At 37.3% G+C, this 72089-nt stretch overlaps 1 protein-coding gene across 1 annotated transcript; it reads left to right on the plus strand.

Moving 5' to 3' along the window:
• Window positions 1–212: 212 nt before the first annotated feature.
• LOC308629616 (membrane cofactor protein-like) lies at window positions 213–31698 on the plus strand (the record flags this gene model as incomplete). The annotated part of the gene is made up of 10 exons (XM_081257655.1): window positions 213–333; window positions 8322–8507; window positions 9070–9169; window positions 17020–17105; window positions 17959–18156; window positions 24340–24522; window positions 26683–26730; window positions 30435–30488; window positions 30997–31032; window positions 31544–31698. The coding sequence occupies 10 exons, from the start codon at window positions 213–215 to the stop codon at window positions 31696–31698; spliced, it is 1167 nt and encodes a 388-aa protein (XP_081113781.1).
• Window positions 31699–72089: the final 40391 nt, after the last annotated feature.

Consider the following 72089-nt stretch of genomic DNA (forward strand, 5'->3'; position numbering starts at 1 on the left):
CCGTCTCCAGGCCTAAGCTCCGCCCCTGGCGCCGAGGCCCCGCCTTTCAGCCCTCCCATTGGCCCCGCAAGGCCATCTCCTTCGCTCCTGCAGCGTTCTAGGCCACGCCCACCTGCGTGACCACACATGACTCTGTGAATGCGGGGATTATTGCGTCCGGTAACTTAACTCTATTATAAGGTCTCTCGGGTTTCCCGCTGATTTCCCCGAAAATGATGGCATCTTGCGCGCCTCGCCAGGCGCCTCCCGGCCGCCCAGAGAGTCCCCCTTTTCCTTGGTGCTGCGGCGGGATTCTTTTGCTGTTCTTAGTGCTCCCGTTGCCCATATTCTCCGGTAGGAGCCTGGAGAGAGTGTGCGCCCTGGCGGCGAACTGGAGTGGGTCGGGGAGCAGGCAGGCCAGAACCGAGGGCTGGGGGAGCTTTGCTTGTTGGCTCCGGGCGGAGGCACGATGCTGGATCCACCCGGGGTTGTGCGGAGTTAGGGTTGAAGGCGTGGCCGGAATGTTCTGGTTCTTGCTGTGCGGGGACCCACCGGGGTGGAGACCACGTAGTGGCCGAGGAGAAGGCTTGCTTGGTGGTGGGCACTGAGCGGTGAGGGGTGGTGGGCTCGGCCGGGGTTTACCCCGGGCCGAACTGGATCCCTAGCAAAAGTCTGTAGGGTGTTTCCAGGACTGAGCCAAGTCGGAACAGGAGCAGGGACCCGGTGCTGGTGGGGACGGCTTGCTCTTGAGTGCCCCTGTGTCTGGGGATGCTGCGAGGCTGGTGCTGTGCCCTGGGGGAGGGGCTGCCGTATGTTCTCTAGGCCGGTGATGCCTTGTGTGGGGGGTGTTTGTGCCCCGCTGGGGGAGCCTGGGGGAATGTACCCTGGTGTATGCTTTGTGGAAGTCGCCAGCCCAATGGTGCCCAGTGTGGGACAAGGAAGCTGCTTTGTATGGGACTTACCGAAGCAACCTAAAAAACATTGGTAGCCAAACCTAGTGAAAAATGAGTAGCCTGAAAATGAACTATAAATGATGTTCATCTGGTTTTCCCATACAGCTCATAAACTAGAGCTGAGGCCCATTCACTTTTTTTTTTTCTTTTCCATGTTTCATTGAATCGAATAAATACTTTAAATATATACCCAAAAAAAGGCATGCTTATTGTATAAAACATACACAATCAAAGGACAACCATTTTTAATACTTTGGTATATTTCCTTCTGTCTTTATATACACGTGTGGTTCCATGTCCAAGTTATTTTTAGGATCTATTACATATACAGTTTGTATGCTGCATTTTTTTCTTAGCAACATTCATTCAACAAATACTTGCCTTCTATATGCCAGGTCCTGTGCTGGTCTTGGGTCCCCAGTGCCAGGCACATGTTAGGAAATAAAATATTTGCTACAATTTATTGGGAGTGGTAGACAGTAGCCAAAACATAATACTAATGAATATGTTATAACCCAAGAGAAGTACCCAGGAGGAAAGGAGCATGATTCTCTGACAGCATTTAACAAATGACTGGTGGAAGGGAAGACATTTCTGCTCATCAAACAGGCCAAACTCTGCCCCTTGCCTTCTGTACATGCTGTTCCCTTGGCCTTGGAACATTCTCCTTCTACCTCTTGCATAATTGGCTCCTTCTTATTCTTCAAAGTCAGTTGTGATGTTATCCCCTCAGAGGGACCTTCTCTGACACACTGTTTCCCGTGGACACACACACTTCAGCTCAATTCCCCCCAACTGGTAGTCACCTTCCCAAACTATGTTTTTTGTTCTCTCCTCACTAGAATGCAGAGATCTTGGCTGTCTTGTCACACTTGTGGTTTCAAATGCCCATTTTTTTTGCCTCAGTGTCAACATTATTGTATAACTATCAAGTACCAGAAAATTAAAGGTAACATTCGGCTGGGGCTTAGAGCCCAGGAAAAACTTCTCTTGCTTCCAGGAGAAAGGTTCTCTAAAGAGCCATGCTTAGGATGGACTTTCTGTGGTGCCTAAAAAGCGAAGGCAGGGACAGCTGGGGGTCAGAAAGGATCTATCTTCTCCTGACTGTAGACTCCTCAGGGCTCTCAATACTCCAGTCTTGCTTGTTACGGATCATTTTGAAAGTTTATTTCTCTGCAAGAGAGTTGTGGGTGATGGAACAGCAGTGCTAACAAAAAATTAAAAGGAATTTTTTAAAGAATAATAATGTTTAGAATAGGTTTAAAGCTAGAAGTGGAAGGAGATGATGAAAACTATTCAAAATAGAGGAAAATAGATAAGTAAAATGAATAGGGTGTATCAGGGAAGATAACAGCTAGAAATGAAGAGGAGGAAAAACAAGGTTAGGTTTAAGGTTGAAAGGTAAAATCAGGATAGGTAAGAAACTTAGGTAAGGTACAAATGAGAACTCACTATGTTGGGCAGGGAAAGTATGTGGATATAATAAACATGCGCTGAAGCAGCTCATGAGGAGAAGGTTTTGTAATTGAACAGTGTTGTGCCTTGGGGGTCTTGCCATCTCAGAGGTAGTTGGCAAATGGTAGGAGATCACAGAAGGGACCAGTCTCATTCCTCCAGAATGAGTCTGCTTTGTGGGACAAAACCTACAATTTCCTTTTATGGGTGGTCTCTTCTGGCTATTTTAGGTCTTTTCTTTTGAAAGAAGCCAAGATCAATAAGTGCTTACACAGTAGTTTCTTAGTTTCGTACTCTGCGTATTGCAGTGCAAGAAGAATAGTCCTTATTGGTCAATTGCTAGGTTACAATAATACTGGGAGATGGAGAACAAAAGAAATTAGGTGGTCAAATCTTTCTCCAGTGCATAAAGTTTTAAGATGATTATTTTCAATATTAGATTCATTATACTGTATTCTTTACCATTGGTTTCTGTTTGACAGTGGTGTAACTTTGAGAACCAAAGTGTTTTGAATAGCGACTATGAGGCATGTACTTTGTGAGGTGTTGTGGCCACACGGCTGAATGGAGTCCACAATATCATGTGTTAAACATGAAGACACGTGATGGTGAGCTGAGAGATCCATGCAGAGGAGAGTCCGAGTGCTACCGAACTCAGGTCTGGCTGCTCGCTGCTCAGAAAGTCAATACTTGAGAGACAAGTGCTGGTAGGAATGGAAAGGTTTAATCAGAAGGCTGGCATCTGGGGAGAAGGCAGACTCCTGTCCCAGAACTAACTCTGAAGATTCTGCTTGGCCATGAAAGTTTTTTAAGGGAAAAAGGGGAAGTAATCTCAGGTAATCATTGAGATAGGGAATCATATTTATTGACATCTCCCATTGCCTGCACACTTGTCGACTCCTTGTGATATTTCTTTAGATGTTATCTGTTTCGCACAGTTTGCTCTCGAGGTTACTGAAGGGAAAGCTGGGGGGAAGATCTGATCATCTGTTAATTATTCTTCCTTTCTATTTCTCTGATCTAAGAAGAGAACCAACAGGTTAGGCACAGTATTGTGTGATCAAAAGATGTGAAAGGTGTGCTTGGGCCAGAGGTTAATTAAAGTATAGCTTTGCTAAAGTGACAAGACAAAAGGGACTCCCTACAAAAAGCTGCTTACACAAGAGAAGGGGACTGGTCAGTGCCTCCCCAGGTAAGCAGAGACGACTTCCTAGAGGAGATGTTGAGTGAATTAAGTCAAGGAAGACGAGAGTTGAAGGAGTTTTGAGCAGGAAGAAAGGCGTTCAGAGCGGAGAAAACAGTGCGAGCAAAGGCTCAGAGATGTGGCACGGCTCGGGGCAGCCATGGACTGCCTAGTTACCCAGTGTGGCAACAGTAAGGCAAAGGAGGCAAGAGGAAGGCAGCGGTGTAGATCACAGAGTGAATAATTACGGAAGAACAGGATAGGTAGCAATGAAAAATTACTATCATAAAAATCAGACTATGATGTTATTACCTGTTCTTTTTGGGCACCTTGAGGCCTTTCGTTTGCACTAACAATGCAAATCTAAACTAAGCTTGCTTTAATCTCCCCAGGCTCAGTAGAAGACCATTGCTTAAGGACTAAATTGCAGACAAACATTGTTGTCATAACCATACGAGGGTTCTAGATGACAGACAGTGATGGAAAGCAATGTGGGTAGTGGAACCGGGTTTCCTGGCTTGACCCTGGGTCTGCTACCTACAGGGAGTGTATTCATGGGCAAGTTACTTCACCTTACCATGGTTCAGATTGCTCATCTTAAAGAATGGGAAATAGTACACAGCTCATAGGAAGATTGTGAAAGATAATTTAGTTAAAAAACGCTAAAATAATGATTGGCACAGGTTTAATTTGCTTTTTCTAAAATGATTAATATCACCACTGTTTTAAGAAACAAGTTCTAGAATTGTTCATTGCTAATCTTCAGGAAAAAATATAACCCACAGTCTTTGGATTTCACTTTTAATAATATTAAAATACTATTTCTAGACATAGAAGTAATATAAAATGGGTTTATAATAAAATATTAAAACAAATATTTTGGCATGAAAGAAATTAAAAATTCTCATAAAGTGAAATGTTTGTAAATAAATGAATGAAAGAAATGGAAAATAGGAACAGAAACAGCAGTGAAAAAAGTGATGATTCGAAGATATTTCTGGAGCAGTTTGGCTGAACAGTAAAAAATTTGCATTTTGACCCAAGAATGTATAAAACTGATAACAGTGCTCCTTCAGCTCTGGCATTAGGAACTAGAAATGCAGTGAAGAATGAGCCATGGCCCTCAAAAAGGCTACAGTCTCCTAGGGAAATAAGCAATGAATAATTACAGTATGAAAAGTGCTATGAAAGAAGTAAATTGGGGCACCATGAGGACACTTAACCCAGTGCTTTGAGTGAGAGATGTCAAGAGCCTCTGGGAAGAAGTGGCATCTGAGATGAAACTGAAGGATGAGTGGGTGGGAGGAATGGCAGTCTCTGGTCAAAGCTGAAGTAATATGATGCAAGGAGGTCTAGAGTGCTAAAGTAAGTTGAGTAATTTAATGGGCACTACTAGTGGAATTGAATGTGGCTTAGAAGAGTGTGCAAGAGTGAGCGGATATTAAAGCTCTGTTAGCCATGTCAGGGATCCTTAGACATTATCATGAGGGCAACAGGGAGCCGTTGAAACATATCTGACTTGGAAGGGCCTTGGTCCTAGTATCATATCAGTATTACTCTGGTGGCAGTGTGAAAATGAACCGAATGAAAGGTGGCAAGACCAGTAAGGAGACCTATTCAGAAACTCTTGTAGCAATCCAGATAAGAAATGATAGTGGCTTGAATTAGAAGTAAAGGTGGAAACAGAGAGAGGGAACAGGCATTTCAGTTGTGGAAACCATGTATCTTGTTTGCTGGCTTCATTATGTTATTTGAGATAGTGTGACACATTCCAAGTGGAGCTGTGGGGAGGCAGTTGAACACATAGACTTGGCACCCCAGCCAAGATCTGGGATGGAGAGAGGGATTTGGGATGCAGCTGTCATCAGTTGTAATGATGTCATGAGAGTATACATTCTGACCCAGGGGGATTTGCAGAATGAAAAGAAGGAGAGCTCATAGAATAACCCATGAGGAACGTCACATTATGCCATCAGACAGAGAAGGAAGAGCAGCCAGAGGACAGGCTGAAAACCAGACTGGTTTGCTACCTGGAAACCAAGGAAAAGAGCTTTTCAGGCACAAGGGAGCAAAGAGAGAATGAACAGTAGCTCCAGATGTTGTAGACAGGGTAGTTAAAATTACTGAGGGAGAGAGTGTTAGGGTGAATTTACCAAGAGGGAGGCTACTTAATGACTTGAAAATAATTTAAGTGGCTTATAAATCAGTGGGAACTGAGAAATAAAATTGATATGTTAGATGTTAGAGCCTGCATTTTGAAGAAGCAAAGAAAGTTTAAAAGTAGGTTGTGTGGACAGTGAGAGAAGGGGAGGGGTGGTCAGATTTCGGGAAGTTCCATTTGGGGTCAGAGACCATGATTTTCTGAAGGGAACCACATGGGAAGGGGTGTGGCGTGTGCTTGTGTCAGGGAGTTATTTTAAATTTTGCAAGCAGGTAGAAAGTGCTTGCACAATTTTTGCAAGTGTATAGAAAGTGAACACTTTTCTTGATTCACAGCAGAGCATTATTTCACTTTCCTGACGCTCACCTGGAACACTGGGGAGTTTTCTGAATTCAGCATATCTTTTTATGAAATAGCATCCATTGTTAAAGTATAGCATTACAGCCTAATAATAATTATGTTGTAAACTATTTAGAAAAAACTAAGTTAAGATGTTATTTTTTTGGAGCTAGGGACATTTACTTTGAAAATCCTCATAGGAAAAAAATTCAATGTTCTGAGCAAAAGAAGAAATTTGATTATAAAAATGTGTGACATTGGACTCAATTATTACAGTGTATAAAGCTTGTGATCAACTGGTTGACAAAGCAAACATTCTAAACTGCACATTGTTAAAAGCACTCATTTCATGATGCATATTGGTAGGAAGAAATCCTTCATTAGTTGAATGGATTAAACTGTCCAATTGACATGTCTTTTTCCATTCAGAGCACTATGTGTGAGAGTTATTTTAGGAATTTTCTCTTCTTTTTTATACTTTCGAGATAGTTACTGAAATTGAGTGCATAAACAAAGAACACTTGTGTAATTTAATTATGGGCATGCTGTTAACTTGATTTCTTTCTTGGTGGTTCCAGGAAATTCTAGAATGATGTAATACATTTGTATCTAGTACAAAATTATATAGCGTTTCTAGCCTGTGTTTTTTGTTTGTTTGTTTATTTCCTATGTTAAAATGAGAATGTCTGGTTCAGGGTATTGAGTAAATTTAATATTATTAATAAAATTCAACTCAACTAATTTTCTTTTTAAGCAATGCTTTTAATACTAAAGTGTTTTGTTTTTTGGGGGGGGTTGTTTGGTTTGGTTTTGGTTTTGGGTTTTTTTTCCGTTTTTTTTTTTTTTTTGCTTTTTGCTTTCGTTTTGTTTTGGGCAGTTAATTGAGGAGCATTCATGTAATAAGATCAGCATAGTAGAAATGTTGAAAACATTTGCTAAATGTTGAAACAGTTTCAGCACATGATGTAAATGAAATGTTGGACGGTGTATCAAGAGAGGAGTTTAGAGTTTAGAATATGATAGGAAAGGAGGGTAATATTTCACCTCTTTAGAGTTCTCTCTTGACCAGTCTCTCAATCTGCAGTAAGACAGAGATCCAGGGAGTAATAAAGAAAAGGTTCGTCAGGGACCAAAATAGGTCTATTTCTTTCTCCTTAGATCCTTAACCTTATAGGTGTGGCCTCTGCATTCCTTTAGCACTTTAGGACTTGATGTGTCTCCATAACATTATTTTACATAATGTTTCTAACAGATTTGTTAGGTTGTTGAACCCACAGATAATTGAAAGGAAGAGAAATTGTTGAAGTAGGAATTACACTCTTCTAGGGAGGGGCTCCCCACCGCCAAAAAAAAAAAAAAAGAATAAAAACTTATGAAAGTATAGCAGGAAAGTAGCTTTACTGTTGGGGTATATTAGATAAATATCCCAAACAGCTACCTCAGGGAGCTTCTAAGGATGTGCATGCTCTATTGATCAGAGAAGAAAAATTAAATTACATTTAAAGTAATATCAAGAAAACAAAATTTTTTTCAATGTAAGTCTGTTCAAAATGGTAAATTTTGATATTTAAATGTTATCTATTCACTCATAAAATTATTTAGTTCACAAATATGAAATATATGAAATGAAGTCATACTTTGAAATACTTAGTCCATATCTATTTTTATCTTTGAAATCCACAATGTTTATTTAATAGTCACCTCTTACCATGTCTTGAGCACCCAGTGTGTACAGAGTGTAGTAGAAAAAGAAGGCATATGATCCCTGCCCTCTAGGACCTTGCCTACTGAGAGGAAACTGAGCCTGAAGTGACAAGTGATCATATGCTTGTGTTTCAAACTATGGAATAGTAATCTGAGCAGAGTGCTATATACTATGGAAGAGTTTTTAGAGGAGAGGAGAGCTTTGAAATGAATTTAGAAAAAAGTATGTAAGGATATGTGTGTATATATATATATATATATATATATATATTTAGTCAATACCAAAAAGATTTTGTCTCCTTTAATTTACTGTTGAATGAAAATTTAGCTTATTCCTCAACAGATTAAAAGCTAATAGGATGTTATTTAAAGTAAGGAAGACACATCCTCTGCTACTACCATCACTTGGGTAAAAGCACGTGACAATCACTTAAAATCTTGCTAGGAACCTTTCCATTTATTCTGTACTGCCTACTTGCTGCTAGGCCACAAGTGTCTGGTGAAAGAGATTAAATCCTTAACTTTCTGTTTTTATTTTTATTCCTAGGTCCCTGTATTGATCCACCAGTATTGGAGAGTATGAAGCTCAAGGGTGTCATTAAACACCATTATTATCCTGGGGACAGAATAGACTATGAGTGTCACAGAGGCTACTTTTATGTGTGGCCTTATCTCCTTGCATCTACTTGTGAGCCTAATGGCTCATGGAGCCCTATTGAAGAAGCATGTTTAAGTAAGGAAACAAAACCATTTTTGTTTGTTGTTTTTTGCTTTCTATAGAGATTTTTACACATTTTAGGGTCAATTTTCCACTGCAACAATAATGATTTTCTCATGCAAAAGTAGGTTTTAGATAGCAATGCATTTTTTCAAGCTTTGAGAAATCTCCAGGGAATCTTTATTGGTGATTCGTTCCTCAGTAAATGTGAATTTTAAGTTTGCCCTTATAATAATTAAATAAAGAAAATAATAATTCATCAATAGAAAAGAGCAGTGTTGGGCTTCCCTGGTGGCGCAGTGGTTGAGAGTCCGCCTGCCGATGCAGGGGACACGGGTTCGTGCCCCGGTCTGGGAAGATCCCACATGCCGCGGAGCAGCTGGGCCCGTGAGCCATGGCTGTTGAGCCTGTGCGTCCGGAGCCTGTGCTCCGCAACGGGAGAGGCCACAACAGTGAGAGGCCCATGTAACGCAAAAAAAAAAAAAAAAAAAAAAAAAAAGAGCAATGTAGAAGTTTGATCTTGATTTAAATGTTTTGAAATTGGTATGAAAAAATGAATTTGAAAATTTTCTTTTAGGAAAATCATGTCCAAATCCGGAAATAAAACATGGTGAAGTATATGCCCCAAACAATACCTTAGAGTTTGAATCAGAAGTTCACATTTCTTGTATTGAGGGGTAAGTAAGTTACTCCTTAGAGGAAATAAGTTAAATGTTATGAATTCCATTTTTCTTTGCTTCTCAGCTTAATCATTCCCTTAAAGTTGATTTCATTTTTCTTTCTAGGTCATAAGTTGCACTTGTAGCCAAACAACTCTTGGGCTTCTTATGGAGAATGAAATGATGTGTAATTAATAGAAAGGAATTTAAATTGAAGAAAAGCAAAATCATATACTTATTATATGTGGTAATAAGCCTATTGGAAGCATTGAAAATGTAGTAATCATGGTGACTTTATCCTTAACAACACAGTGCACCCTAGTAAAAATGGCCAGCTCTCAGAGTTGAAGGACGGCTCACAGAAATGACACCAACAGTGTAAGAGGGCTCCGTTTTCTCCACACCCTCTCCAGCATTTATCATTTGTAGACTTTTTAATAATGGCCATTCTGACTGGTGTGAGGTGATATCTCATTGTAGTTTTGATTTGCATTTCTCTAATAATTAGTTATGTTGAGCATCTTTTCATGTGCCTGTTGGCCATTTGTATGTCTTCTTTGGAGAAATGTCTACCTAGGTCTTTTGGCCATTTTTTTTTTTTAATAAATTTATTTATTTATTTATTTTTGGCTGTGTTGGGTCTTCGTTTCTGCGCAAGGGCTTTCTCCAGTTGTGGCAAGCAGGGGCCACTCTTCATCACGTTGCGCGGGCCTCTCACTGTCGCGGCCTCTCTTGTTGAGGAGCACAGGCTCCAGACGTGCAGGCTCAGTAGTTGTGGCTCACAGGCCTAGTTACTCCGCGGCATGTGGGATCCTCCCAGACCAGGGCTCGAACCCGTGTCCCCTACATTAGCAGGCAGATTCTCAACCACTGTGCCACCAGGGAAGCCCCTGCCCATTTTTTTATTATGTTGTTGTTGTTGTTGTTGATACTAAGCTGGATGAGCTGTATGTATTGGAAATTAATCCCTTCTTGGTAGCATCATTTACAAATATTTTCTCCCAGTCTGTAGGTTTTCTTTTCATTTTGTTTATGGTTTCCTTTGCTGTGCAAAAGCTTTTAAGTTTAATTAGGTCCCAGTTTTTATTTTTGTTTTTATCTCCATTACTCTAGGAGATGTATCCAAAAAAAATATTGCTGCAATTTATGTCAAAGAGTGTTCTGCCTATGTTTTCCTCTGTATTATAATATACTGTCTTATATTTAGGTCTTTAATCCATTTTGAGTTTATTTTTGTATATGTTTGTATATGGTGTTAAAGAATGTTCTAATTTCATTCTTTTTACATATAGCTGTCCAGTTTTCCCAGCACCGCTTATTGACTGTCTTTTCTCCATTGTCTATTCTTGCCTCCTTCGTCATAGATTAATTGACCATCATTGTATGGGTTTATTTATGGGCTTTCTATCCTGCTCCATTGATTTATATGTCTGGCTTTTCTGCCAGTACCATACTGTTTTGATGACTGTTGCTTTATTGTATAGTCTGAAGTCAGGGAGCATGATTCCTCCTGCTCCGTTCTTCTTTCTCAAGAGTGTTTTGGCTAATAGGAGTCTTTTGTGTTTCCATACAAATTTAAAAATCTTTTGTTCTAGTTCTGTGAAAAATGCCACTATATTGAATCTGTAGATTGCCTTGGGTAGTATAGTCATTTTGACAATGCTGATTCTTCCAATCCAAGAACATGGGATATTCTGTCCATCTGTTTGTGTCATCTTCAGTTTCTTTCATCAGTGTCTTATAGTTTTCAGAGTACAGGTCTTTTGCCTCCTTAGGTAGGTTTATTTCTAGATATTTTATTCTTTTTGATGCAGTGGTAAATGGGATTGTTTCCTTAATTTCTGCTTCTCATCTTTTGTTGTTAGTGTATAGAAGTGCAACAGATTTCTGTTTATTAATTTTGTATTCAGCAACTTTACCAGATTCATTGATGAGCTCTAATAGTTTTCTGGTAGTGTCTTTAGGATTTTCTATGTATAACATCATGTCATCTGCAAACACTGACAGTTTTACTTCTTTTCCAATTTGGATTCCTTTATTTGTTTTTCTTTTCTGCTCCCTGTGGCTAGGACTTCCAAAACTATGCTGAATAAAAGTGGTGAGAGTGGGCATCCTTGTACTGTTCCAGATCTTAGAGGAAATGCTTTCAGCTTTTCACCATTGAGTATGATGTTAGCTGTGGGTTTGTCATATATGGCCTTTATTATATTGAGCTATGTTTCCTCTGTGCCTACTTTCTGAAGAGTTTTTATCATAAATGGATGTTGAATTTTATAAAAAGTTTTTTCTGCATCTGTTGAGAGGATCACATGGTTTTTATCCTTCAATTTGTTAATATGCTGTATCACATTGATTGATTTGTGAATACTGAAAAATCCTTGCCTCCCTGGGATAAATCCCACTGGATCATGATGTATGATCCTTTTAACGTATTTTTGGAATTGGTTTGCTAGTATTTTGCTGAGGATTTTTGCATCTATTTTCATCAGTGATATTGACCTGTAACTTTCTTTTTTGTGTGATATCTTTGGTTTTGGTATCAGGGTGATGGTGGCCTCAGAGAACAAGTTTGGAAGAGTTCTTTCCTCTGCAGTTTTTTGGAATAGTTTCAGAAGGATGGGTGTTACCTGTGTTTCCTTATTGATTTTCTGTCTGGATGATCTGTCCATTGATGTAAGTGGAGTGTTAAGGTCCCCTACTATCATTGTGTTACTGTCAATTTTTCCTTTATGGCTGTTAGCCCTTGCCTTATATGTTGAGGTGCTTCTATGTTGGGTGCATATATATTTACAATTGTTATAATCTTCTTCTTTGACTGATCCTTTGCTCATTATGTAGTGTCTTTGTCTCTTGTAACAGTCTTTATTAAAGTCCATTTTTGTCTGATATAAGTATTGCAACTCTGACTTTCTTTTGATTTCCGTCTGCATGGAATACTTTTTCCATTTCCTCACTATCAGTCTGTATGTGTCTCCAGATCTGAAGTGAGTCTCTTGTAGGCAGTGTATATATTGGTCTTGTTTTTGTAACAATTCAGCCAGTCTGTCTTTTGCTTGGAGCGTTTAGTCTATTTACATTTATGGTAATTATTGATAAGTATGTTCCTATTGCCATTTTGTTAATTGCTTCTTTGTTTTTGTAGGTCTTTTTCTTTCCCCTTTCTTCTTTCATTCTCTACTCTTGTAATGACTATCTTTAATGTTATGTTTGGATTCCTTTTTCTTTTTGTATGTATATCTATTATAGATTGTTGTTTTACAGTTACCATGAGGTTTTTGTATTGGAGTCTGTATTTATACATTCTTGTTTTAAGTTGCGGATCTCTTAATTTCAAATGCATTTTAGGTACCCTGCATTTGTACTCTCCTCCCCTCACAATTACTGTTTTTGATTTTTTATTTTACATCTAATTGTTTTGTGTATCCCTTAACTGCTTATTGTGGATACAAATGATTTTTACTATTTTCATCTTTTAACCTCCCTACTAGCTTTGTGTGTGGATGATTTCCTACCTTTCTTGTAAGTTTGCCTTTACCAGTGAGCTTTTCCATTTTATAATTTTCTTGTTTCTATTTGTGGCCTTTTCTTTTCCACCTAGAGAAGTTCTTTATCATTTGTTGTAAAGTTGGTTTGGTAATACTGAATTATTTTAGCTTTTGCTTGTCTGTAAAGCTGTTGATTTCTCCATGAAATCTGAATGGGAGCCTTGCTGGGTAGAGGATTCTTAGTTGTAAGTTTTTGTCTTTCATCACTTTAAGTATATCATGCCACTACTTTCTGACCTGCAGAGTTTCTGCTGAAAAATCAGTTGATAGCCTTATGGGAGTTCTCTTGTATGTTACTTGTTGCTTTTAATATTCTCTCTTTATCTTTAATTTTCATCATTTTGATTACACTGTGTCATGGTGTATTCCTCTGTGGGTTAATCCTGTATGGGACTCTCTGCACTTCTGGACTTGGGTGACTATTTCCTTCCCCAGGTTAGGGAAGTTTTCAGCAATTATCTTTTCAAATATTTTCTCAGGTCCTTTCTCTCTCTCTCTTCTCCTTCTAGGACCCTGATAATGCAAATATTAGCATGCTTGATGTTGTCCCAGAAGTCACTTGAACTGTCCTCATTCCTTTTCATTCTTTTTTTTTTTGTTTTTTCTCTTCAGTGGCAGTGATTTCCATTACTCTGTCTTCCACCTCACTAATCAGTTCTTCCATCTCATTTACTCTACTATTGATACCTTCTAGGGTATTTTTCATTTCAGTTATTGTATTCTTTAATTCTGTTTGGTTGTTCTTTATACTTTCTAATTCTCTGTTAAAAACTTCTAATTTTTCATTCCGTGCATCCATTCTCTGCCTGAGTTCTTTGATCATCTTTACTATCATTACTCTGAACTCTTTCTTGGGTAGATTGCCTATCTCCATTTCACTTAGTTCTTCTGGGGTTTTATCTTGTTCCTTCATCTGAAACATATTCCTCTGTTGCTTCATTTTCTCTAAATTGCTATTTGTATTTTTATGTATGTGGTGGGTTGGTTACTTTTTTTTTACCTTGGAGAAGTGACCCTCTGTAGGAGACATCCTATGCATCCCAGCAGTGCACTCCCCTCTCATCACCCAAGGGCCAGGGGCCAGCTGGTCCCAGGGTAGTATCTGGCCTGCGTTTGCAGACTTGGCTTGCAGGCTGCAGGACTGTAATTTTCTTGCCTCTGGTGTCTGCCCCCTAACCGTTGGAGCTGGGTTTTGGTCCTCTGGTGGGCAGGGCCATGTCTAGGGGTGTGTTTAGAGGTGGCTGTGGACTCAGGAAGTCTTTAAGCAGCCTGTCTGCTCATGGGTGGGGGTGTATCCCCTCCCAGTTTGTTGTTTGGCCTGAGATGTCCCAGCACTGGAGCCTACAGGCTGTTGGGTGGGTCCAGGTCTTGGTGCCAAAATATCAGCCTCTGGGAGAACTCACACAAATGAATCCCCTGATATATCTGCCACAATGTCTATATCCCCAGAGTGAGCCACAGCTACCCCCACTTCCCTAGGAGACCCTCCAAGATGAGTAGGTAGCTCTGGCCCAGGCTTCTATGAAGTTACTGCTTTTACCTTTGGTCCTTTGGTGTGTGTGAGATTTTTTTGTTCACCCTTTAAGAGTGAAATCTCTATTTTCCCCAATCCTGTGGAGCTCCTGAAATCAAGCCCCACTGGCCTTCAAAGCCAAATGCTCTGGGAGCGTCTCTTCCCAGTGCTGGACCCCTGGGCTGTAGGGCCTCACTTGGGGCTCACAACTCACTCCTGTGGGAGAATATCTGTAATATAATTATTCTCCAGTTTGTGGGGTGCCCACTGGGGTGTATGGGATTTGATTATATTGCAAGGCTGCCCCTCCTCCCAGTCTCCTTGTGGTTCCATCTTTATGTCTTTAGCTCTAGGGGATCTTTTCTAGTAGGTTTCAGTCTTTTTCAATGATGATTGCTCTATAGATTGTTGTGATTTTGGTGTTCTTGTGAGAGGAGGTGAGCTTAGGGTCCTTCTACTCTGCCATCTTAGCTACTCTATCTTTGTCTTTTGAAAGTTTGGTTATTATGTGACTTAGTGTTGATGTCTTTAAGTTCATTTTACCTGGGCGTTGTTGAGCTTCTTGGATGTTTATATTTGTGTCTGTCATCGAATTTGCAAAGTTGCTCACCATTTTTTTTAAAAATATTCTCTCTGCCCCTTTCTATCTCTCTTCTCCCTCTGAGATTCCCACACTGTGTAGATTGATCCACTTGATGATATCACACAGATCCTTTAGGCTCTGCTCACTTTTCTTCACTCTTTTTCCTTTCTGTTCCTCAGACTCAGTAACCTCCACCATTCTATATTCATGTTCACTGATCCTTCTGCCACTCAAATTTGCCTTTAATCCCTCTGTTGAATTTTTAATACCAGGTATTGTACTTTTAAGCTCCATAATTTCTTTTTGGTTCCTTTTTAGGTTTTCTAGCTCCTTATGATACTTCCATTTTGTTCACACATCATTTTCTTGACTTTCTCCAAGTCTTCCTTTAGTTCTTTGAGCATCTTTAAGATATTTTGTTGTCTTTATCTAATATATCTATCATCAGATATTTTTCAGGAACAGTTTCTGTTCATTTGTTTTTTTATTCTGAATGGACCACACTTTCCTGTTTCTTTGTATGTCTGGTGATTTTTTGTGGAATATTGGACATTGGAATCTAATAATGTGGTAACTCTGGAAATCAGATTCTCCCCTTTCCCTAGACATTGCAGTTTTTGTTATTGTTTTTGTTTATTGATCTTTTGTATCATGTTTCTGTGGCAGGGATCACCTGAGATGTAAACTGAAGGTCTTCTCAGCCTGTTTCTGTGTTTTTTCCCTGAACATGCACACTCACTTTCTAAAATTCCCCACATATGCAGTTGTTTTTGAATGTCCTAGTCTTTAGTGCCTGGCTTCTGAGATTGGAAACATGAAAAATGAAGGTAGAAGCAAATGTTGCTGGATCTTTAAATCCCATGTAAGTCACTTTAGCCAACAAGGAAAGGGCTTGCAAGAGTTGGTGAGGTGTGACAACAATGGCTACCACCACTTTCTGTGATCAGAAATAGAAGTCAGCAATCAGGGTACAGATCCTTGGTACTTGGAAGACAGTCTTCTTGGCTATTGTACCTCCTGTAACCTGTGTGTAAGCTGCTTCAGGCCACACACACAGTTGCCTGCCACACTGCTGAGGGTAGGGATAAGTTGCTGCTGTTTTCCTAAGAGCTGAAACTGACTGAAATAAATACAATTTACCTGTCTGAGTTTTCCTCTAGAACTTGCAAGCCTTCAACAGACTCCAGAATTCCAAAACAGTGACATCAGACAGATTCTGCCATTGCAGTTTTTGTCTAGTTATGGTGACAGATTCCTAGAGCTTCCAACTCTACCACCTTCCCAAAATCCTCTCCTAAAACACTAATATACAGAAAATGAGTACAGCTTAATGGAAAAGTCAACTGGAACCTTGTACAAGCAGTTTCACTGATTATTTTTAAACTGATCAAGTAAAAATATTAGAACATCCTGTCATAGATATAGAGAGCCTATTAGGCACTTTGAGAGGCACCAAAAACTTAAAGCATAGACTCTTCTCAAAAAAAAGTTGTAGCCTGGTTAGAAACACAATATATACTAACATAATATATTAAATCAAAATAGTAAATAAGAAGTGCCAAATACATACCATTATTTATGATCATTACAATGAGAATCCAGAAGGAGAAGAGAGTACTATGAATTTAAATCATCAGAGAAGATTCCATTAAGTAGTATTCCCAAGCTATTCCTGGAAAGATATTCTGATCTAAAGAATATTAAAAAGAACTAAAACTTACCTAGCACTCACTATGTGTCAGATGCTAACTAATTCTCAAAATAACCCCATGAAGTATGTACTATTACCTCTTTTACATAGATGAGGAAATTGAGCAAGAGGAACAATAAGAGACTTTCCAAAGCTTAAATAACAAGTCATTCATGGAGCTGGGACTTGAATCCAGGCAGGCAAGCTCTAGGGCCTGATCTCTCTGCTCAGTCCTTGCTGAGCAGAATGGTGTGAGCAAAAGCATAGAAGTGAATGTGTGATGCATTTGCCAGAGATGGTGAAGAGGCCACACTGACAGGCATGATAGTAATTTAGACATTTTGCTGTTGGACAGTGTGTGTCTACATGCAGAAACTCTATTTGATTAAAATTGCAGATTTGGTTAGCACTTTCATTATATCATGTCATTTAAGAAACTTCTCCCTCAAACTACTGTAGTACAAAAAAACAACCATATAAAAATTTTCAGTATCATGTGCTGTTAAAGAAACAGTAACCTTTTCTTTTTTCATTTAGTTATTACTTAAGAGGAAAAAAAATTCTCACTTGTAACCTTATTGGAAATAATGTGCATTGGAGTGATAAGATACCACATTGTGAAAGTAAGTAAATTCTCACTTTAGAATTTAGATTAGGAATTTTCAAACTTTTTGGCTTCAGGACCTGTTTATGCTGTTAAATCAGCAACAATTCCAAAGAGCTTTTCTTTATGTGGGTTATGTCTATTGGTATTCATTATTTTGGAATTAAAACAAAAGTTTTTAAAATAGTTAATTATTAAATCATTTTTAGGAACAGTAAAGTCAATACATGTTAATATATACAACATATTTTTATGAAAAAATTAAAAATTTCCAAAACCAACTGTGGGAATAGTGGCATTGTTTTACATTTTTGCAAATCTCTTCAATATCTGGCTTAAAGGAAGACATCTGGATTCAGTCTGTGGCAAAATCACCCAATTTGTAGATTCTGGAAAATTTCACCATAAACTTACAAGGATGACAGTGAAATAAGACCATATCTTGGTATTATTGTGAACCATGGATGTAGTGAATGGATATGTTTATAAATTATAAATATGCATTTCTTAGCTAGCAGTGAATTTTATTTTTAATCACAAGCATATTTTCTCATTAAATTTCCATCTTTTATGATGATTAGAGCAAAACTTAGCATGTTCTTATAGATAAATATAGGTATTTCATATAGGTACTTTATATAGGTATTTAAGACAATGAGTTTGGCTCTTTAAAGTTTATTTGTACATGATTTGAATTTGGGATAATACATTTTCTCATGGAAACTCTCCTCTAAATGGATAAAGGATTCACAACTAACTTCTAGAAATCATGTTAAAGAACTTATTGAAGGTAGTTCATAGGACTTTTCTGATGCTGTCTTACTCTTTCACCTTCCCTTTACCTTTATTTTCTCTTTTTACCCCTTTTTAAGAGATTTTTTGTGGACGACCTCCAAAAATAAAACATGGAAAACACACCAATAGCTACAGGAATATATTTGAATATAATGAATTAGTAACTTACAGTTGTAATCCTTCAAATGGATCAGATGAATATTCACTTGTTGGAGAGAGCCAGCTTATTTGTTCTGGACCTGGCAAATGGAGTAGTGCTGCTCCTCTGTGTAAAGGTAATAATGTTTCCATTTGTTTCCTTCTTCATTTGTAAATACTGTGTAAATAGTTTTACCTATAAGTGAAACAGTCATACATGTTTCTTCCTCTGGTTAAATTGACTTCTAATTTAATTTAGGCCAAATCGAAGAGAAAATAGTTCTAGTTGTGGGGTTTCCCACCCCTCACCCCAGATGTTCTTGACATTACAGTTTACACATTGTGAACTAATTGTGTGTGTGTGTGTATTAGGATTTTCTTGCTTGAAAGAACTAAAACCTCAACACACCCTGCCTCAAAAATAAAGATTTTTTTCTTATATTGCAAGATGTCTGAGAGTTCTGGCTACAAATAATGGTAGAGAAAATTTTAAAAAGCTAAGCTTCTCATTGATAAGAATGATAAACTCTGAACAACAACAACAACAACAAAATATATATATATATATACATATATATATATGTGTGTATATATATATATATATATATATATATATATATATATATTTTTTTTTTTTTTTTTTTTTTTTTTGCAGTGTGCGGGCCTCTCACTGTTGTGACCTCTCCCGTTGCAGAGCACAGGCTCCAGACGTGCAGCCTCAGCAGCCATGGCTCACGGGCCCAGCTGCTCTGCGGCATGTGGGATCTTCCCAGACCGGGGCATGAACCTTTGTCACCTGCATTGGCAGGCGGACTCCCAACCACTGCGCCACCAGGGAAGCCCCTAAAATATATTTTTAAAACAATATTTAAGGCACTAGAGAGTGACATAAAGCAAGGACATGCTAGAGGGGATTTGATTCTTGGAAGAAAACCACTGAATAACAGGATAATATTTACTCTTTTCAAGTGCACATGGGACATTCTCTAAGGTAGCTCATATTCTAGGCAATAAGATTATTTTTAACACATTCCAAAGAACTGAAATCATTAAGTGCATTGTCTGTTCACAATGGAATAAACATAGAAATTAAAACAGGGCTAATCTAGAAAATTCGCAAATACTTGAAAATTATGAAAGGCACTCCTTACTAACCCATGAGTCAAAGATGAAGTAACAAGGGAAGTTAGAAAATGTTTTGAATTGAGTAAAAATGAAAAACACAATACATCAAAATATCAAAATTTGTGTGATACAACAAAAGCATTGCTTAAAGGGAAATTTATAGCATGAAATACTTGTGTTAGAAAAAAATAAAAGTCTCAAATCAACAATCTAAGCTTCCGCCTTAAAAAACTAAAAAAAGAAGAGTAAACTCAAAATAAGGTGACATAAGATGATCATAAAGATAGAAATCAATGAAATTGTGAAGAGAAAATAATAGAGAAAACCAATGAAACAAACCTCTGGTTCTTGGAGAAGATCAATAAAATAGATAAAGCTATAACTAGGCTGACAAGAAAGAAAAATATATTTAATAAGTCAGACAGAGAAAGACAAATACTGTATGGTATCATTTATATGTGGAATCTAAAAAATACAACAAACTAGTAAATATAACAGAAAAGAAGCAGACTCACAGATACAGAGAACAAACTAGTGGTCACCAGTGAGGAGGGACAATATAGGGGTGTGGACGTGGAAGGTACAAACTATTGGGTATAAGATAGGCTACAAGGATGTATTAGACAACATGAGGAATATAGCCAATATTTTGTAATAACTGTAAATGGAATGTAACCTTTAAAAGTTGTATTAGGGGCTTCCCTGATGGAGCAGTGGTTGAGAATCTGCCTGCTAATGCAGGGGACATGGGTTCGAGCCCTGGTCTGGGAGGATTCCCACATGCCGTGGGGCAACTAGGCCCGTGAGCCACAACTACTGAGCCTGTGCATCTGGAGCCTGTGCTCCTCAACAAGAGAGGCCGCAATAGTGAGAGGCCCACACACCGCGATGAAGAGTGGCCCCTGCTTGCCACAACAACAGAGAGCCCTTGCACAGAAACGAAGACCCAACACAGCAAAAATAAATTAATTAGTTAATAAACTCCTACCCCCAACATCTTCTTAAAAAAAAAAAAAGTTGTATTAAAATAATAAATTTTTCGGCGCTTCCCTGGTGGCGCAGTGGTTGAGAGTCTGCCTGCCAATGCAGGGGACACGGGTTCGTGCCCTGGTCCGGGAGGATCCCACATGCCATGGAGTGGCTGGGACCATGAGCCATGGCCACTGGGCCTGTGTGTCCGGAGCCTATGCTCCACAACAGTGAGAGGCCCGCATACTGCAAAAAAATAAATAAAATAAAATAATTTTTTTAAAAAGAATGAAAAAGTGGACAACACTATTCTGCAGACATTTAAATGGATAGTTAAAAAATATTACAATGATGATAGTTGTAATATTACATCTTTATGCCTATAAATTTGACAACTGAAATAAAATTGACAAATTCCTTGAAAGACAAAAAAAATACCAAAATATCTTCACACGAGTATATAGGTAACCTAAATAGTCTTATACCTATTAAGGAAATATAATTTGTAGTTAAAAACCTTCCCACAGTGAGAACTGAGGCCCAGATGGCCTCCTTGGGGAATTAATTCTACCACACATTGCAGGAATAAATAATAGCACCTCTACACAAACTGTTCAAGAAATATAAGAGGAGGAAATGCTTCTCAACTCACTTCATGGGGACATTACCTGATACTAAAACCAGACAAAAACATTGAAAGAAAATTGTAAACAATATCCTTATTGAATATAGAACTTTTCAACAAAATATCAACAAATGAAATTCTGCTATACGTCTACGTCTCTATTCCTGCCCTACAAATAGGTTCATCTGTACCATTTTTCTAGATTCCACATATATGTGTTAATATACGATATTTGTTTTTCTCTTTCTGGCTCACTTCACTCTGTATAACAGACTCTAGGTCCATCCACATCTCTACAAATGACCCAATTTCGTTCCTTTTCATTGTACTGCAGAAACTAACACAACATTGTAAAGCAGTTTTACTCCAATTAAAAAAAAAAAAGAAAAAAATCCTGCTATATATAAAAATAAGAATACATCATAGCCAAGTAAGATTTATTCCATAAATGCAAGATTGGTTCAGATTTTAAAATTAATCAGTGTTATTTACCATATCAAAAGACTATAATGAAAAAATATATGATCATCTTAATAGATGCAAAAAAAAAGCAATTGACAGAATTCATCATCTTTTTATGGTAAAACTTAGCAAACTAGGAACAGAATGGAACTAACTATATCAACCTGATAAAAGGCACATACAAAAATCGCACAACTAACATTATGATTAATAGTAAAAATCTACTTTCTTTCCCCCCAAGGTAGGAAGAAAGGAAGTATGTCTATGTTCATCACTCTATTCAGCATTGTACTGAAGGTCCCATTCACTGCAATAAGGCAAGCGAAAGAAATAAGCATACATACATTGGAATGAAAGAAATAAAATAGTCTGTATTCATTTATAACATGATTGTCTATGTAGAAAATTCCAAAGACTGATGTTTTAGCAAGGTTGCAAAATATAAGATCAACATACAGAAATCAATCGTATGTCTACATACTAGCAATAAATCATTACTGAAAGTTTTATTTACAACAACTATTTGCAAATCCAAAACACAAAATACTTGCATATAAATCTAACATATATGAAAGATTTAAATGGTATAAACCACTAAACACTAGTAAAGGAAATTAAAGACCTTAATAAATAAAGGGTTATACATTGGCCGTGAAATGGAAGACTCAAAATAATAAAGGTGTAAATTCATTATAATTGATCTATAAATTCAACATAATCCCAATAGAAACCCCAGTAAAACTTTTTGTATAAATTGACAAACTGATTCTGAAATTTATATGGAAAGACAAAAGAGCTAAAATAGTTAAGCAGTTTTTGAAAATGAACTGGAGGATGTACTCTACCTGATGTCAAGACTTAGTATAAAGCATACTATAAGGCATATAAGCAAGACAGTTTGGTAGTGGTGAAAGGATAGGTATATAGAGCAATAAACAAAATAGTGAGTCCAGGATTAGACCCTTGTAAATATGTCCAGTTGATTTTCACAGGTATACAGTCAATTCAGTGGAGAACAATTTTTTCAACAAATGGTACCAGCACAATTGAACACCCATATGGTAAAAAAAAAAAAAAAAAAAAAAGAACCTCAGCCCATGTTAGCACCATATGCAGACATTTATTCAAAATGAAGCATAGACATACATGTGAAACCTACAACTACAACACTTTTACAAGAAAACACAGAAAATATTTGTGACCTAGCCAAAGATTTCTCTAATACAACCCATAAAGCGTGATGCTTTAAAGAAAAAAATAATAAATTGGATACTCCAAACTCAAAATTTCTGGACTGCATAAGATATTATTAAGAGAACAACAACAAAAAGCAATAGATAGGGAGAAAATATTTTCAAAGTACGTATCTAATAATTAACTTGTATCTATGATATAGGAAGAACCCTCAAAACACAATAATAATAAAACAATTTTTTTAAATGAGCAAAAATTAGTAATAGACATATTTCACCAAACGTGATATATAGATGGCAAAAAGTACATGAAAAGTTGCTCAATATTATTAGTAATTACAGGAATGTAATTTAAAATCACAATGAGATACCACTAACCAACTATTAGAATGGCTGAAATTAAAAACAAAAATGTGGCAATGCAAGCAGTCAAATATACATGTAATTGAAGTTTCAGAAAGAGAGGAGAGAAAGGAATACAGAAAATTATTTGAATAAACACGGGCCAAAATATTTCAAATTTGATCCAAAACTATAACCCTATAGGTACAAGAAATTCAGTGACCCTAGCAGGATAAGTAAAAATTTTAATTTTACCAAGAAACCCCCACCAAACTAAATACATCATGGTAAAACTACTGAAAACAAAAAATAAAAGGGAGCCAGAGAAAAAAGGTATTATATTGAGGACACACCCACCCACTCCCATCCCCCCATTACCCACATTAAGAATGACAGCTGATGTCTCTTAAGGAACTGTGGAAATGAGAAGACAATAATCTCTGCTAATGTGCTGAAAGAAAAATAAAACACTTAACCTAGAATTCACTGTCAAGGAGAAATCTTCCAAAACTGAAGGTGAAATAAATAAAAAACAGATTCAGATAAACAAAAACTTGGAGAATTTGTCATCAGCCAACCTGAACACAAGAATTGATAAAGAAGTTCTGGCTGAACAGAAATGATGTGATACTTGATGGAAATTCAGATCCACAGGAAAGGAGGAAGAACACTATTCTGGTTTAAAAGGCTGTATATTATCTGGCCCTTATCTATTGCTCAGATTTAATCTCATAAGATATCCTCTTGAACTCTCTGCTCAGCCCAGTGTTTTTCAGTTTGTTTGTTCTTTTCAGAATTCTGCAAAACACATTCATAGATATTGAAGTCAGTCTAGAGGGTCACGACCTGTATTTTACTTTGAAGAAGTAGAGTAGAATGGGAAACACCAGAGTACACTGGTGTGAGGGCTGAGCATTTTGCCTGGCTAGCTTCTTTTCAACTTTTAAAATCGAACTCAAATATTACCTTCTCAAAAAAGTCTTTGCTTTTAAAAGAGCAGGTTACTGTAATTAGTGTCAGCATGACCTTAAAAAAAGTCCTAGAGCTAAAGAGTATCAAAAGTATCAAAAGTTTTGAACTTGCCCTGAATTTTGTACCTGGTAGTCACACCTTCTCAAAACTTGTCATTAATGGAAAAAAATGAAGGAAAGCCAATAAAGTATAATGACAGTCTGTTCTAGGTGGAAAAACGTTATTAAGTTTCTCTAAATCCATCTGCCTGAAATTCAAATGCACAAATAAAGTCTTTTTTTTTTTTTTTTTTTTTTCTTTTGCTGTACGCGGGCCTCTCACTGCTGTGGCCTCTCCCGTTGCGGAGCACAGGCTCCGGACACACAGGCTCCGCGGCCATGGCTCGCGGGCCCAGCCGCTCCGCGGCATGTGGGATCTTCCGGGATAGGGGCACGAACCCGTGTCCCCTGCATCGGCAGGCGGACTCTCAACCACTGCGCCACCAGGGAAGCCCAGTCTTTTTTTTTCAATTAACATCTTGCCTTTCACTCCTCAGCTTTTTCTTCCCACTGGAAATTACTACTTTGCACTAGTTTTTCTGGTCCTGTGTGAAAGCAGCTTTTTATTAATTCTGGAATTTCTCCAATTTTCAGTGGTCAAATGTGAACGTCCAGTACTCAAACATGGAATAATGGTATCAGGAAGTAGAGAAAAATTTTCCTACCAAGCAAAGGTGATATTTGAATGCCTCCAGGGTTTTTACCTTAATGGCAGCAACCTAGTGTTCTGTGGTGGTAATAATACTTGGGAGCCTGAGATGCCAAAGTGTATTAAAGGTACAAATGTTGTCTTTTTCCTTTTTTTAAATTTTGTCTTTTAGTTTTCATTTCTTTGACATTGACAAGAATAATTGAAAAAATAAATCTTTGTATTTAACTCTGTCTTGTATCCATTTCCATGAGAGATGTATGACAGAACTTACATAGAATTCTGCTGTTGTGATTTTGTATGTTTTTATACAGTCTTAGCACATTCTGTTAGCAAAAAACACAGGTATATTAATGTCTCTTGTTTGGTATTTTTATGTATAAAACTAGATGGGAATGATTTTTCAGAGTAAATTGAAGCATGGGAATTTTTACCTATATAAGTCAAGAATGAGAGGCATAATTCATATAAATTATATGAAAGTAGTAATCCCATGTGGTTTGTTCTTCAGTGCTGATTCCTCTCAATACAAAACTCCCAATTTTGAGCCATTCAGATTTAGTAACTTCCTGCTTATATTTTACAAAAAAATCCTTTAAATTCATGTGATTTACACTCATTCATCATTTTTAGTAATGAAAAGAGGAAGAATATATTTACAGCCATTTTAGTTGTTATGCTTAGTGATTCTAAAAGTATTTGCCATAGTCCACAGATATCAACAGATGTGTGAACTTGGACAAGTTACATGAACTTTAAATATATTTACTTACATGTATGAGTTAATGCCTTCCTCACTGGGTGATAGCAAAGTCAAAATGGGATCCATTTAAAGCACTTAGCACAGTGCCTGGCATCTAGAAAGCTCTTAGGTAGCTTGTATGACTTACAGCATCACCTTTACAGGGTATCTTCCAGGTCCAGGACTATGTTTCATTTTCCAGACTGCAACCAGTTTGGTTCTTTTTATACTGGGAAATTTCTGTTGTCACCAGAATAAGACCAGTATTTCTACCACTCCCCACCTCATACAAATATCATTTGTCTCTTTACTGGGCATTTTTATTTAGCAACAGAAAGTAAATTTCATAACAACAGAAAGGCAGGAGAAATCCTTACTTATTGAAATGAAATGGAGGATTTCTGGCAGGGACTACTAATTAGCTGCTCTGCTTAAGACTTGAGAGACTATTTTGATATGGTAGAAGGAATTATCTTCCTGATTTCAGGGCTGCTTTCTCTGGCTTCTTCCTTTTAGTTGCAGCAGAAGCAAGAGACAAGAGGAAGAGAGGGAAGAGCATTAACCTGGGCAGACTGCATTCAGGGTCCCAGTGTGGCTCTGCTCACTCAAGTAACATCATTTCTGTGGGTTCTAGTTTCCTGTTGTCTAATGACTCAAACTAAAGTCAATTACTGGCATCTAATTTGTTTGTTTCCTATTGCCCTGATATTTTGAAGGATTGAGGGGGATTATTCATGTTAACATGGTAATTAGAACACCTTATATAATTCCTATAAACCTGGTACCCAGTAACCTCCTTCAGTACCATGGTGAGTGCTGTGAAGTTTTGTGGGAAAAGAGATGTTTTTTGGTGGATGATATATAAAGATTGCATATGAAATTTATATTCATTGACCCATCCATGTCCTAGTGGGCCTATACACTGTGGTATACTATATTTGTTGATATGCTCTTTTGAAAGTTGACCATAAACATTTCATAAGGACTTATAAAACACTGATTCAGTTTAGTGTTTGAAGATGTGAATTGTTTGTGAGAAAAAGCCTATGAAGAGAAGAAGCTACAGTGATCTTTTTTTTAAAATAAAAAGTCAACTCTCCTTATGGGATTGTCAATCATTTTTTATCATCAGTTAGAGAAAGACTATACCAAAAGGATCAGTAGCAACATATAATGGTGTTAAGTCAGACCTAAATGTGCTAATATGAAAAAATGTCCAAGAAATCCTTAGTGAAAAAGAAAAAAATTATGGAATATACTACTTGGATCTTTTAAAAGAATACATAAATTTTATGATTTATAATTAGTTAACTACTAGGATTTTCATTATAAAATACAAAGTTGTAGTGAACATTTTATATACACATCCTTATGCACTTGTACAAATATATATTTAGGTTAAACCCAGGAGTAGAATTGCAAAGTTCTGAGTGTATGTGTATTATTTATTTTGAGAAATAATCTTTAAAAAAAATTAAAAACCAAAATTAAATTCATAATTTTGTATTGACAAGGATGGTGAATTGAGTCAAATTTATTTTTCCAGGTTACAAGCCTACTCATCCAACCAAGACTCCACTTTCAAAATATCCAGGTTCAGTAACTCTTTATCTTACTTATAGTTAAGAAATTTATAAAGTGATGGGTGTAAAATCATGTCTTATTTTAATTTGCATTTCTTTAATTATCAGTGAGGCTTAACTTTTTCTGTCTACATTTATTTATCCATGTTCTTTGTTCATTTTTCTATTAGGTTTCTAAAACTTTTTTGTTGCTGTTGATTTGAACTTACTATAAATTAAAGCCCTTTTAATGTGAAGTGAACTTTTTTCCTAGGGTTGTTATTTTTTTTCCTTTTTTTTTTTTTTTTTTTGCTTTATTTTCACCAGTCAGTTTTCTTTTAGGATTTTATACTGTACTATTAGATATGGGTTGCTTTTTATAACTTTTTGTTACCTGAGTATATTTTTATACATGAATATATTTTTGTAAATTTTCAAACATTACAGAAGTATACAGAGTAAAAGATTAGTTCTCCTTTCCTAGCCTATTACCTTAGTTAATCACTGTTAGGGTGTCTTTGTATCTATTTCTGTACATCAAAATCCTTATATATGTAGCTATACATTTAATTTGGTGTTTATTTTCTTAAAAATGGCATAATACTGTTCATATTTTTTTGAAACTAGCATTTTTCCACTTAATGTCTTATATTGGGATTGTATTTTGATTTATTCTCATCCTTTTAAATGATGACTTTAATATATGCCATCATATTTTATTTAACTATTCTCCTATTGGTGGTCATTTATATGTACAAAACATTTACATTAATAGGTAGCTGGATATATCGAATTTTCCCTAATGGCTATGAGTGTTGTATCTTTCTTATAAAAGTTTTAGGACTTCCTCAAGCTGAAATTATATAAACATTTCAACCATGCATCCTAATTGCATTCTTTGGATTTAAATCTTTGGTACATCTGAAATTCATTATAGTATGTGGAATGAGATTGGGTCCCTCTTCACTCCACCCACCCCCATCCAATGGCAAAGTAGCACCATTTGTTGAATAACTTGTCTTCTCTCCAAGTGTTTTGAGGTGCCACTTTTTATCATCCATTAAATCCATAGGTGTTTTAGTCTACTATCTGTTCCCTTGAACTCTGTCCATATCTGTGCCAACACCAAGTTGTTGTTTTTCACTCTAGTACTATAATATGTTTTAATGTCTGGCAGAACGCTTACTGTAATTTTTCCAGATCAACATTTATTTAATTTTTCTTACCATTTCATCCAATTCAGTAGCATTATATACATTCACATTGTTGTGCAACCATCACTACTATCTATCTCTAAAACTTTTTCATCATCTCAAACTAAAACTTTATACCCATTAAGCAGTAATGCTCCTTTCTCCCTCCTCCCACATTCAATAACCTCTTTCTACTTTCTGTCTCTGAATTTAACTTACCTAGATACCTCATTTAAGTGGTACTTTACATTTGTCCCTTTGTGTCTGGGTTATTCCACTTAGCATAATGTCTTCAAAGTTCATCCACCTTTTATCAGAACTTTATTCCTTTTTATGGCTGAAAATAGTCCAGTGTTTGTATATACCACATTTTATTTATTCATTCATCTGTCAATAGATACTGGGTTGTTTTCACCTTTTGACATTCTAAGCAATGCTTTTCAGAATATTGGCATTCAAGTATCTGTTTGAGTCCCTCTTTTGAAATTTTTTTGGGGGTATATACCTTGGAGTGGAATTGTTGTGTTATATATTAATTCTTGTTTAATTTTTGGAGGAACATCCATACTGTCTTCCATTTTTAAAAAGTTTTTAAATGGCAGCACCATTTTCATTCCCACAAGTGATGTACAAAGTTTCTAATTCCTCAAAATCTTTGCCAACACATGTTAATTTCTGTTTTTTATATAATAACCATCATAATCTATGTTAGTTAATAGGTGTGAAGTAGTATCTCATTGTGGCTTTTATTCCCCTAACGATTAGTGATATGGTGAGCAGCTTTTCATGTGCTTCTTGACCATTTGCATATCTTCTTTGGAGAAATGTCTATTTAAGTCCCTTTCCCATTTGTAAAATGGCTTTTTGTTGTTGTTATTGAGTTTTAGGAATTCGTAATATATTTCGGATATCAATACCTTATCAGATGTATGATTTACAGATGTTTCTGCCCATTCTGTGAGTTGGTTTTTACTCTGTTGATAGTGTCCTTTGATGCACAAAAGTTTTAAATTTTGATGTAGTCCAATATATCTATTTTTTCTTTTGTTACCTATGCTTTTGGTGTCACATCTAAGAAGTCATTGCCAGTTCAACATCATGAAATTTGTCCTCTATGTTTTCTTCTAAGAGTTTTATAGTTTTAAGTCTTTTGTTTTTGATCCATTTTGAATTAATTTTTGTATATGGTGTAAGATAAGTGTCAAATTTCATTCTTTGCATGTGTATATCCAGTTTTCCAAAAATCATTGTTGAAAAGACTGCCCTTTCCCCATTGAATGCTCTTAGCACCCTTGTGAACAATCATTTGACCATATAAGCAAGGGTTTATTTCTGGGTCCTATATTCTATACCATTGGTCTGTATGTCTGTCTCTATGCCAGTATCATTCTGTTGTATTATTGTAGCTTTTTAGTAAGTTTTGAAATCAGGAAGTATAAGCCCTTTCAACATTGCTCTTCTTTTTCAAGTTTGTCTTGGCTGTTGCTAGTCCCTTGAGATTCCATATAAATTATAGGTTGTATTTTTCTTTTTCTGCAAAATACATTTTCAAGATGGTGATAGAGAGTGCATTTAATCTGTAAATTGTTTTATGTAGTATTAACATCTTAACAATATTAAGTCTTCCTGTCCATGACCACAGGATGTCTTTCCGTTTATTTATGTCTTCTTCACTTTCTTTCAGCAATTTTTATAGTTTTCAATGTACAAGCCTTTCATCTCCTTGGTTAAGTTTATTTGAGTATTTTATTCTTTTTAATGCTATTGTAAATGGAATTGTTTGCTTAATTTCATTTTTGGATTGTTCATTGTTAATGTATAGAAACACAACTGATTTTTGTGTGTTCATTTTGTATCCTTCAACTTTGCTGAATTTATGTATTAGTTCTAACAGTTGTGTATGTGTTTGTGTGTACATGTGTGATCTTTATAGAGCTTTCTATGTAAAAAATCATGTCATCTATAAAGAGAGATCATTTTATTTCTTCTTTCCCATCTGGATATTTTTAACTTCTTTTTTACGTAATGATTCTGACCCAAACTTCCAATGTTACATTGAATTGAAGTGGCAAATGCAGGAATTCTGTGTTGTTCCTGATCGTAAGGGAAAAAAAATTTAGTATTTCAACATTGAGTATGATGTTAGCCACGAATATTTTATAAATGGCCTGTATAATGTTGAAGAGTCTTTCTACTCCAGAGCAACTTCTAAATCATTTTTAAGCCCTCCTCTATCTTTTAAGTAGAATCATATTGAATTCAAGCCTAATTTTTTGGAATACACTAATGATAAATTTGCTTGCTATACTGCAGAATTAGTCACAAGGAATATCAGTGGACAGGAAGAAGAATGTTGATGGCATTGAATATAAATTTATAATATTTTATGATGCAACTTTTAATGAGAAACATGAATATAATTTATAAGGAAAATTAAATTATAAGTATGAATTATAAAAAGGCACAAGACCAAAACCAATGAATTTATAGATCTTTAAGATTTATTTAGTCTTTGATTTTACCTATTTCCATTTTTTTCCTAGGATATCCCAATGCCAGTGATGAAATACTATCACTTGATGACTTTGAGGATTTAGGTATTATTTCATTATTAATAACCCTGTACTATGAGACCTTAGAGTTCTACATGGAAATATCATGTTCCAATCATTTGTAGGTAGGGAAGAAACAATGTGTCACAAATAATTAGTAATAATTGACATTTATAGTTATTTTATTAGTGCAGGTACCATGACAAATGTAAGTGGTAGTATATACAGACACATGTAGATAATTTTCTCTAATCTAGTAAATTCTAACAGTACTAGTAACCTATACAAAATAACCTGGTGTGGTAGCTAAAGTACAAAACAATGAAAAATGAGGCTCCTGTTAAGAGTTTCACAAGGTGGATCCTGTACCTGGAATCTGTTTAAAAGTTTTCTGTGATCAAAATGACTTGGATGCAGTAGCAGACATGCTAAAACTAGATTGATAAACATTTTTGCTGTAGTTTTTAGATGATCTGATCAAAATTAAAATACAGCTGCTATCTAGGACCCATAGATGCTTAATATCTTCAAAACTGTTTTCATTTTTTCTCAGATGCAGGAATCATTGCTCTGATTATTTTTACTGCAAGTAAGTATCTCAAACTTCGATACCACTTAAATGAAAATGTAATATGAAGATGAGATGCACATTATTTTTTCAATGACTTTTCAGTTGCTGTAGTTTTTATAGGTTGAAATTGAGTAGAACAGTCTAAAAAAACCTGACCTTTTCTGTGATATACTACCTTGTGTTGGTGATTGTATATTCTTTTATATTCTACATATCCACTTAGTAACAAACCCTAAGTGATACACGTTTTTTCAAAATTATTAGTCATATGAGTTTATTTCCCAAATATGCTTTTGGTAATTTTCTAAATTAAGCAAAGACTCTGACTTATTGTGGACTGTTTAAGTGATTCCAGGGGATTGGATTTAGACACTGAAGGGTTGAGATGGAAAATAAATGTTATGGGCTTAAATAAAATAACATTTTCTAACTGCAGAAATGTAACCAATGTTTATTTCTTCTGCTTCGTTTGGAATCTTGGTGATTAGTTTTCAGAGTCACATGTCATTTGTTTCCTGTTTTCTTGTAGTTGTTGCTGTTGTAGTATTTTGTACCTGGTTGTACAGAAGTCTTCACAGTGAGAAGAAAGAGGAGAAGGATATGAAAGAGAAGGAAGAAAAGGAGGAAAAGGAGAAAAAGGAAAACAAGAAGAAGGAAAGGAGAAGGAGAAGAAAGAAGAGATGAAAGGGTAAATCAAAGCATGTTTCCTCTAACTTATTCTAAACTTTGTACTTTTGACATAATTTTGTGCAGTTTTTTTTGTCCTCTGTATTGCGTACTGTGTTTTTCTAAAATGTGCCTGCATGAGTGTGCTATCTGAATTGCATTTCATTACTAAAAATGTTTTTAGCTGCTTCTAATATCACTGCAACAGGAGCAATTTGTGCAGAATTTCATCAGTTATTATGACTGTAGGAAAAATTTCTGTGGGATTTGAGGTTTAAGTTCTGCAGCAAATCATGGACTGTTAGAGGATTTTCCCTACCCTAGGTGTACCCTACTTCCTAGATTGGACTGGTGGCCAATATGAAATTTTAAATGGTTCACTGGAGACTTTGACATTTATATTCACTGGAATTTTTATGATGAAAATCTCCATTTATCTGTCCAACTTAGGTCACTGTAAGAAGCTATGTAGTTAAAATTTGATTTCATTTGGAGTTGTTATTTATATAACTGGGGAATTAAAAGCAGCATTATTTGATTTCCCATTTATGTTCTCTTAATTTACTAAGTGGCAGTAAAACTGATGGGGTTAAACTTCAAGTTACTGAAAGAGGTAGGATTTATAAGGCAACTCATTAGTTTTGTCTTTATCTGTAAAAGTAAAAAAATCAGTGGGGTGCTTAGAATAAAAAGAAAGTGTACAGAGGATATTCAAGATGGCGAAGGATTAAGACATGGAGATCACCTTCCTCCCCACACATACACCAAAAATACATCTACATGTGAAACAACTCCTACAGAACACCTACTGAACACTGGCAGAAGACCTCAGACTCCCCAAAAGGCAAAAAACTCCCCACATACCTGGGTAGGGCAAAAGAAAAAAGAAAAAACAGAGACAAAAGAATAGGGATGGGACCTGTACTTCTGGGAGGGAGCTGTGAAGGAGGAAAGGTTTCCACAGACTAGGAAGCCCCTTCACTGTCTCATTGCAGATGAGACAGGGGTGGGTGAGGGGGAAGCTTCGGAGCCACGGAGGAGAGCACAGCAACAGGGTGCAGAGGGCACAGCGGAGAGATTCCTGCACAGAGGATCAGTGCCGACCAGCACTCACCAGCCTGAGAAGCTTGTCTGCTCATCTGCTGGGGCGGGTGGGGGCTGGGAGCAGAGGCTCAGGCTTTGGAGTTCAGAATCCAGGGAGAGGACTGGGGTTGGCTGCGTGAACACAGCCTGAAGGAGGCTAGTGCACCGCAGCTAAACAGGAGGGGGTCCGGGAAAAAGTCTGGAACTGCAGAAGAGCCAAGAGACCATTGTTTCAGGGTGCACGAGGAGAGGAAGTTCAGAAAACCGCCTAAACAAGCTTCAGAGACAGGTACGAACCGCGGCTATCACTGCAGACACCAGAGACGGGCATGAAACGCTAAGGGTGCTGCTGCAGCCACCAAGAATCCTGTGTGCAAGCACAGGTCACTATCCACACCTCCCCTCCCAGGAGTCTGTGCAGCCCGCCACTGCCATTGTCCCGCGATCCAGGGAGAATTTCCTCAGGAGAACACACGGCATGCCTCAGGCTGTTGCAACGTCACACTGGCCTCTGCTGCCACTGGCTCGCCCCGCATTCCATACCCGTCACTCCCCCCGACCTGAGTGAGCCAGAGCACCCAATCAGCCGCTCCTTTAACCTCCTCCTGTCTGGGCAAAGAACAGATGCCAGAGGGCGACCTACATGCAGAGATGGGGCCAAATCCAAAGGTGAACCCCAGGAGCTGTGCGAACAAAGAAGAGAAAGGGAAATTTCTCCGTGCAGCCTCTGGAGCAGCAGATTAAATCTCCACAATCAACTTGATGTACCCTCCATCTGTGGAACACCTGAATAGATAACAAATCATCCCAAAATTGAGGCAGTGGATTTTGGGAGCAAGTGTGGACTTGGGGTTTGCTGTATGCAACTGACTACTTTCTGATTTTTATGTTTATCTTAGTATAGTTTTCAGCGCTTATTATCATTGGTGGATTTGTTTATTGCTTTGGTTGCCCTCTTCTTTTTTCTTTCATTACTTTTTAATTGTTTTACTTTAATAATTTTTTAATTTTAATAACTTTATTTTCTTTTATTTTATTATTGTTTTTTCTTTCGTTCTATTTTTTCTCCCTTTTCTTCTGAGCCATGTGCCTGGCAGGGTCTGGGTGCTCTGGCTGGGTGTCAGGCCTGAGCTTCTGAGGTGGGAGAGCCAAGTTCAGTACATCAGACCACCAGAGACCTCCCAGCCCCAAGTAATACCAATTGGCAAGAGCTCTCCCTGAGATCTCTGTCTCAAGACTAAGACCCTGCTCCACTCAATGACCAGCAAGCTCCAGTGCTGGATACCCCATGCCAAACAACCAGCAAGACAGGAGCACAACCCCACCCATTAGCAAAGAGGCTGCCTGAAACCATAATGAGTTCACAGACACGCCAAAACACACCACCAGACGTGGTTCTGCCCACCAGAAAGAAAAGAACCAGGCTCATCCACCAAAACACAGGCACCAGTCCCCTCCATGAGGAAGCCTACACAACCCACTGAACTAAACTTACCCACTGGGGGCAGACACCAAAAACAATGGGAACTACGAACCTGCAGCCTAAGAAAACGAGACCCCAAACACAGCAACTTAAGCAAAATGAGGAGACAGGGAAATACGCAACAGGTGAAGGAGCAAAGTAAAAACGCACCAGACCAAACAAATGAAGAGGAAATAAGCAGTGTACCTGAAAAAGAATTCAGAGTGGGCTTCCCTGGTGGCACAGTGGTAGAGAGTCTGCCTGCCGACACAGGGGACATGGGATCATGCCCCGGTCCAGGAAGATCCCACGTGCCACGGAGCGGCTAGGCCCGTGAGCCATGGCTGCTGAGCCTGCGCGTCCAGAGCCTGTGCTCCGCAACGGGAGAGGCCACAACAGTGAGAGGCCCGTGTACCACACAAAAATAAATAAATTTTAAAAAGACACAGGCTCCCTGAATGGTTACAAAAACAAGACCCATATATATGCTGTCTACAAGAGACCCACTTCAGACCTAGGGACACATACAGACTGAAAGTGAGGGGATGGAAAAAGATTTTCAGTGCAAATGGAAATCAAAGAAAGCTGGAGTAGCAATTCTCATATCAGACAAAATAGACTTTAAAATAAAGACTATTTCAAGGGACAAAGAAGGACACTACATAATGATCAAGGGATCAATCCAAGAAGAAATAACAATTGTAAATATTTATGCATCCAACATAGGAGCACCTCAATACATAAGGCAAATGCTAAGAGCCATAAAAGGGAAATTGACACTAACACAATAATAGTAGGAGAGTGTAACACCCCACTTTCACCACTGGACAGATCATCCAATATGAAAATAAATAAGGAAACACAAGCTTTAAAGGACACATTAAACAAGATGCACTTAATTGATATTTATAGGACATTCATTCCCAAAACAACAGAACACACTTTCTTCTCAAGTGCTCATGGAACATTCTCCAGGATAGATCATATCTTGGGTCACAAATCAAACCTTGGTAAATATAAAAATATTGAAATTGTATCAAGTATCTTTTCCGACCACAATGCTATGAGACTAGATATCAATTTCAGGAAAGGGCTTCTCTGGTGGCACAGTGGTTGAGAATCTGCCTGCTAATGCAGGGGACACAGGTTCAAGCCCTGGTCTGGGAAGATCCCACATGCCACGGAGCAACTAAGCCCATGAGCCACAACTACCGAGCCTGCACGTCTGGAGCCTGTGCTGCACAACAAGAGAGGCCGCGATAGTGAGAGGCCCGCACACTGCGATGAAGAGTGGCCCCCACTTGCCACAACTAGAGAAAGCCCTCGCACAGAAATGAAGACCCAACACAGCAAAAATAGATACATAAATTAATAAACTTATACCCCCAACATCTTCTTTTAAAAAAAATTTTTTTTCAGGAAAAAACTGTAAAAAATACAAACAAATGGAGGCTAAACAATACACTAATAAATAACCAAGAGATAACTGAAAAAATCAAAGAAGAAATCAAAAAATACCTAGAAACAAATGACAATGAAAACACAATGACCCAAAACCTATAGGATGCAGCAAAAGCAGTTGTAAGAGGGAAACTTATAACAATACAATCCTACCTCAAGAAACAAGAAACATCTCAAATAAACAACCTAACCTTACATCTAAAGCAATTATAGAAAAAGAACAAAAAACCGCAAAGATAGCAGAAGGAAAGAAATCATAAAGTCCGATCAGAAATAAATGAAAAAGAAATGAAAGAAACGATAGCAAAGATCAATAAAACTGAAAGCTGGTTCTTTGAGAAGATAAGCAAAATGGATAAACAATTAGTCAGATCCATCAAGAAAAAAAGGGAGAAGACTCAAATCAACAGAATTAGAAATGAAAAAGGAGAAGTACCCACTGACACTGCAGAAATACAAAGGATCATGAGAGATTACTACAAGCAACTATATGCCAATAAAATGGACAACCTGGAAGAAATGAAAAAACTGTTAGAAAAGCACAACTTCCAAGACTGAAAAAGGAAGAAATAGAATATATAAACACACCAATCACAAGCACTGAAATTGAAACTGTGATTAAAATCTTCCAACAAACAAAAGCCCAGGACCAGATGGCTTCACAGGCGAATTCTATCAAACATTTAGAACAGAGCTAACATCTATCATTCTCAAACTCTTCCAAAATGTAGCAGAGGGAGGAACACTCCCAAGCTCATTCTACAAGGCCACCATCAGCCTGATACCAAACCCAGACAAAGATGTCACAAAGAAAATTACAGGCCAATATCACTGATGAACATAGATGCAAAAATCCTCAACAAAATACTAGCAAACAGAATACAACAGTACATTAAAAGGGTCATACACCATGATCAAGTGGGGTGTATCCCAGGAATGCCAGGATTCTTCAATATACACAAATCAATCAATTTGATACATCATATTAACAAATTGAAGGATAAAAACCATGTGATCATCTTAATAGATGCAGAAAAAGCTTTCGACAAAATTCAACACCCATTTATGATAAAATCCCTCCAGAAGTAGGCATAGAGGGAACTTACCTCAACATAAAAAAGGCCATATATGACAAGCCCACATGCAACATTGTTCTCAATGGTGAAAAACTGAAACCATTTCCACTAAGATCAGGAATAAGGCAAGGTTGCCTATTCTCACCACTATTATTCAACATAGTTTTGGAATTTTTAGCCACAGCAATCAGAGAAGAAAAAGAAATAACAGGAATCCAAATCAGAAAAGAAGAAGTAAAACTGTCACTGTTTGCAGATGAGATGATACTATTCATAGAGAATTCTAGATGCCACCAGAAAACTACTAGAGCTAATCAATGAATTTGGTAAAGTAGCAGGATACAAAATTCATGCCCAGAAATCTCTTGCATTCCTATACACTAATGATGAAAAGTCTGAAAGAGAATTTAAGGAAACACTCCCATTTACCACTGCAACAAAAAGAATAAAATACCTAGGAATAAACATACCTAGGGAGACAAAACACCTGTATGCAGAAAATTATAAGACACTGATGAAAGAAATTAAAGGTGATACAAACAGATGGAGAGATATACCATGTTCTTGGATTGGAAGAATCAACATTGTGAAAGTGACTCTACCACCCAAAGCAATCTACAGATTCAGTGCGATCCCTATCAAACTACCAATGGCATTTTTCACAGAACTAGAACAAAAAATTTCACAATTTGTATGGAAACACAAAAGATCCCAAATAGCCAAAGCAATCTTGAGAATGAAAAACGGAGCTGAAGGAATCAGGCTCTCTGACTTCAGGCTATACTGCAAAGCTACAGTAATCCAGACAGTATGGTACTGGTACAAAAACCAGAAATATAGATCAATGGAACAGGATAGAAAGCCCTGAGATAAACACATGCACATATGGTCACCTTATCTTTGATAAAGGAGGCAAGAGTATATGATGGAGAAAAGACAGCCTCTTCAATAAGGGGTGCTGGGATAATTGGACCCCTACATGTAAAAGAATGAAATTAGAACACTCCCTAACACGATACACAAAAATAAACCCAAAATGGATTAAAGACCTAAATATAAGACCAGACACTATAAAACTTAGAGGAAAACATAGGCAGAACACTCTATGACATAAATCACAGCAAGATCCCTTTTGACCCACCTCCTAGAGAAATGGAAATAAAAATTAAAATAAACAAATGAGACCTAATGAAACTTAAAAGCTTTTTCACAGCAAAGGAAACCATAAGCAAGGCAAAAAGACAACCTCAGAATGGGAGAAAATATTTGCAAATGAAGCAACTGACAAAGAATTAATCTCCAGAATATACAAGTAGCTCATGCAGCTCAATATCAAAAAAAAAAAAAAAAAAGCAACCCAATTCAAAAAGGGGCAGAAAACTCAAATAGACATTTCTCCAAAGAAGATATACAGATTGGCTACAAACACATGAAAAGGATGCTCAACATAACTAATCATTAGAGAAATGCAAACCAAAACTACAATGAGGTATTTCCTCACACCAGTCAGAATGGCCATCATCAAAAAATCTACAAAGAGTACATGCTGGAGAGGGTGTAGAGAAAAGGGAACCCTCTTGCACACTTGGTGGGAATGTAAATTGATACAGCCACTATGGAGAACAGTGTGGAGGTTTCTTAAAAAACTAAAACTAGAATTACCATATGACCCAGCAATCCCACTACTGGCCGTATACCCTGAGAAAATCATAACTCAAAAAGAGTCATGTACCACAATGTTCATTGCAGCTCTATTTACAATAGCCAGGACATGGAAACAACCTAAGTGTCCATCGACAGATGAATGGATAAAGAAGATGTGGCACATATATACAATGGAATATTACTCAGCCATAAAAAGAAACAAAATTGAGTTATTTGTAGTGAGGTGGATGGACCTGGAGTCTCTCATACAGAGTGAATTAAGTCAGAAAGAGAAAAGCAAATACCGTATGCTAACACATTTATATGGAATCTAAAAAAAAAAAAAAAAAAGAGGTTCTGAAGAACCTAGGGGCAGGACAGGAATAAAGACGCAGATGTAGATAATGGACTTGAGGACACGGTGAGGGGGAAGGGTAAGCTGCGACTATGAGAGAGTGGCATTGACATATATACACTACCAAATGTAAAATAGATAGCTAGTGGGAAGCAGCTGCATAGCACAGGGAGATCAGCTCGGTGCTTTGTGACCATCTAGAGTGGTGGGATAGGGTGGGTGGGAGGGAGACGCAAGAAGGAGGAGATACATGGATATATGTATACATATAGCTGATTCACTGTTATACAGCAGAAACTAACAATACATTGTAAAGCAATTATACTCCAATAAAGATTTTTTTTAATTGTATAAATTCACATTGTCTTCAGAAAATAGAGGATGTAAACAGAAAAAATTTAAATTTTAAGGGTATAATTTACAATTTTATGAAAGATTTAGAATAAATCATGTCCAATAAACCTGATTAACGTAGAAACAAAGAATTCTCAACAAAACACAAACTGCATTCAACAATACATTAAATGGATCATACATCATGATCAAGTGGAATTTATCCCAGTAATGCAAGGATGGTTCAACATCTGCAAAATAATCAATGTGATATACCACATTAACAAAATGTAGGATAAAAGTTATATGATCATCTCAATAGATGCGGCAAAAGCATTTGACTAAATTCAGCATCCATTTATAATAAAAACTCTGAGTAATGTGGGTATTGAAGGAACATACCTCAATATAATAAAGGTCATATATATATCAGCTGTAAGTTTTTCCTGTAAGATCAGTAACAATACAAGGTGCCCACTCCTGCCACTTTTATTAAACATAGAATTGGAATACCTAATAACAGAAATCAGAGAAGAAAAAGAAATAAAATCAGCCAAATTCAAAAGGAAAAAGTAAAACTGTCACTACTTGCTGGTGACATGATATTATATGTAGAAAACCTTAAAGATTTTTACCAGAGATCTTATAGAGCTAATAAACAAATTCAGTAATGTTACAGGATACAAAATCAATATACAAATATCTGTTGCATCTCTTACACTAACAACAAACTATCAGAAAGAAAAATTAAGAAAACAGTCTCATTTACAGTAACATCAAAAAGAAAAGTACCTGTATTTAACCAAGGAGTTGGAAGACCTGTACACTGAAAATTATCTCATTAATTAAAGAAATTGAAGAAGACGAATAAGTGGAAAGATATTTCATGTTCATGGATTGGAAGAATTAACATTGTTAACATATTCCCAAAGCAATCTACAGATTCAGAGCAATCTTCATCAAAATTCCAATGGCATTTTTCACAGAAGTAGAACAAACAATCCTAAAAATTTCATATGAAGCCACAAAAGCAATCTTAAGAAAGAACAAAGCTGGTGACACCATGCTCCGTGGTTTCAAACTATATTATAATGCTCTAGAAATCGTTTTGGTTTTTAGCTCATTTTATTCTATTTAATCACCTCTGAATTGTGTAGAAGTGTTTTACATCTTTAGTCACATTTCTAAGAAACAAAGTGATGGAAGAGATGTTTTAAAAGCTACAGGTGCTGGAGGGCAAGGGCTAAGTATAGGCTTGACAAGTAGACAAAGCCTCCCGGGTTTACTCAGAAGTTCAGAGAGGAAAGTGTTCTCTGCAGAGTTGGCATAAAAACATAGATCAATGGAACAGAATAGAGAGCCCAGAAATAAACCCACATATATAAAGTCAATTAATTTACAACAAAGGAGGCAAGAATATACAATGGGGAAAGGAGTCTCTTCAATAAATTGTGTTGGGAAAACTGAACAGCTATATTCAAAAGAATGAAACTGGATTTCTTTCTTACACCATACACAAAAATTAACTCAAAGTAGATTCAAGACTTGAACATAACACCTGAAATCATAAAACTCCTGGAAGAAAACATAAGCAGAAACTTGTTGATATACATCTTAACAATGATATTTTTTGGATTTCACACCAAAAGCAAAAGCAACAAAATAAACAAGTGGACTACATCAAACTAAAAATGCTTTTGTACAGCAAAGGAAACCATGAACAAAATGAAAGGGCAAGCTACTGAACTGCAGAAAACAATTGCAAATAATATATTTGATAAGTGGTTAATATCCAAAATATGTGAAGAACTGATACAACTCAGTAGTAAAAAATCAAACAATTTAATTAAAAATGGGCATAGGATCTAGATGGACATTTTCCAAAGAAGGCATATAGATCACCAACAGGTGCATGAAAAGATACTCAACATTACTAATCATCAGGGAAATACAAATCAAAATCCCAATGTTATATCATCTCATACTATTGAGGTTCCTCAAAATATCAAAAATAGAGCTACCATACAATTCAGCAATTCCACTTCTGGGTATTTATCCAAAGGAAATAAAAATGCTAACTTGAAGATATCTGCCCCCCTATATTCATTGCAACATTATTCATTAGCCTAGATATGGAAACAATCTAAGTGTCCATCGATGGATGAATGTATAAAGAAAATGTGATAGATAGATGATAGATAGATAGATAGATAGATGATAGATAATAGAATTATTCAGCCATAAAAAAGAATGAAATCTTGCCATTTGCAACAACATGGATGGACATGGACCTCGAGGGCATTTTGCTTAGTGAAATAAGTCAGATAGAGAAAGACAAATACCGTATGATCTCACTTATATGTGGAATCTTAAAAAACAAAAGACAAGCTCATACATGCAGAAAACAGATTGGTGAGGCCAGAGGAAGGGGCTGGGGGTTTGGCATATCACGTGAAAGGAGTCAAAACTTATAAACTTCCAGTTATAAAATAAGTCATGGGGATGTAATGTACAGCATGGTGACTATAGTTAATATTAATAATACTGTATTGCATATTTGAAAGTTGCTAAGAGAGTATAAAAAGTTCTTATCACAAGAAAAAAATTTGTACATATGTATGGTGCTGGATATTTACAAGACTTATGTGGTGATCATCTTGCAGTATTTACATATATCAAGTCATTCTTAGTACACCTAAAGCTAAGACAACGCTATATCTCAATTTTAAGAAAAAGCCCATATTTTACAACATAGCATCTAAATTATCTTGTAAAGAAAACCAAAAATTGACATATTAAATTTTTTAATATATTGGAAACATATTATATCTTTAACCAATGAAACATAATTAATCCTATATGTGGTAACCTAATTTGAGAAAAAAATTCTTTTCAAAAAATAATGTGGGAGGGGTAATTAATAATTGCCTTTGAGGTAAAATATAAAGTATGGTTGACCCTTCACAACACAGTGATTAGAGGCTCAATCGAAAATCCACATATAATTTTATAATTTTACATTTGCTCCCCCACCTCCACTGCCAATCCATGGTTCTGCCTTTGCAGATTCAACCAACCATGGATCCAGCAGTACTGTAGTACTTATCTATCTCCTGAAAGAAGTCCATATAGTTCAAGCTCATGTTGTGCAAAGATCAACTGTATATGGAAATCCTTTTGGTTATATGTTATCCTTTTCATGACAAGAACATGGGCAGTTAGAAATTCAGTGTTACAGAATGGCTTAATTTTATGCTCTTTGCATGGATTGTTTCACTTCCAGACTTTGAAATCATCTCTGACCCTTTAAGTTCTGTATTATTTTAATAGCTGAAGTTACTCTAATGCATGGGAGGTATGCCCTTCTTTTTCAAAGTTTAGAACAGCACTTCTCTAATATGTACATTAATCACATGGCATCTTGTTAAATTGCAGATTCTGATTCATTAGGTCTGGTGCAGAGCCTGATATCTTGCATCTCTAATGATCTTCCAAGTAATGATGCTACTGGGCCTGGATTTTGCTTCATTAGGTCTGGTGCAGAGCCTGATATCTTGCATCTCTAATGATCTCCCAAGTAATGATGCTGCTGGGCCTGGACTGTGCAGATTCTGATTTATTAGGTCTGGTGCAGAGCCTGATATCATGCATCTCTAATGGTCTCCCAAGTAATGATGCTGCTGGGCCTGGACTATGCTCTACCAAGGAGTAAACTATTACTGATGTGCCCATATTCTTGAAATTTGAAGAAATACCATCAGGCTTATTGAAAAATTTTTATCCTCTTTAAGATAATTGGATTTTTAAAAGACTCCTCATCTATATGTATGCTTTAAAAAAAAGGATGTGGGGTAATAGTAAGCTTTAAAAAAAGTAAAGATTTTTATTATATTCTTTACACTGTTTAATGTTCATAATCTTTCCCCATATCCCAAATCGGCTATTGTTGCCTTAGAAACTCCTTTATAAGACCGTAAAATGTATGCAATTTCTCTATTTCTAGGGGTAACTGTGGAAGCAGGGTACTGAGCAAAGATAATCCCAAATTGCTGTTAAAAATGGATAGAAAGTGGATTTGATGTAATTTTGTATTTAGGATGATTTGGGAACACAGTTACCCTACTGCAGCCTCCATCCCAAAGTACAGAAGTACTGTAGTAGTCACTTTTACTGTAGTAGATCACTAAACATCATTTAAAATACTTGATTAAAAATGGCCAACAAGGTTAATGTAGTCTGCTACAGTTTTCTCTTTCTTAGCTCTCAACTAAGAATAGAATAGGATCCCAATTGGTCTCATGGGCTCCATCTACATCTTCCTTCCTTTTCCCTTCCAATCTCTCTTTTTCTTTCTTTTTCTTTCTTCCTTTCTTTCTTTCTCTTTTTCTTTCTTTCTTTCTTTCTTTCTTTCTTTCTTTCTTTCTTTCTTTCTTTCTTTCTTTCTTTCTTTCCTCCTTTCCTTCTTCCTTCCTTCCTTCCTTTCTTTCTTCCTTCCTTCCTTCCTTTTTCTTTCTTTCTTTTTCTTTCTTTCTTCTGCATTGGGTCTTCGTTGCTGTGAGCAGGCTTTCTCTAGTTGCAGCAAACCAAATCTCCTTTCTTAACGAATTCTTCTACCATACTTTCCAGACTTGGAATCCACAGCCTTTTCCCTCTCCTTTGCCACTGCTCAAACTTGTTTTGCATGTCTGGACTGTGTGGTTTCAAAAAAAACAAATGTTTTCACTTATTTGTAGTAATTTTCTTTTCATAGATGCATGATTTTCTTTACTCCAGGCAAATTATTGCTGGATAAGTGAGAGTTTGCTAAGTTTGCTAGAATAATTTCCATAATTTATATACTTATTACCCGTGACAAAATATAGATTTTTGTTTTCTTCCATAAAGGATATTTACTATTTGGTATAACTTAAGCCTATTTTTAATGTTATATTAATAATGACTGATCCAGAAACTTTGTAATTTTTAACCTCTCTGTTTACATGAATGTTACAGAAGTTTTTTGGATTTACTGTAGATAGTTGCCAGCTAGGTGCTGAAGAGTGTAATGATGGGGGGGGAAATGAAACATCACATTAATTTGAACTTTTTTCTACCTGGCTTTCAAATTCTTGAGCATTCAAAGAATTCTTCAAAAACATTTTACATAGTAACTAATAAATCAGAAAGATTATTTGATTCATTGAGAGAGCACATCTATAAAATTTAGATCCATCCCAGAAAAATAGGAGGTCACCTAATAAGTTTTACAGAGATCTTCCCTCAGGTGAAAACAGCTGTGCTATGGAAAGAAACTGTCCTCAATGCAAAAGTTAAGATACATCCAAAAATGTATGACTTGTTACAAAATCGATTTCTGAGACAATATTACATGGAATCAATACATGCTCTGCTTATTGCCTCAAATTCTAGGGTGCTAGAGGCCAGGACCACTTTTTCGCATACAATCTCATTCTGTGAAAAAGAGTTTACATTATTCACTTGAGGCTAAGTCCTTTCAGGGTTAAACAGATTCCACACAAATATAGAATCTGCTTATCTGCTGGATGATCTATAAGACCTCAAAGATAAAGTAGTTTCTTGCACCAAATTCTTGTTTCAGGCTCCTAATGAGAATCAGGAGAGCCATAATTCATGAACCTAATTGTCAGCTTACTTCCCTTCTCCTCTATCATTGATTTTATCCCATTTTTATGCCACTCTTGCTTCCTTTTGGTTTGACGTCACTATTTTATTCAGCCCTTTTCCCCTCCTCTGTTCAGCAAATACCTAACTGGTGAGAGCCACAGACAAGTAAATTTTATTTCTTTCTTAGAAGAGATGAGAGAAAGGTTTTCTTTTATCATTAAAAGGTATCTGCTTTCTGTTGCATTTCTTTTCAGAGATGTCCTTTCTTCTGAAAAGTATTCAATGAATATTTAGATATCAATAACTTGAACTAAGATAAGTGGGCAGTAGACATCCAAGAGGACACTAGGATTCTTGTTCTCTGCGTTAGATTATTGAGGTTTTCTCATACCTTCCCTGTTTTAATGTAAAATAATGTGCATTGACAGGCTTTTGCTTTGACATAGGTGCCACCAATGTAATGTCCCCCTTATCCTTTTATCAGACTGTCTAGCTTCTCTACCTTATAACAGCTGTGAATCCAAAGCTGGGGGAATTTTTTAGCCCAATGGGAAATAATCACAGAATCTGTTCATTTTAAGTGCAGAGAGGAAAATTATTCTTTGACAGAAGACAAAATACATTTTACTTAATTTTTTAAAGAAATTCAATTTCAACTTGTAAATATTAATTCTGTAAAGGCATTTATCTCTTCCCTTGACCAGGATATTTTTGGCATATGAAAGAGAAATCAACAAAAAATATACTCAGATTTTGAAAAATTATGAAATGTATTGTCTTAAGCCATTTAACACACTCAACTTCTGTCTTTGAATGAAATGAATTGGAAGTTCCTCTTTTTGACTGAAGTATTCTTTTTTTTTCTTGACTCATTTATTCTTGTACAGCAGGTTCTTATTATTTGTCTGTTTTATACATATTACTGTACAAAGGTCAATCCCAATCTCCCAATTCATCCCACCAGCACCACCACCCCCCACACTTTCACCCCTTGGTATCCATACTTTTGCTCTCTACATCTGTGTCTCTATTTCTGTCTTGCAAACTGGTTCATCTGTACCATTTTCTAGATTCCACATCTATGCGTTAATATACGATATTTGTTTTCCTCTTTCTGACTTACTTCACTCTGTAAGATACTCTGTAGGTCCATCCATGTTTCTACGAAAGACGCAATTTCATTCTTTTTTATGGTTGAGTAATATTCCATTGTATATATGTACCACAACTTCTTTATCTATTCATCTGTCGATGGGCATTTAGGTTACTTCCATGACCTGGCTATTGTAAATAGCATTGCAGTGACCATTGGGGTGCATGTGTCTTTCTGAATTATGGTTTTATCTGGGTATATGCCCAGTAGTGGGATTGCTGGGTCATATGGTAATTTTATTTTTAGGTTTTTTAAGGAACCTCCATACTGTTTTCCAAAGTGGCTGTATCAATTTACATTCCCATCAACTGTGCAAGAGGGTTCCCTTTTCTCCACACCCTCTCCAGCAGTTATTGTTTTTGGATTTTCTGATGATGCCCATTCTAACTGGTGTGAGGTGATACCTCATTATAGTTTTGATTTGCATTTCTCTAATAATTAGTGATGTTGAGCAGCTTTTCATGTGCTTCTTGGCCATCTGTGTGTCTTCTTTGGAGAAATGTTTATTTAGGTCTTCTGCCCATTTTTGGATTGAGTTGTTTGTTTTTTTAATATTGAGCTGCATGAGCTGTTTATATATTCTGGAGATTAATCTTTTGTCTGATGATTCATCTGCAAATATTTTCTCCAATTCTGAGGGTTGTCTTTTTGTCTTGTTTATGGTTTCCTTTGCTGTACAAAAGCTTTGAAGTTTCATTAGGTCCCATTTGTTTATTTTTGTTTTTATTTCCAAACTCTAGGAGGTGGGTCAAAAAAGATGTAGCTGTGATTTATGTCAAAGAGTGTTCTTCCTATCTTTTCCTCTAAGACTTTTAGAGTGTCTGGTCTTACATTTAGATCTCTAATCCATTTTGAGTTTATTTTTGTGTATGGTGTTAGGGAGTGTTCTAATTTCATTCTTTTACATGTAGCTATCCAGTTTTCCCAGCACCACTTATTGAAGAGACTGTCTTTTCTCCATTGTATTTCCTTGCCTCCTTTGTCATAGATTAGTTGACCATAGCTGCGTGGGTTTATCTCTGGGCTTTCTATCTTGCTCCATTGATCTATATTTCTGTTTTTGTACCAGTACCATATGGTCGTGATTACTGTAGCTTTGTAGTATAGTCTGAAGTCAGGGAGTCTGATTCCTCCAGCTCCGCTATTTTCCCCTCAAGACTGCTTTTGCTATTCGGGTTCTTTGTGTCTCCATACAAATTTTAATATTTTTTGTTCTAGTTCTGTAAAAAATGCTATTGGTAATTTGATAGGGATTGCATTGAATCTGTGGATTGCTTAGGGTAGTATAGTCATTTTCACAATATTGATTCTTCCAACCCAAGAACATGGTATATCTCTCCATCTGTTGGTATCATCTTTAATTTCTTTCATCAGTGTCTTATGGTTTTCTGCATACAACTCTTTTGTCTCCCTAGGTAAGTTTATTCCTAGGTATTTTATTCTTTTTGTTGCAATGGTAAATGGGAATGTTTCCTTAACTTCTCTTTCAGATTTTTCATCATTCGTATATAGCAATGCAAGAGATTTATGTGCATTAATTTTGTATCCTGCAGCTTTACCAAATTCATTGATTAACCCTAGTAGTTTTCTGGTGACATCTTTAGGATTCTCTATGTATAGTATCATGTCATGTGCAAACGGTGACAGTTTTCCTTCTTCTTTTCCAATTTCTATTCCTTTTATTTCTTTTTCTTCTCTGATTGCCTTGGTAGGACTTCCAAAACTATGTTGAATAATAGTGCTGAGAATGGACATCCTTGTCTTGTTCCTGATCTTAGAGGAAGTGCTTTCAGTTTTTCAAAATTAAGAATGATGTTTGCTGTGGGTTTGTTGTATATGGCCTTTATTATGTTGAGGTAGGTTCCCTCTGTGCCCACTTTCTGGAGAGTTTTTATCATAAATGGGTGTTGAATTTTGTCAAAAGCTTTTTCTGCATCTATTGAGATGATCATATGGTTTTTATTCTTCAATTTGTTAATATGGTGTATCACACTGATTGGTTTGCATATATTGAAGAATCCTTGCATCCCTGGGATAAATCCCACTTGATCATGGTGTATGATCCTTTAATATGTTGTTGGATTCTGTTTGCTAGTATTTTGCTGATGATTTTTGCATCTATATTCATCAGTGATATTGGTCTATAATTTTCTATTTTTGTAGTATCTTTGTCTGGTTTTGATATCATGTGATGGTGGCTTCATAGAATGAGTTTGGGAGTGTTTCTTCCTCTGCAGTTTTTTGGAAGAGTTTGAGAAGGATGAGTGTTAGCTCTTCTCTAAATGTTTGATAGAATTTCCCTGTGAAACCCTGTGGACCTGGACTTTTATTTGTTGGAAGATTTTTAATCACAGTTTCAGTTTCATTACTTGTGATTGGTCTGTTCATATTTTCTATTTCTTCCTGGTTCAGGCTTGGGAGGTTGTACCTTCCTACGAATTTGTCCACTTCTTCCAGGTTGTCCATTTTATTGGCATAGAGTTGCTTGTAGTAGTCTCTTAGAATGCTTTGTATTTCTGGGGGGGTCTGTTGTAATTTCTCTTTTTTTCATTTCTAATTTTATTGATTTGAGTCCTCTTCCTCTTTTTCTTGATGGGTCTGGCAAATGGTTTATCAATTTTGTTTATCTTCTCAAAGAACCAGCTTTTAGTTTTATTGATCTTTGCTATTGTTTTCTTTGTTTCTATTTCATTTATTTCTGCTCTGATTTTTATTACTTCATTTCTTCTGCTAACTTTGGCTTTTGTTTGTTCTTCTTTCTCTAGTTCCTTTAGGTGTAAGTTTAGATTGTTTATTTGAGATTTTTCTTGATTCTTGAGGTAGGCTTGTATAGTTGTAAACTTCCCTCTTTGAACTGCTTTTGCTGCAGCCCATAGGTTTTGGATCATTGTGTTTTCCTTGTCATTTGTCTCTAGGTATTTTTTTATTTCCTCTTTGATTTCCTCAGTGATCTCTTGCATGTTTAGTAACATATTGTTTAGCCTCCATGTGTTGGTATTTTTTACCTTTTTTTCCCTGTAATTCATTTCTAATCTCATAGCATGTGGTCAGAAAAGATGCTTGATACAATTTCAATTATCTTAAATTTACTGAGGCCTGATATGTGACCCAAGACGTGATCTATCCTGGAGAATGTTCTTTGCACACTTGAGAAGAAAGTGTAATTTTCTGATAGGATGGAATGTCCTAAAAATATCAATTAAATCTATCTGGTCTATTGTGTCATTTAAAGCTTCTATTTCATTATTAATTTTCTGTTTGTATGAACTGTCCTTTGATGTAAGTGAGCTGTTAAAGTCCCCCACTATTATTGTGTTACTGTCGATTTCCTCTTTTATAGCTGTTGGCTGTTGCCTTATGTATTGAGGTGCTCCTATGTTGGGTGCATATATATTTATAATTGTTATATCTTCTTCTTGGATTGATCCCTTGATCATTACATAGTGTCCTTCCTTGTCTCTTGTAACATTCTTTGTTTTAAAGTCTATTTTATCTGATATGAGTATTGCTACTCCAGCTTTCTTTTGCATGGAATATCTTTTTCCATGCCCTCACTTTCAGTCTGTATGTGTCCCTAGGTCTGAAGTGGGTCTCTTGTAGACAGCATATATATGGGTCTTGTTTTTGTATCCATTCAGCAAGCCTGTGTCTTTTCATTGGAGCATTTAATCCATTCACATTTAAGGTAATTATCAATATGTATATTCATATTACCATTTTCTTAATTGTTTGGGGTTTGTTTTTGTAGGTCCTTTTCTTGTCTTGTGTTTCCCACTTTGAGAAGTTCCTTTAGCATTTGTTGTAGAGCTGGTTTGGTGGTGCTGAATTCTCTTAGCTTTTGCTTGTCTGTAAAGCTTTTGGTTTCTCCATCAAATCTGAATGAGATCCTTGCTGGGGAGAGTAATCTCAGTTGTAGGTTCTTCCCTTTCATCACTTTAAGTATATCATGCCACTCCCTTCTGGCTTGTAGAGCTTCTGCTGAGAAATCAGCTGTTAACCTTATGGGGGTTCCCTTGTATGTTGTCATTTTTCCCTTGCTGCTTTCAATAATCTTTCATTGTCTTTAATTTTTGTCACTTTGATTACTATGGGTCTCAGTGTGTTTCTCCTTGGGTTGATCCTGGATGGGACTCTCTGTGCTTCCTGGACTTGGGTGGCTATTTCCTTTCCCATGTTAGGGAAGTTTTCAACTATAACCTCTTCAAATATTTTCTTGGGTCCTTTCTCTCTCTTCTCCTTCTGGGACCCCTATTATGCTAATGTTGTTACATTTAATGTTGTCCCAGAGGTCTCTTAGGCTATCTTCATTTCTTTTCATTCTTTTTTCTTTATTCTGTTCCACAGCAGTGAATTCCACCCTTCTGTCTTCCAGGTAACTTATCCGTTCTTCTGACTCAGATATTCTGCTATTGATTCCTTCTAGTTTAGTTTTCATTTCAGTTATTGTATTGTTCATCTCTGTTTGTTTGTTCATTCATTCTTCTAGGTCTCTGTTAAACATTTCTTGCATCTTCTCGATTTTTGCCTCCCTTCTTTTTCCGAGGTCCTGGATCATCTTCACTATCATTATTCTTTTTTTTTTTTTTTTTTTTTTTTTTGCGGTACACGGGCCTCTCAGTGTTGTGGCCTCTCCCGTTGCGGAGCACAGGCTCTGGACGCGCAGGCTCAGCGGCCATGGCTCACGGGCCTAGCCGCTCTGCGGCATGTGGGATCTTCCTGGTCTGGGGCACGAACCCGTGTCCCCTGCATCGGCAGGCGGACTCTCAACCACTGGGCCACCAGGTAAGCCCTCCTTTCTTTTTTTTCTTTTTTTTCTTTTTTTGCGCACTATCATTATTCTGAATTCTTTTTCTGGAAGGTTTCCTATCTCCACTTTATTTAATTTTTTCTCTGGGATTTTATCTTGTTCCTTCATCTGGTATATAGTCTGCTGCCTTTTCATTTTGTCTCTCTTTCTGTAAATGTGGTTTTTGTTCCACAGACTGCAGGATTGTAGTTCTTCTTGCTTCTGCTGTCTGCCTTCTGGTGGATGAGGCTATCTAAGAGGCTTTTGCAGTCTTTCTGATGGGAGGGTCTGTTGGTGGGCAGAGCTGGCTGTTGCTGTGGTGGGCATAGCTCAGTAAAACTTTAATCTGCTTTTCTGATGATGGGTGAGGCTGAGTTTCCTCCCTGTTGGTTGTTTGACCTAGCACTGGATGCTACAAGGTCTTTGGTGGGGCTAATGGTGGACTTCAGGAGGGCTCATGCTAAGAAGAACTTCCCAGAACTTCTGCTGTGCATGTCCTTGTCCCTGTGGTGATCCACAGCCAGCACCCCTCTGCAGGAGACCCTCCAACACTAGCATGTAGGTCTGTTTCAATCTCCTATCGGGTCACTGCTCCTTCCCCCGGGTCCTGATGCACACACTACTTTGTGTGTGCCCTTTCTTGTGTGAAGTCTCTGTTTCCCCCAGTCCTGTCAAGGTCCTGCAATCAAATCCCACTAGCCTTCAAAGTTTGATTCTCTGGGAATTCCTCCTCCCATCGCCTATGTTCTCTGCTAGGAGTTTTATGGTGTAATGTCTTATATTTAAGCCTTTTAAGCCATTTTGAGTTTATTTTTGTGTATGGTGTAAAGGAGTGTTCTAGCTTCATTGATTTACATGTGACCGTCCAGCTTTCCAAACACCCACCACTTGCCAAAGGGATTGTCTTTTCTTCATTGAATATTATTGCCTTCTTTGTCAAAGATTGACCATAGGTGTGTGGTTTATTTCTGGGCTCTCTATTCTGTTCTGTTGATCCATATATCTGTTTTTGTGCCAATACATGCTGTTTGATTGCTCTAGCTTTGTAGTATTGCCTGAATTCTGGGAGGGTTATGCTTCCAGGTTTGTTCTTTTTCCTCAGGATTGCTTTGGAAATTCTGGATCTTTTATGGTTCCATATAAATTTTAGGATTATTTGTTGTAGTTCTGTGAAAAATATCATGGGTAGTTTGATAAGTATCACATTAAATCTGTAGGTTGCTTTGGGTAGTATGGCCATTTTAACAATAGTGATTCTTCCATTTCAAGAGCATGGTGTATCTTTTCATTTCTTTAAATCATCATCAATATCCCTTATCAGTGTTTTATAGTTCTCAGCATATAAGTCTTTTACCTACTAGGTCAGGTTTATTTCTAAGTATTTTATTCTTTTTGATGCAATTTTAAAAGGGATTTTTTTTTTACTTTCGCTTTCTGATATTTCATTGCTAGTGTAAAGAAATGCAACAGATTTTTGTGTGTTAATCTTGTATCCTGCTACCTTGCTAAATTTGTTTCTCAGTTCTAGTACTTTTTGTGTGGACTCTTTAGGGTTTTCTATATATAATACCCTGTTATCTACATATAATGACAGTTTTACCACTTCCCTTCCAATTAGGATACATTTTATTTTCCTGCATGATTGCTGTGGCTAGGACTTCCAGTACTATATTGAATAGAAATGGTGGGAGTGGGCATCCTTGTATTGTTCCAGATTTTAGTGAGAAGGCTTTCAACTTTTCACCATTAAGTATCATGTTGGCTGTAGGTTTGTCATAAATAGCTTTTATTAAGTTGAGATATGTTCCCTCTGTATCCACTTTGGTAAGAGTTTTTTATCATGAATGGATGTTGAATTTTATCAAATGCTTTTTCTGCATCTATTGAGATGATCATGTGGTTTTTTCCCACTTCTTTTTTTGATGTGGTGTGTTGCATTGAATGATTTGAGTATGTTGAACCATCCTTGTGTCCCTGGGGAGAATCCAACTTGGTCGTGGTGTATGATTTTTTATGTGTTGAATTTGGTTGCTAATATTGTGTTGAGAATTTCTGCATCTATATTCAAAAAGATATTGGCCTGTAATGTTCTTTTTTGGTAGTGTCTTTGTCTGGTTTTGGTATCAGGGTGATGATGGCTTCATAGAATGACTTTGGGAGTGTTCTGGATCTGTATAAGTTCTTTGTATGTTTGGTAGAATTCCCAAGTGAAGCCATACAGTCCTGGACTTTTGTTTGCAGGGAGTTTTTAAATTACCAGTTCTATTTCACTTCTAGCTATAAGTCTGTTCAAATTATCTATTTCTTCTTCATTCAGTTTTGGTGGGCTATATGTTTCTAGAAACTTGTTCATTTCTTCTGGGTTGTCCAATTTGTCACATATAATTATTCTAGTATTCTCTTATGATTTTTTTTTTGTGGAAGTTCCTCTTTTGTGCCAGAATGTATGTCTGCAAACCTGGGAAGAGGAGATATGTTTCCCACCACTTATAATGTAAGGCACTACCCTAGGTTACAGTCACGAGTTTGGGAACAGATTCTACAAAGGCCAATAAGAAGGACAGTTTCTTAGTAAAAGCAAAGTGGTGTCTTTGATCACAGGGGCAAAGGGGAAGAAAAACATAACAACTAGAAGGGCAGTGTGGGCCTACCCAACCCTACGTATCTGCTTGGTTCTCTAAGGATTCCTTTGAGGATAAAGCCAACCAGAAAAGTGGTTTTCAGAAGGCCATGAGCTTCAAGCTTTCTGTAAATACTTGAAGTTAACAATGAATGCTGAAGGTAATATAACTATAATTAGTAGATCACTTCCACATTTTAATCATCTTCAAAGAGCTTCATTGTTATATCAAATGAATGTTTCTTTAAGTTTATATTAATGCTTATATATCTTTCTCATATATTGGATTTCAATTTTTAATTCTATTTTTTAAACAAAAAGATTCCATTACTACTAGAAAAAAAAAGTATTGCTTCAAAATAGAAAAATATAGTGGTCTTAGAAGAGTCAGTGACAGGTGTAAATATTGAATCACTCTCCACAATATTCTTGAGGAAACTGCTATAAAACAAGTGTTGCGCTGTGACAGTGCTGGTTCATAGTGATGCCTCCCTCACCAAGAGAAATATGAAAGTCTCCAAAATTAACACAGTTAGCTCTTACATGGGGTAGGCACCCTGAAGTGTTTGCTGGGGCAGGCATACTGTAAATAACTGACTGGTCCCGTCCCCATTTGGTTGTAGTCTGCCTATTGTATTCAGTTTCCTAAGTAGGAACTGGAACTGCATTCTCCAGCTCCAGAGTCAGTAGCCCTGATTGGCTGCCGAGGACGTCAAAAGTGGCTCATCCTACGTAAGATGAGCTTGAGTGCACACTACACACCAGATTCAAAGACTTAGTGCAAAGGAATGTACAATCCATGGATACTGGGTTAAGTAAAAAAATTTAAAACTAATTTTCCTACTTCTTTTCCTTTTTTTAATGTAGCTTCTACAAAATTTAAAATTACCTGTGTGACTCACATTATATTTCTATGGACAATGCTGGACTTGAGTAATAGGTTTTAGAAAGCTGTCTGTTGTTACAAAAGAAAAAGTGTGATGTGAGTTTCAGTTACTTAGGAGACTCTCTAACCAGAACACATGATTTTCTTGACAGTGAGGGGTAAATGAGGCATTACTGAACTTGAACCCATTGGAATTGTTACCTTTTTAAAGATTTCATCTCAGAGACAGAATTAAAATTGTATTTTAGGGAAAACATGTACTTCTCTCTAGTTTTTCTCACTGGCCCTAAACTAAAATAAGGGAATATTTACAAAGTATATGAGACTACTCTATTTCTTGTTTTGGAGGGAATCAGAAATATAATACAGGGATAGAAAAAGGGTTCCTGGAGTGAGACTAATTGAACATTTGAAATTACTTTAAAAGAATCATTTATTTCCTAGTTCAGTGACTCTTACTGCTATAAATACATTTTTTTCATTGTCCATTTTGTAAATGTGCTTCTGGAGTTTAACTTCTGTACTTAATTATGTTCACCTCTGATGCTATCTTTTTGTCTTTCCTTGTAGGAAAGAGGAAGTTGGTGCTGGAACCACCACTCACCAGAAAAAACCAACCAGTCCATCAGTGTAGAAGCACTAATTATTTTCCACAAACCCCTGTGTCAGTTTATCTTTTGATTCTATTAATATGTTAAGATCTACAGTAAATTCATACAGCAACTATGGAAAACAGTATGCAGGTTCCTCAAAAAATTAAAAATAGTGCCACCATATGATTCAGCAATTCCACAATAGGTATATAGCCAAAGGAAACGAAATCACCCTGTGAAGAGATAACTGCACTTCCCTGTGTATTGCAGCATTGTTTACAATAACCATGACATGGAAGGAACGTAAGTGTTCAGTGATGGATGAACAGATAAAGAAAATGTGAGAGATATAGGTATATATATATGTATATATATGCACACACATACAGGCAAATGTATATACATACACATATACACAGCATACAGTGGAATACAATTCAGCCACGAAAAAGGAGGAAATCCTGCCATTTGCAGCAACACTTATGGAACTTGAGGGCATTATGCTAGGTGAATAAGCCATACAGAAAGAGACAAATACTGAATGACCTCACTTATATATGGAATCCCAAAATCCACACTCACAGAAAAAGAAATCAGATTTCTGGTTGCCAGAGGCAAGGGGTGGGGATGATGGGGGAATTGGGTGAAGGGTGTCAAAAGGTAAAAAATTCCAGATATAAGGTAAATGAATACTGGGATATAATGTACAGCGTAGTGACAATAATTAGTAATGCTTTATTGTATACAGCTGACACTGTATCTGATGGTTCTGCATCAGCATCCATGGATACAGAGGGCCGCCTGTGTTATGCCATATAATATAAAGGCCTTGAGCATTCAGATTTTTATTTGCAGGGGAAGGGGTTGGGAATCTGGAACCAATCCTCCTTGCATATCAAGGAAGACTGCATTGGCAAATTGCTAAGAGAGTAGGTCTCCAAATTTCTAATCATGAAGAAGAAGAGGAAAATTTTGGTAACTATGAGAGGTGACAGATGTTAAGAAATTTATTCTGGTAATCATTTCACAATGTATACATTATCAACTCATGCTGTACACCTTAAACTTATACAGTGTTATACAGGCATACCTCAGTTTTCTTGTTCTTCACTTTGTTGCACTTTGCAGATATTGCATTTTTTACAGATTGAAGGTTTGTGGCAACCCTGCATCAGCAAGTTTATTGGTGCCATTTTTCCAACAACATTTGTTCATTTCAGGTCTCTGTCACATTTTGGTAATTCTTGCAATAATTCAAACTTTTAAAATGATTATTCTATTCATTATGGTGATCTGTGTTCAGTTATCCTTGATGTCACTACTATGACTCACTGAAGGCTCAGGTGATGTTTAGTGTTTTAGCAATAAAGTAATTTTTAATTAAGCTATGTACATTGTTTTTTAGACATAATGCTCTTACACTCTTAATAGACTACAGGATAGTGTAAACAGAACTTTTATATGCACTGAAAAAACCAAACAATTCATTTGACTCAACTTATTGAGATAAATCGCTTTAATGCAGTGTTCTAGAACCAAACCCACCATGTCTCCGAGGTATGCCTGTATGTCAATTATGTCTCAGTGAAACCAGAAGGAAAAAAATGATCTACAAAAGTTATTCTCTGGTTTCTCTCACTCTCATGTATGCAACTGTTAAGTAACAATACTAACATTTTACTGCGGCTTAAATGTAGTCATCATACTTTATGCTTCTCTGAAACATGTAGGAATTTGGAATTGAACATCTTGCCTATTTTCCCTTAAATAACACTTGTATTTATAGGGCAAGTCAACAGAGTATCCCCGGTAGTATTAAAGTGAGAAAATGTGGTTTTTAAATAGAATATCCAAACTCAGAGAAATATAATTCAAAATGAAATTAATTAATTAGAATTCATTTGTAGAGAAAGTGATTTTGAAATCTTTTCTATTCAAAGATTAAAGCCAACTCTTAAGATTCATTCCTCAACAACCACAAAATGTGTTTATATATTGTTTATTATAAGAAACTTTACAAATGTGTGTACACTACTTCAGCCCTTAGACATTAAAAACAAGAACACTGAATACTGGGAATTTGAACAAGTTTGACTTCCTTAACTAAGAATATCACTGGAAAATACTCTTACAGTTTAGTAGGTTAAAATACTATTTTAAAAAGTGTGTAACCTCTTGGTGATTTAGAGAAGCTATACAGTTTATGTCTGGCATTTGTTCTTCACCCCTTTTAATAACAACTAGCCAGTCTAAAAAATCAAGAAGAATTCAGCATAAATTTCAGGCTTCTGTACAAAGTTAGAGGGCTCTAACACCCATAGCAGGAATGCCAGTTCAGGAAAAGTGAACACTGTGGGCTTGTAGTTTTCTTAAAAAGAATTCCATTCTTTAAGAGAGTTAGAGTCCACCCTAAATTCTGGCTATAGGTGGTTTTCTCTCCCCACCTGAATCTTTATTCAAGTTGCATCAGAATCTGAGTCTCACCTCATCTGTAAAGGGCAGAGTAAAAATGAAGCCCCTTATTTCAGAAAAGCAAACTTAACTTTGTGGATTTGCTGTAGGTCATGCAAAGGGACAGGAAGAGGAAACAGCAAAGGTAGCTCTTGATGCTCAGGTGGGACAGATCCCAGCCCTCTTCTCTGTCCTCACACCAGGCCTCCTTCAAATGAGCCAGTGGCCAAAGAGGGAGCTGCTCTAACTCAAATTTACATTTTTACATGTTTTGCTTCACACTTTTTTTTTTTTAAGAATTTGAGGGAATTCCTATCAGACATTCTGTTTTTTAATATTTATTTATTCATTTATTTATTTTTGGCTGTGTTGGGTCTTCGTTTCTGTGCGAGGGCTTTCTCTATTTGTGGCAAGTGGTGGCCACTCTTCATCGCGTTGCGCTGGCCTCCCACTATCGCGGCCTCTCTTGTTGCGGAGCACAGGCTCCAGACATGCAGGCTCAGTAGTTGTGGCTCATGGGCCTAGTTGCTCCGCGGCATGTGGGATCCTCCCAGGCCAGGGCTCGAACCCGTGTCCCCTGCATTGGCAGGCATATTCTCAACCACTGCGCCACCAGGGAAGCCCCTGCTTCACACCTTTTGAGTTACTTTTTTTAGTCACAGCACAAGTTGGGCCAAAGAAACGTTGCCTTGAGAAGGATATGAATGAGGAATCAAGGGTGAACCAGAGTAAATATTGCTTTACTCCCTAAGAACATGTTTGTAAAGCCCTGTAAGTGGTCTTTCTCTTTGTAATCTCAGGCAAGGCACTTTAGGAAGATAATTCTGAACAGAATAAATTCAGGAGTTCTGAAATAAATATAGAGTTGAAGTTTTGCTGTACCCACTTTCACACGCTTTTCAAGAAAGCAGCACTTGCTTAGAAACAAGGGGTGGCTGTAAGTACTTATTTTTTAGAAACCCTCAAGGAGGTATTTTTCAACCAAAGATTATTATGCTTACCAAAATAAATGGACTTTCATAGTAGTTTCCACTTCAAATTTAGTTTTCCCAATTTAATGTATTTATATCTGAGATTGAAATATGTGTGCAAATATAAATTATGTTCTCTTTGTCAAATATTAATTTGTCAATTACTTAAATATATGGGGAAACCATTTCTCTAGAAATGTTTGTTTAAATGAGAGAGGGAAAAGTGTATTTGAATTTAAGTCTTTCTTAAAACTTCAAGGATATATCCCCAGTGAAATGAGAAGTCTCATGTCTGTATTGTTCATTTTTTGAGAATTGGTCCTTCAAATGTATTAAAAAAATAAAATGTCATTATGGAGACATTTCATTTGTGATAATGCATTTATTTCCAGTGTGTTTTATCTCAAATCAGAGTATGCTTCTAATCGGGGCCCACCTTCTGTAAGCATTCCCCTCCAACAATCATCACTCCTGCCCCTCCCATCTCAGAGCCTTAACTTAAACATGTCCAGGCTTCTCCCCTCCCCAGGGGTCACGTGCCTCCCCTGCTCAAAGGTGCTCAGTCCTACCTCCGTTACCCACAGCATAAAGTCCATTTCATGAAAGCTACTTGAAAGCTTTCTACAGTTAATTCCCAACTTTTCTTCCCAAGCCGCCTCTTTCTGCAAGACTTCAGGTAACCTGCTCTCAGTCAAGCCAGACCATCCGTCCTGTGCTCTCTGCTGTATTCCTGGTTCACTACTGGCTGAAGCACCTCTGGTCTTGTCTGATCCTGGGCATCTTCCAGGGCCCAGCTCACAGAGCCCATTCTGTGCAGCACTTCCTGATTTCTGCCCAGCTCTCAGCCTTCGTTATTTCCTGGCCTTGAGTTAACCACGTTCAAGTATCTATACCCGTGTGTGGGAGAAGACATATCTTCCACATCATGTTAGTGCATGCGTGTGGCTGAGTAATTAAAAACCCAAATCCCAACCATGAAAGCGTAACATGCTTCTGAACAATGGCTGCACACTGGAATCCCCTGGGGACTTTTACTGATGCCTGGGTCCCACGCCCCAGAGATTTGTCATGTCGTTGACCTGGGGTGCGGCCTGGGCATCAGGCTTCTGTCAAGCTTCCTAAGTGATTCTAACATTCAGCTAAGCGTGAGAACCTCTGCATTAGTTGTTCTCAAGCCTCAGAGTCCACTTCTACATGTGAACTTATAAAGACAAAGGTTAAGTGCTTTTATTTACAAGAGAAAATTGTGGTTTTGTAATTCAGCCTATTAAAGAAGTCAGAAAATGACTAAGACTTGAATTAAAATCTTGTTGCCTGGCTAAGCAATGGAAGCTATCTGTAGTTCAAAAAAAAAAAAAGAAGAAACAATCTTTGTAATACCATCACTGAGTGAAAGTTAAGGTTGCCTATAAAGAAAGAAAACATTTTGTCAAATGTCATTTGCCTATAACTTGAGACTACTGTATTTTTTTAATTGTCATAAGATATACAGGGAGAGCTTTTAAGGTGAAAATAAAAGTCTTCTGCAAGAATGCTAAAGAGAACTGAGATAGGCAGGAAGTTGAATTTTCATTGTTAAAGTACATTCTAGGGTTTAAGGAAAATAGGCAACTGTGATGCTGCATTCTAAAAGTCAGTAGTGCCTGACAGCATTTTAATGAAAAATGAACTTTTATGCATATTTTTTAAGACTTGCATATTTGTACTGAAGGGCAAAATTTAACATAAAGGGTCTACCGACTTCCAGAAATGATACAAAATTGATCTTTACGCAAAGATGTGTAAGCTGCATTGCTTTCATCATTTCCAGGCTCATCTGGAAAAGGTTACCCTAGAATGAAGTGGTGCGCCTTTATAGTATTAGCACTGCTGCCCTCCTGTGGACTGTTAGGGCATTTGACAGTTCCCTTCCTTAGTTGTTCAAACTTTGTCATTCCTCAGAGGTTTCAGTCATTGCTGTGATATCTAGAAGTCATTTTCAATTATATTTTAATTAACTAGCCCTTTTCTACGTACCTTCTAGGAAATTAACTTTTTTAAAACAGGTAACCTCTGTCCTTTATGGCATACAAATGGGAGAAGTATGATATAGGGGTCTGCAGTCAATAAACCATTTTCCTTTCCTCTGGCTTACATACAAGCAGAAGGTGACAAAGTTGCTTTAAGTATGGATCACACTAAGAAAGCTACCCGCCCTGATTCTTCACTTGCTAGCCAGAGAAAATCTGTATGGGGTGGTAAATAGGTGGTAAAACTTAGGGAAGCGGGACCCGTGCCTGACAAAGCCTTTTCTGCCTAAGTGGAAAGCATAGTCTCAAAAACCAGACTCAAGATGTGTCCAAAAGAAACATTCTGCTTAGCAATTTATTAGCAAAAACCACCTTGGAATGCTAATTTTAGGTAAAGAGCTGTCCACCTCCAGGTGCATAATGAAAAATAATCCTGCTGAGTGGCCCTTCAGTTACAAGTAAGGGGCATGCATTTTGCTTCTCATGACACATCCATGAGCACTGTTTAAAATCAAGCATTCATGGGAACACCAGAAACTACTTTTATGGAAAAGATATCCCAAGTCATTGTTTTTGTACTTTCATGTTAAACTCGATCATCTAGCACTTTCTTATTTGGGGACTGGAATCACAGCAACCTGCTGGCAGAATCCATGAGTTACTTGTTTTATTTGGAATACATAGGCTGGAGCTAGGGACACAGTAGGTGAATCAAAAGTTGTTCAGTTTGTTACAAATGACCCAAAGCTGTTATGCCCATAGGTCTATTGTAGCTACCTCGGTAGAAAAGTGAATAAAACAATTCAGGGTCTTAACTGTTCCCACCACCGCATCCTGGGGATTAAAACATGAATTCTCCAGTCAACAGCCTGAAACAGCACTGCAGCTGCAGTGAAAGGATGCATCCCATTCACCTGGAAGTTTTCCCAACAGATACTTCATCTGTCCCACCCCCACCCGATTGGGCAGGGCAGCCAGCTGGGGGAAGACTGGCAGGAGGTGGACTTAGAAAGGCTTCCCAGGTGCTTGAGATGCCACCACTTATGGAGAACCACTGGCGTGAAACAAAAGTCCTGCAGGTAGGTCAGGGCTGGCCTTGCATCTCTTGTGCAAAATGGTCAATCAAGGGGACACAGCTCTCCTACCTAAAGAGTCCCCAAGTTTAATCCCCTGTGAAGTCAAATGTGGCTCATCCCTGAATACCTTTACAGAACTGGTTCACTCTGTCTACAAAGGTTGATAGAAACGAAGAAGCAAAAGTAGCAATACTCCTGCATCTCTTATAATGCAGCTGAATTCATCAGTGCTCCTCCAAGGGCCATGTGAGTACAGGCTCAGTTATGCCAATGTTTCTGAGGGAACACTGACTGCAGAGGCTCCAGGGCTCCAGCCCACTGGGAACCGAGGTCAGTTTCCCGTTCAATAAGCAGCATCCTTCAGCCCAGGTCTGCAACGTGTCTCTTTTCTGTAATCTTTTTCTCATTTTATTTCTTGGCTCATAGAATTTCATTCTTGTCTTCATAGGCTACATTTTTAATATCTGTCTGCTGCAACAGACTTCAAATTCTTTATGAAGTAGGCAAGATCTGCACAGCAAATTAACTTTTCAGGACCCCACTTCTCATCATCATACAATTAGGAATGAAAAATAAAAGATAGAAAGTGAGGACATGATAAATTGATTATAGTAAACCATTTACTAAGGTCAGGACACATGAACAGAAAGATAATTCAACAGCAACCAATTTATAGAGTTTATAGAACTACCATATTTCAGCAAACTGAGGACATCAGATAAATTTTAGTGATTTGCTTCTAAAAATCCATTAACTGATCTATTACCCGTGCATAAAGTATTGTAGATGTAGTTGAAGAAGCTAGTCAGAAAAAGCATAACCTTCCTCTCCCTCTCTCTGCGCATCCATCTTCCAGGAAGCCCCAGGCTGTTGCTGACCAGACTTGGCATGAGGCCTCGAGGCTGCTGCTTTTCCCCCTACATCATAACCGATTTCAAATGGTGCTAGACAAAAACAGACTCTGAACACCAGGAGAAATCGGTCAGCCTGTGTAAGAGATGGGTCCAGTGGTGCTCGGTGGGGTCCGGCACCTTGACAGTGCAGGTGGCAGGTCTGAGTTCAGCTGCTCGGCAACTGCAGCTGAATGTTCCACGGCATCTAGGAGCAGGTGGACAGTGCTGATGTGATGAGATAGTCCTTCTGGGACACAGCCCTCCCCTTGCCTATTGCAATCAAGTACCCAACCCAGCATTGCCCAAGCATGTGCTCAAAGGCCCTACCAACAGGCTACTGCTAGGGGCTGCCGCTCCCTGTCAACAGAAAGACTCTCACAACGTCTGGCTCTGCTCAAGCCTCTGAGTTTCTATTGAACACAGCCCCATCCCTGCACTGTCCCCCTCCACAACCCAACACACTCAAGAGTGTACTTTGCTTCTCAAGTCCTTCCTTTCTTGAACCGGCTCAGGTGGCAGGAGGAGGGAAGCTGATCCCACGAGCAGCAGCTCCTCTGCGGTTGGCCTTTTGCTGTGCTGCAATTCTTACTCCTAAAACACTGATTTCAAATGGTGCTAGATACAAAGATGGAAAAATCTAAGCCACCATGTGAAACCAGCTTCCAGAAGAAGAGGATCTCACTGAAGAAAAAGGGAGATGCGATCGGAAGACCCAGTCTCTGCCCCGAGCAGAGGTGTCTTCTTGCCGTTCCACTAGTGATGGGACACGATATATGGATCCATTAGAAAGGCACAGAGAAGAGTTACAAAGTGACGCTCAAAGAACATGAAAGTCAAGACTGATAATTTACATAGACAATCGCAATACAAAACTCATGAATTCTAAGTTATTTAATTCCATAACCAGTCCCTACATATTATTATATATATGACAAAATAAAATGGCCAAAGCTGTTACTAAACTGGGTTAATATTCACATTAGTACTGCCCTGCTTTATAAACTACTTGACAGTGTGCAAAGTATTTTCCGATATTATCTCACGTCATCAGTAAACAAGCACCCTTTCTGCCTGTGAGGCTCTAGCCACTACACAAAGGTGGGTTTCACCTGAGCCAGGGCAACTCTTCCATGTGTCCTAGTCACGTAGATCATGGGCTCCTCCTTCCCAGCCATAGGTGAGTGGTCAGGACATTCAAATATGACCCCATTAATTGCCAATCTTATTTATTCTCTACTGTGACACAAAAAGATTAGTGTCTTATAATTGTACTAAGTAGATAATCCTCTAATAAAAGAATGGAGTTTTGTTTTGTGTTGTTTTCAAATTCTGCCTGAAAATTAGGTTTGAAAATGGTGTTCAAATTAGATTTCCCATCTCCTAATTGCACCATCTTTTTTGGTTGTTTGAAGCTAAGAAAATATGTCTGTATTTCCTCTGATACTATAACCAAGAGAAAGAAGAATCTGTATCTCTCCGGTTCCCTACCAATTCTTCAGGACTCTAGCTAAACCCTTTTATTTTTTATGCCTCCTGGACGTAACATCATGTGCTGCTCTAGAGAAGAGAAGGAAATAAAATTTGAACACCAAGTTGTGCTCTTGAATTCTCACAACAGTCTTGCGGAGTAGGTATTATTCCCATTTTTGCAGGAGAAGAAACTGATCCTCAGTGTGGTTCAAAAACTTGTCTGTAGTCACATGACTAGGGAATGGTGTTGTTCCCAGATCGAACTCCAAAGTCTGTGTTCCTACCCCTCTACCCACTGCTGCCTGCTTTGTAGTTTGACTATCATCTCATTCTGTTCTTGAACTTAATTATGAGCAAGATTGAGGGTAAAGGAAGTCATAGGCAATATTTCTGCATGGAAGTGGGGCTTTACTGACTGTACAACACATTAAACTTGGGTGGAGATGAGAGCACGCCTGGTTCTGCAAGGAGCCGGTGCTTTGATACTTGCTTTGTTCTCCAGCACCCTGGTGCCTCTGTGGTCTCCACTGTACGGCTGTGGGAGGGGAAGACGCTGGGGATGAACTGGCCTGCAGTACCTGTGCTGGACGCCTGAGGAATCCTGAGAGCAGCACTAGGCTCTGCAGCCTGTGGGATGAGAAAACACTTCTTTAGCCATGAATGACCTTTGTTGTAAGATGCAGAGTAATCTTTTTCAAAGCAGTGCTCTGTATCTGCTTGATTCTGAGGTTGTATGGGGTTTCCTCAAAGTAGTCAATTCTTGGAACAATCAGAAGTATACAGGACATTCAGTATGCTACACTCCAGTCTGAATCTTAAAAACAAATGTAAATTGAACTGTACACCTCATCCTGAATTCTGCTGCTTTTCTGTAGGAAAATCATGTGCAAAACCTCCAGAACTCTTCAGTGGCATGGTGCAAATAAACACAGATGCCCAGCTCAGATTAACAGTTAAAAATTCTTGTAATGAAGGGTGAGTTGTGAGCACTATCTGTGGAATATGAGTTCCAGAACAGCAATGCCAACCTTCCACCCGGTCTTAGATATGCAAACCAGAATATAGATATCTCACTTCCAAAAGTAAGCAATAGGACTTCTGGGTCGAGATGGTAGCTTGAGCAGAGGCATATGACCAAGGAATATAAAAAAGAAGGAGTAATCCGTACCTGTGTAATAAACTAGGGGAAGGCACCATGGTCCTGTTGCAGGTAGCACATGAGAAACCTAGCAAGATATTCACTGGCTAAAAAGAATCAGACTGCCAAATAAGTTAAAGGAAAAATGCTGGTTGAACCATGCAAACATCTTTAACTGAGATCAGGTGGGTATAGCTGATTAGAGGATCCTGGGGCAGGGTTTAGAAGGGTAATCTTAAATGTTACAGCAGCTTTAGGAAATGTAAGTGTTAAAGTGCACACAGTGTGGGGACCTTAATGGAGTTCTTGCCCTTGACTTTTCCCTGGGCTGGGGAAACATGCTAGAAACCATTCACTCAACTTAAAGGGAGCAATTAAAGAATGTGTACTAACTTGCAGCTGTTGCTACAATAAAGTCAGAGGAAAAATGACATCTATATTAAATCTTCCTGTGAAAAGTGTCCCTAGTCCTCAGCTCCATCCTATTCAACCCAAGATATTGTACCTATGATCCAGCAAGTGTAAACTAAGATAAATCAATATTTGCCTCTTCTCATTTTGTCTGAGCCTGGGAGATTTTAAAGCTTTCCATACAATCTCATCATCAATCCCTTCTCACCTCCCATTTGAATAAGCCTAAAGCTCTCTGTGTGGTGAGCAAACAAAACATCACTAAACATAAAGGAAGATACCGCAACTGAAAATAAAAGAGACCAATCTGAGAAATCAGAGAGAGTATTCCTCTACAAATCAATGTACTGCAATAAACAAGGGAATAACAAATCCAAGACATGATATTAGAAATCTCTCATATGTTTTTTTGTTTTGTTTTGTTTTTTGTTTTTTTTGCGGTACGCGGGCCTCTCACTGCTGTGGCCTCTCCCGTTGCGGAGCACAGGCTCCGGACGCGCAGGCTCAGCGGCCATGGCTCACGGGCCCAGCCGCTCCGCGGCATGTGGGATCCTCCCGGACCGGGGCACGAACCCGCGTTCCCTGCATCGGCAGGCGGACTCTCAACCACTGCGCCACCAGGGAAGCCCTCTCATATGTTTTTGTAACATAGAATTCATAAAACAATGAGGCATTTGTAAGATATAATGACTTGATATCAAGAAATTTTACATATGAATAAAAGGAGAGTCTAAAAACAGCAATAATCAATAGGTTATTGAATCTAGAAAAAAAACCCAAAGAGATCATGAGAAAACCGGATTAAATTCTCCATAATTAACCAGGGACAAAACTGTAAATTATATATATACACACACACACATACACACACACACTCACATGTATACACAGATCTAGATATGAGAAAAATAAAAGAAAGAAAGAAGAGGTGAAGCATTAATTAGCAAATAATGAAGATAGTTTCCCAGACTAGGAAGAAAAAGACTACATTGTTTGAATCTTTAAGGTTTACTAAAGAAATGCAAGTTTGATGATAAGAGGCCCTGCCCTGAATGGAGAAAATTTATGAAATTCAGATATTAAAATTATTGTAACTATCCAGAGATCTTTTTAAAAATACAGAAGAAGAAGAAATTCATATTGGTATCAAATGTCTTTTTCATATACTAAATAATAGAAATTAGTGTTTTGAGAAAAAATATTATGGCATAAAATTTCTGTACTCATGCAGGCTACCATTTATCTACAAGGCACAGATAAATAGTCTTACGTGAGCAAGAATCCAAAACATACACCAATTAGATATACTTCCTAAAAAAAAAGAATAATTCTTACAAACCCATGGGGAATTTTTAAAGAAGAAATCAAAGAAATAGTAATGAGGCACCAAACTAGTGAAATAGTGTTTTTTAATATGGATCTGAAACTAGATATAATGGCAGGACTAATTCTTGAAAAAGAACTCATGGACCATGAAAAGAAGAATAATAAACTTGATATAAAATAATAGATTTTGTCACTACAACTAGGAAGTTGGGATGAAGTGAAGATAAAAATTATGCTTAACTTGTAATACATAGGGGATAAGTAGAAAACACATATTCTTGACATGATAAAGAGAAAATGGTATTCCATACTGGTATAAAATCGAAAAATGCAACTTCAAAATCACAAGGACAATCAAAACAGCAAAACCACTTGGTTCATGTAACAAAAGAGGGATGAGAAAAGGAAGAGCAAAGAAGCTTTCTATCTCTCTTGCTGGAAACAGCATCAGCAGAGCAAGAATGGAGCTAGTCTTGTACAGTGTTGAGTTCTAGCCCTTGGAATTGTTAAATAAATAAAAGGGAAAGAACACTACAAGCAAGATCAAACACATCAGTTATAGCAGTACATGTGAACAGCTTAAATTCCCCTTTTGAAGGACAATGCTTTCTAAATACAGTCAATGAAAACTTCAAATTACATGATATTTGAAGACACATTCCTAAAATAAAATGACACAGAAAAATTCCATTTATAATAACATCAAAAACAATAACATTTTTAGACATATATTTGACCAAGGAGACACAGACATACACTGAAAACTATAAATTGTTGCTGAAAGAAATTAAAGATCTAAGTAAATAGAAAAACATCCATATTCAGGGATTTGAAGACGTTAATATTCTTAAGATGAAAATACTACCCAAAGTGATATACAGATTTGATTCAATCCCTATCAAAATCCCAAAAGTACTTTTTGAGGAATGGAAAAAACATCCTAAGATTCATTTGGAATTTCAAGGGACCCAGAATAGTCAAACAATCTTGAAAAGAACAAGGTTGGAGGACTCACACTTCCTGATTTCAAACTTACTACAGTCATTAAAACACGGTGTTACTAGCATAAGGTTAGACATACTGAACAAGGGAATAGAGTGATAGCCTAGAAATAAACCTGTATATTTATGGTCAATTGATTTTCAATAAGAGTGTCAAGACCATTCACTCAGGAATGAACAGTCATTCAACAAATGGTCACGGGAAAACTGGATATCCACCTGCAAGAGAATAAAATTAGAGCTTTACTTTATACCATATACAAAAATTAACTCAAAATGGATCACAGACCTGAATTTAAGATCTAAAATTATAAAATTCTTAGAGGAAAACTGTAGGGGCAAATCTTCCCAATCTTGGATTTGGCAGTGATTTCTTAAATATGACACCAAAAGCATAAGCAACAAAAGAAGACATAGATAAATTGGGCCTTACTAAAATTAAAAATCTTTGTGCATCAAGACACTGTCTAGTCTGTTTGGGCTGCTATGACAATATATCACAAACTAAACAGCTTATAAACAACAGAACTTTACTTCTTATCCATTTAGAGGCTAAAACTCTGAGATCAGCATATCAGAATGATCAGTGAGGTTCTTCTTCCAGGTTGCACATGTCTCATCATGTCCTCACATGGTGGAGGAACTAGGAGCTCTGTGTGGTCTCTTTTATAAGAGTACTAATCCCATTCATGAGGGCTCCATCCTCATGTCCTAATAACCTTCCAAAGGCCCCACCTACTAATGCCATCACTGTTGTAGGTTAGGATTTCAACATATGAATTTTGGGAAGATAAAAACACCGAAACCATAGAAGACACCATCAAAAGAGTGGAAAGACAACCTACAGAATGAGAAAAAAATATTTGCAAATCATGTATCTGACAAAGGTTATATATCCAGAATATATAAAGAACTCTGTAATCCAACAATAAAAAGACAAACAATCCAATTTTGAAATGGGCAAAAAACTTGAATCGACACTTCTCCAGAGAAGATATACAAAAGGGCAATAAACACATGAAAAGATACTAAACAGCATTAGTCATTTGGGAAATACATATAAACCCACTTCACACTTCCTAGGATGGCTTTAATAATAGTTTGTTTTAAACTAAAAATAAAAAGTGTTAGTGAGGGCTTCCCTGGTGGCACAGTGGTTGAGAGTCCGCCTGCCGATGCAGGGGACACGGGTTCGTGCCCCGGTCTGGGAAGATCCCACATGCTGCGGAGCAGCTGGGCCCGTGAGCCATGGCCGCTGAGCCTGTGCGTCCAGAGCCTGTGCTCCGCAATGGGAGAGGCCACAACAGTGAGAGGCCCGCGTAAAGCAAAAAAAAAAAAAAAAAAAAAAAAAAAAAGTGTTAGTGAGAATGTGGAGAAATTGGAACACTTACACATTGCTGGTTGGAACATAAAATGGTGCAGGCACTGTGGAAATTGTAAGATATCTATACTATGAACTATTTTGCATCAATGAAAAAGACTTCATTAGATCCTGTATTCAGTGGCCATGATGTGATATTAATTGAGGAAACAATTTGCAGAGAGTCATGTAGAGTTTGTTCTCAATTTAGAAAAAATAATGTGACAATTTTGGAGGATATGCTCTATATGTATATGTGTGTTTGAATGCTCTTGAAAAAGTGAGGTTATTGAGACGGGGTGAGACTGACAAAAAAATACATGCTATTCTAAGTAAATACCTATATTGTAAAATTTTGTTGTCACATTACTGAAAAGAAATAAATTAAACTTAAATAAGTGAATAACCAAGGAGCAGATGCTAACCTGGACAAATGAAACATAGATTGCTTTGACAAAAGGATGACAAACGTTTTCTGTGAAGAGCCAGATAGTAAATATTTTCAGCTTTGTGGGCCTTACAATCTGTGTTGTAACTACGCATCTCTGTAGTTGCAGTGGGACAGCAGCCCTAGACAATACATGAATGAATGTGTGGTTGAGTTCCAATAATACTTAATTTACAAATACAGGCTGCAGCATACATGGGGCCCATGGGACTTAGTTTGCCAACCCCTGGATAGATGAAGGGATTGTCAACATTATTTTTCCTCAATTCCTGTTGTTGATCAAAATCAGAGAAGTTTTACAAAGAAGTAAAAAGATAAATTTTAAAATAACAATAATAGTTGAAAACTTCATATTGGGTAAGCAAAGGTACGAAAAATAAGACATTGATGGATGAGGCTGCTTTGGTACATGTGTGTTGAATTTTGTACCTTACAGAGAGTGCAGACTCTTTCTAGGGACCATTTATGAGAGTTGAGAGCATATCACTCTACAGGGTGTACCTCAGTAGATTTGAACATAGGAGAAACTGAAACAGCTATATACGCTTATTATAATAAAAATAACACTAGGAACTAATGACAAGGATAAATAAAAATTCAAGTTTTGGCAAAGAATCCACCTTACAATGCAGGCGACACAGGTTAAATCTCTGGTCAGGGAATTAAGATCCCACGTGCTGCGGGGCAACTAAACCTGTGTGCCACAACTGCAGAGCTCACACGCCTCAACTAGAGAGCCTGCATGCCACAAACTACAGAGCCCACGTGCCCTGGAGCTTGTGCGCCACAACTGGAGGAAGAAAACCCGCATGCCACAATTAGAGAGAAGCCCACCACAAAGAAGAGCCCATGAGCCGCAACAGAAGATCCTGCATGCCTTAACAAAGATCCTGCGTGCTGCAGCTAAGACCTGACAATTAAACAAAGTGGTCAATTAAACAAACAGAATTTAGCCAATTGTAATTTCACAAAATAACAAACCTACAAATACCCATGAATCAGAAAGAAGATATCACTATAGATGTTGAAGAGATTCAACTATTTTAAAAATAGTATATCATCTGTATTCTAACGAAATTGAAAACATCCATGAAATATGTCATTTTGTAGGAAAAATACAATTTATCAGATGGTACGTAAAAACAGGTAAATCAGATGATTTATCCATTTCCGTGAGTCTCTTTTTTCAGTCCTTTCTGATATATAGTTAGGATTGGAATTGCTGGGTAATATGGTAATTCTATGTTTAAGTTTTGGGGAATCACCAAACGGTTTTCCACAGTGGCTTTTACATTCTCATTATCAGTGTTCAAGGGTTCCATTTTCTCTACATTCTCACCAACATTTTACCTTCCATTAAAAAATTATTATTATAGCCATCCTACATGGTGCGAAGTGGGCTTGATTTGCATTTCCCTAACAACTAATGATGTTTAGAATCTTTTCATGTTTTTTTTTATATAGATCTTTATTGGAGTATAATTGCTTCACAATACTGTGTTAGATTCTGTTGCACAACAAAGCACATCAGCCATATGCATACACATGTCCCCATATCCCTTCCCTCTTGAGCCTCCCTCCCACCCTCCCTATCCCACCCCTCTAGGTCATTGCAAAGCACTGAACCCATCTCCCTGTGCTATGCTGCTGCTTCCCACCAGCCAACTATTGTACATTCCGTAGCGTATACATGTCGATGCTACTCTCACTTCGCCCCAGCTTGGCCCTCCCACCCCATGTCCTCAAGTCCATCTTCTATGTCTACCTTTTTATTCCTGCCCTGCAACTTCCTTGGATAATGTCTATTCAAGACTTTTGCCCATTTTTAAATTGGGCTGTTTGTCTTTTTGCTACTGAGTTGCAGGAGTTCTTTCTATATTCTGTATATTAAACCCTGACCAGATATTTAATTTGCAAATATTTTCTTCCATTCAGTGGGTTGTCTTCTCACTCTCTTGATAGTGTCATTCATGTTGACTGGGACTATAGTCACCTAAAGGTTTGACAGGGTTGGAGGATCAACTTCCAAGAAGTCTCACTCACATGGCTATTAGCAGGAGACTTCAGTTCCTCATCTCATGGACCTCTCCTAAGGGCAGCTGGCTTCTTCTAGAATGAGCAATCTGAAAGACAGAGGAAGACTTCATAGTGTCTTTTCTGACCTGGTTTCCAAAGTTGCTCACTATCCCTTATGCTTTTATTTTATTCATTAAAATCACATCACTAAGCCCAGCCTGTATTAAGAGGAGAGGAATTAGGCTCCACCACTTGAAGGGAGATGCATCAGAGAATTTGTGGGCATCTTTAAAACCACCACAAAGAAAAGTGCCTTCAAATAAAGAAAATGGCCCAGATTTATGACTTCTTTTAAACCTCAATAAATAAATAATAAAAATATTATTTAAACTATTACAGAGTATAGAAATAAAATTTTGCCCATAGTAAAATTTGCCAAAGATGGCAAATGAAAAGAAAATACATTTTTGGTTCATTTCCTAATATAAATGTTAAAATCTTAAATCAAATATTAAATAAATATAATATAAAAAGAATCATGCAGGGCTTCCCTGGTGGCGCAGTGGTTGAGAGTCCGCCTGCCGATGCAGGGGACACGGGTTCGTGCCCCGGTCTGGGAAGATTCCACATGCGGCAGAGCGGCTGGGCCCGTGATCCATGGCCACTGAGCCTGCACGTCCAGAGCCTGTGCTCCACAACGAGAGAGGCCACAACAGTGAGAGACCCGCCTACCGCAAAAAAAAAAAAAAAAAAAAAAAAATC

The sequence above is a fragment of the Mesoplodon bidens genome, assembly GCF_964165515.1.
Source record: "Mesoplodon bidens genome assembly, chromosome: 2".
NCBI classification, from domain to species: Eukaryota; Metazoa; Chordata; class Mammalia; order Artiodactyla; family Ziphiidae; genus Mesoplodon; species Mesoplodon bidens.